This window comes from Ylistrum balloti, unplaced genomic scaffold, assembly GCF_031769215.1.
Source record: "Ylistrum balloti isolate Yb309-2 unplaced genomic scaffold, AGI_CSIRO_Ybal_v1 Utg369876, whole genome shotgun sequence".
NCBI classification, from domain to species: domain Eukaryota; kingdom Metazoa; phylum Mollusca; class Bivalvia; order Pectinida; family Pectinidae; genus Ylistrum; species Ylistrum balloti.
In genome coordinates, this window is record NW_026782016.1 from 725,320 (window position 1) to 797,408 (window position 72,089).

At 34.5% G+C, this 72,089-nt stretch overlaps 2 protein-coding genes across 2 annotated transcripts; one reads left to right on the forward strand and one right to left on the reverse strand.

Moving 5' to 3' along the window:
* The first annotated feature begins 3,393 nt into the window (after window positions 1-3,393).
* Window positions 3,394-29,795, forward strand: LOC132546141 (uncharacterized). The gene is made up of 12 exons (XM_060209839.1): window positions 3,394-4,042; window positions 7,003-7,115; window positions 8,219-8,378; window positions 12,291-12,497; window positions 12,968-13,134; window positions 13,371-13,488; window positions 14,097-14,272; window positions 14,906-15,002; window positions 15,917-16,071; window positions 20,643-23,164; window positions 23,594-23,699; window positions 25,008-29,795. Exons 1-12 carry the CDS (start codon window positions 3,436-3,438, stop codon window positions 25,116-25,118), a joined length of 4,539 nt encoding a protein of 1,512 aa, XP_060065822.1. The 5' UTR covers window positions 3,394-3,435; the 3' UTR covers window positions 25,119-29,795.
* Window positions 29,796-32,518: 2,723 nt separating this feature from the next.
* On the reverse strand, window positions 32,519-59,940 carry LOC132546204 (zonadhesin-like). Its single transcript, XM_060209914.1, has 45 exons — window positions 59,805-59,940; window positions 59,493-59,588; window positions 58,931-59,175; window positions 58,346-58,656; window positions 57,638-57,939; window positions 57,168-57,370; window positions 56,573-56,765; window positions 56,349-56,450; window positions 55,376-55,483; window positions 54,814-54,915; window positions 54,159-54,266; window positions 53,889-53,990; window positions 53,614-53,721; window positions 53,114-53,215; window positions 52,782-52,889; window positions 52,443-52,544; window positions 52,005-52,112; window positions 51,628-51,729; window positions 50,527-50,628; window positions 49,949-50,056; window positions 49,438-49,539; window positions 49,098-49,205; window positions 48,632-48,733; window positions 48,129-48,236; window positions 47,489-47,590; window positions 47,086-47,193; window positions 45,775-45,876; window positions 45,261-45,368; window positions 44,901-45,002; window positions 44,509-44,616; window positions 43,785-43,892; window positions 42,987-43,088; window positions 39,731-39,838; window positions 39,290-39,391; window positions 38,979-39,086; window positions 38,666-38,767; window positions 38,203-38,310; window positions 37,145-37,246; window positions 36,817-36,924; window positions 35,974-36,081; window positions 35,548-35,792; window positions 34,929-35,248; window positions 33,961-34,262; window positions 33,496-33,692; window positions 32,519-32,722 (listed from the first exon to the last, which is right to left on the reverse strand). The coding sequence occupies exons 1-45, from the start codon at window positions 59,938-59,940 to the stop codon at window positions 32,519-32,521; spliced, it is 6,222 nt and encodes a 2,073-aa protein (XP_060065897.1).
* Window positions 59,941-72,089: the final 12,149 nt, after the last annotated feature.

A 72,089-nucleotide genomic window follows, 5' to 3' on the forward strand; every position in this document is an offset into this window, starting at 1 on the left:
GAATTAAGAATTTTAAACATCAGTGTGTTTTAATGAAACACATATATCATATATATATTGTCTGAATTTAGAAGCTCAGGCATTGGTGTGTGTTTTCCGTACATTTGATTAAGAATCAGGATCAACAATTCACACAATTCAGGTTACTGATGCTGTCTATTTAGTATTCCTCTGTACATCAACGTTTTACCACAGACAAAACCTGTTAGATTGTTCCAGTTCCCTATATTAACCCCAGTTCTAAGACAGAATGATATATATTTAACATATGTGGATGTCTTTCATGGGCTTTTTTCGACAAGTTTGTAAGAAATTACTGACTAACAGATCTGTTTTCCAGAAAGTAAAAAATCATAGTCTATGAATTGAAAACATCTTTCATACTCAGAGTATGATTACCACAGTGAATTTATTATAATCTTGTATATCGTTTATCTTTGAGGACACATTTTTCATATTGGTAAGTTATATGATCACAGAAAAATGTTAATATCTAATATTTCAACAACTTAATTGTGCAAATTGGTTTGGGTGTTACATGGTTATTTGGTGTTATCACAGGGTTATTTGGTGTTATCACAGGGTTATTTGGTGTTGTCACAGGGTTATGTGGTGTTGTCACAGGGTTATTGGGTGTTGTCAAAGAGTTATTTGGTGTTGTCACAGGGTTATGTGGTGTTGTCACAGGGTTATTGGGTGTTGTCACAGGGTTATTTGGTGTTGTCACAGTTTTATTTGGTGTTGTCACAGGGTTATTTGGTGTTGTCACAGGGTTTTTGGTGTTATCACAGGGTTATTTGGTGTTGTCACAGGGTTGTTGTCACAGTTTTATTTGGTGTTGTCACAGGGTTATTTGGTGTTGTCACAGGGTTTTTGGTGTTATCACAGGGTTATTTGGTGTTGTCACAGGGTTATGTGGTGTTGTCACAGGGTTATTGGGTGTTGTCACAGGGTTATTTGTTTGGTGTTGTCACAGTTTTATTTGGTGTTGTCACAGGGTTTTTGGTGTTATCACAGGGTTATTTGGTGTTGTCACAGGGTTATGTGGTGTTGTCACAGGGTTATTGGGTGTTGTCACAGGGTTATTTGGTGTTGCCACAGGGTTATTTGGTGTTGTCACAGGGTTATTTGGTGTTGTCACAGGATTATTGGATGTTGTTATAAGGTTCATAAAGTTTGCATTTTACTCCAGTGATTTTAATTTTAAAAAACTTTGTTCCAGGAGTTTGTAATATCTTCTCATATAGCCTACCACTATCACTGAGTTATTGGAGAACAGGCATATTTATTTACACTACAAGAACAGACAATAGATAACTGGTGCACAGAGTCCTGTCCTCTCTGAGAGAGCAACATTTCCTCAGTATGACTTTGTATCCTTCCTCTCATCCTACAACTAGCAGATCTTATTGGTACTTAATCTGTTATCATTGACAGTAAAAGTTTTTCTCAAGAGTAAGTTTACTGTTGCATTGACTAATGGTTACTTTTTATATATAATCCTGACAGCCATTATAGATACTACTGTGGAGCCCTCTATGATCATTTGTACTAGATAGCACAATGACATTTGATATCATAGGTATTTATTTTCTCATTGAGGAAGAAATGATTTGGCTTGCATTAGAACTGGGGATATACAGACGTTATATTAATTAGCCTATGTTGGAAGTGCCTTTCTGTGATGATGATGTGCCTTCCATACACACACACACACACACACACACTGACATTATGTGTTTTTTTTCTGTGTTTTCACAGGAACTGAATCATGGCATGAGTTTGTGTGGATTGTAGTGGCGGAAGTCCCAGCACGGATGTTCTTTGTCTGGACCAGCCTTCATACATTCATTTGTTTACTTGTGATGCTCTGCCAGAATGTTTGAGGACTAGTACACCCGTAAGGACAGACATAACCAAGGAACTGTCTGTCCGTCTGTCAAGTCACAGATAGTGAACTTTTTCTCACTGGACAAACTGTACTATTCAAGGTCTACCATTTCAGTGACTGTAAGTTTTTATCCTCCATTAGATGTTTCAGCAACATGATTTTTATTTAAAATTTACTTTTTATTAAAAATATTTGTTGCATGGTTTATAAAGAAAATTGTGGCATGTTAATAGTTACCATGTGTTGGGAATACTGATGTACTGAAATTCAACTTTGTTGATAAAGGATTTCATTCAACTTTTTTATTTTAAGTGCATTGCACCTGGATTTGTTACGGTGAGGATATAACATCAAAAATTCTTAATATGATTTTTTTTTTATGTTGTAGACGCCGACATCTCATCCGCATCTTGTATCTGGAATGTTGGATTATAAATACTTATAAATACACGTGACCGACTTGTAAATCAGTGGGTGACTGATGACCAACCTTAGTGAAAATCTTCAGTGGTCAGCTCCTGTATCGGTCATTGTTTGTTACGGAGGATTAATATATAGTGAGGTGTAGGTAGTACTTAAACAGTCACTCATCCGTGTTAAATCTGTGCGGATAATCATCCTGTATATATTTTGGATATTTCCTCTTATGTTCTGAATATATAAGGAAAATGAATGGATAATTACAAGATTCATGCTGATGTTGCTTGTAACTTCAGAACAAGGAAATACTAACTGATATTGTGAAGTGTTAAATTTCATAATTTTTCTTATTTCAGATTGATTACATTGATTGTCATTACGGAAATTCATATTGGAGTGAAAACCAAGTGTTTGTGATATATTCAGGGAGTATATTAAGATGAGTGTAGAACCAAAGATTAAGTTGTTACTTCCTAACCAGGAGTGTGCATTGTGGGATTCTGACGGAGTCTACTGGTGAATGTGATGAAGTGCTGTGGCATGTGTAGGCTTTAAATCTACATGTATACTGTTTACATGTTGTGTGTACTGAGTCGGTGTAATTCAACTGCAATGCAAGGAATTTAATATCCCTATTGCCTTGTTCAAGACAGCAAAGTACAGGGACCAAAATGAATGTGAGTGCAACAAAAATGGCGATTCTGTCATCGACAGACATCACCAAAGTGATGGATATGAGTACAAATTCTGTGATTAATGACAAATCTTCTGGAAAAGGACTGACTACAACAGAAACTCCAAAGTCCCAGTCCATGAAAGAGTTGTCTACCCCTCATTCATTTTCATCCCTTCCCTTGTTACAGAGTAGTTATGATAGGATCACTGGAACACAAGACCTGTCTCTTCAGAGTACAACCACTGGATTTATTTCCTTGCCCTCATCTTCTACCAACCACCACACAAGTTTTCCTGATGCTTCATTGAAAACAGATATGGCAGCCACCTCACAAAAGCTGTCTGGTTTACCAAAGAAATCTTCTCAAGTGACACCTTCTCCAACAAAATACATTGCAGTATCATCTTCTGCCAAAATTTCCAAAACTCCAAGCCAAGGCACAAGTGCTATGAGACAAATTCAGGCAATAGTGCCTTCATCTAAACTTTCATCAGATGTTGTGTCATTGTTAAAATCTTCTTCACTGTCATTGCCAATATTCAAGGAATCTTCAAGCTTAGACGTTTCAGTGTCAAATCATTTGACTAGTGTCCAGAAGCGAAGTGCAGAGTTGTCAGTGTCATTGACATCATCTTATTCCCCTGACTTATCAAAAAACTCTAACTCAGTGTCTGCGACTTTGCCCGTTGTAGTAACTGGACCAGCATCATCAACAGATCCGATACTCAAATCCAGTAGTACACTGGAGCAACTTACTAGTGATGGAACTGTCTTGAATTCCCAAAACAAAGGGTCTGGTCAGTCATCTGCCCCCATTACCCCCACAAAACCTATGGGTGCAGGACTGACTCCCACCTCCACCCCCAAAATGGTGCAACCCCTGTCCCCTATGACCCCACTGTCCCCAGTAACCCCAAGCAAGACTGTGATACCGACTGGGTCCAAGGCTACTCCAATGTACATCCCTAACAAGAGCCTAAGGACAACATCTATGCTTCCACCACTGGGGCCAACTTCAAGTATAGCACCTAGTGTGCCGCCCACAGCTGCTACAGGTAGGTTACAGTCAATTACAGGGAAATATAGTTGAAAATCATTTTATGTTAAAATCCATCAAGGTCGCAAGGCAAATTCATTACTGCACAAATACTCTTACATCAACAATGTACAGGAATATTTTCCTGGTTTTGTTAGCCATGCATATTGAATCACTTGAATGTCACACTTTAAACAGGAAATGTTAAATGTATTGTATTGAGCCGGAAGCCATTGCTGTTGTCAGTCTGATAAGGCCTTGTGAATAATTGCCACATAGGTAACACTTCATTTTTATGTTGGGATAAGTGAATTGATCATAATCTTGTGGGTATGTGCAGCATCATCTTGTTGAAGTGGTGTCCTCTTATCAACGAACTGGCCAAGGGCTATAAAATTTGGCCAGTAGCTTGCCGCGATGGGGAATGTTAACCTTTTTTCTAATGAATAACCTTGACACATCTTTCAAGGTCAGGAGTCACATATTAAAGTTATCATATGGATTCTTTTTTAGAGATTTGTAATATATGATTCATGTTTAGCTGTATTGTAAGTTGAATGTAGTGGATCAGATGTGACCAGGAAATCGTAACGATATAGAAATTGTCCAATAGCATGTTGTGAGAAAAAGCCCCTTAAGCTGTCTAAATATAGGTGGATCTTAATTGATAGACCTTGACCCAGAAGGTCCCCAGAGATCTAGAGGGTCATGATTTTTTATTAGTAGTATGAAATAAAGAGGTAATACATTTTACTGTGTTAAGAATCCACGGGTATAACTTTTTAAGATTATAACATTTTCAAGTTTCATAAATAGAATCTTTCAGAATAGTATCATCTTCATTGAAAAAGGTTTTCAGGAGTTAGGTTAATATGTACGAAGCTTGTAATAGTGAGATTGGTACATATTGCAGTAATATAAAACCATCTCAAACTTCTGGAAAACCTGATTACATCAACTAGCAGAAAATCTATGGTTTCATATGAGTGAATGTTCTGAACACTGGTTACACTATCTAAAACGTATGTATGTCATACGTATGTTAAATAACTAAAAACAAGAACAAATGTCCATTTAGTGCAAGTAAGGAAAAGTTCATCTAGGTTCTAAAATATATCTATATAACAGTGGTTATTATTTATTTCAATTCCTCCGCTAGGAATCAAACTCAGGACCCTAGCTTACTAGTCTGACACTAATCCAACCGAGAAAAAGAGAAGTTCTCTCTAGCCGAACAAAACTTTCAGCTAGCATTTGACCAGGGTTGCATACTCCCTCTCTAGGAAATAACTGGTCTTGAGTGTCCAGGGGTCACAGCGGTACTTGTGAAAGTAGTGCTAAGTATTATTCCTGAGTCCCTATATGGGCGTCAATTTAAGAGAGGTCATTATTTATTTCAATACCTCCTTTAGGAGTCGAACCCAGGACCCTGGCTTGCTAGTCTGACACTAATCTGATCGAGCTAAAGAGATCTCTCTAGCCGGACGGTATTTCAGAGCTGGTATTTTATCAAGGTTACATACCCCCCCTCTAGGAAATAACACCTCTTGAGTGTCCAGAGGTCACAGCAGTACTTGTGAAACTAATGCTAATTGTTATTCCCCTGTCCCTACATGGGTGTCAATTTAACATAGCTAATTATCTATGTCACTATCTTCACTAGGAATCGAACCTGGGATCCCTGGCTTATTAGTCTGATGCTCAACCTCATTATGAGAAATACATTGATAGTGACATGTTTTATCATACAGGAAGAGGTTGTGACCCTGCATGGTAAGATACTAGCGGCAATCTACTGCTCCGCTAGACAGGGCTTCTCTTTACCTGAATTGGTTGTGCAGCAGACTAGTAAGCCAGAGGTCCCAAGTTCAAATCCTAGCAGAGGCATTGAAATAGATATTGATCTTTGTTACAATATTAACATCAAACCAGTGAGTTTTGCTAGTTACTGAAGTTCATATACATGGGTATATTATCCTATGGGGATCCCCAGAACAGGAAAAATCGGTGCTTTGCAACTTCATAAATTCATAAAAGCCAGTTTAGATTTCGAAGGGTCAAGGAGGCTTGGTAGGGGATTTTTAAAGATTTTGTGAAATGCGAAATATGTTGAAACGGATTTGTGAAATGTCAAGTTTTACTGTATGTAATTCTGAAAGGCTGCAAACCTACAAATTTGGCACTGTTATGTAACAATAACATGTATACACATTAGAACTCTTCAGTAACATCCACTTCATGCTCAAAATCAAATTAAAAAAGAAATATAGATACACATAATGTAAAGGTTTTTAAATTACTCCTTTGGTGATATAGATCAACTTTTTATTTGTTACCAGAAAATATACTGAAGGTTCTAGTTTACTATGTAGCAATGTAAACACTAAAGATGTAATTGAAACTATCAGCAGTTCTAAGAGTAGCAACATCCTGTACTATTTTTAGTAAAGTATAGGTGACCAGTACATCAATATGTAAAACGATTTCTAGCTAGTGCTATTTTGGCTATATGCCTATTTATACTTGTCTTGAGTTTTTGACAGGAAACGGCCCTTAGTTCACATAAAATGTGAAAACACTCTGTTTACGTTGGAAGTGAATGTAATCTATATATCTATTTTCAGAATAACCCTTTTAATACTGCAGTTACGTGTTCTTCATAATGTAAGCTTATTCAGGATTGGTTGTTTGTTATGGGAAAGTGATGGTCTCACGCCTGTGACGTGACACCAGAAGTTCAACATGACAAAGCTAGATTTTCCGATGAACAGGATGAATTCCTTTTGTGTGTTGTCAATATTTCATCAGTTCTAAAGTTAAATTTAGTTTAGATGAGTATTCAAATGAAAGACATCTTTTGATGAAGATCAATGGCTGAATCTTGGTGTACTGGCCTTGAGAAGTTTTCAGAGGACACAACAAATTACTTTGAGAGTTTGGGGAGACTTCTAAGGATTTGTTTATATTTCCTGAATCTAGCACTGAGTGAGAGTCTACCGTTTATCCTGGGCGTGTCATTATGTGGGGTTGGAATTGTGCTGTTCTTCATCACCTTTGCCATTTTCTGCTGCTTACGGAAGAAACCCTCCAAGGTACATGTATGTAACTTACATTTTCAAAGAAATTTCAAATTGTGATTATAATTTTTGAGAACCGATGAAGATCATGTGATTATAACCTTTTTAGAACCATGTATTGTTGACTATGTGATTATATTCTTTCAGATCAGCTGACAATCATTTGATTCATTTCAGTTTCAGTTTTAATCGATTTTGTTAACTATAAAATTAGTCATTGGAATTAGACAACAGGTTTAGCCTATCTAAGTCCTCTCATGTGATTATTGTTTCAGAACCATTGTGATCATGTGATTAGGAACCATAAGTGATCATGTGATTAATCCTTCAGAACCATTGATGATAATGTGTTTAGCTACCAGGGTTGATCATGTGATTAATCCTTCAGAACTATGCATGATAATGTGTTTAGGTACCAGGGATGATCATGTGATTAATCCTTCAGAACTATGGATGATAATGTGTTTAGGTACCAGGGATGATCATGTAATAAATCCTTCAGAACCATTGATGATCACATGATTAATCCTTCAGAACCATTGATGATAATGTGTTTAGGAACCATGGATGATCATGTGATTTTTGGTCACTTTAGTTAGATACATGTTTCAGTTATAGATATAATATTACATCACTTGGTATGTTAAAGACCATTCTAATTAGTCAAGGGCTTCTGACAGATCATAATATGCTAAAATATCTTAAAGGAATTAAAACATTGGCATCAATTGGTGTAGAAGAATGCAGTAGCTTTCAGTGCAATGAGTAAGACTATAGGTATTTCTTTTAAAAAAACATTGGTTTTCAGGCTGCAGGGTTTTGACTTTTGTCTCATTTCTTGAAATGATGGTAGTGATGAGCCTTTGAGACACCAGTATGATGATGTTATCATCACAATTAGGGGTAGTGTTAATTACTTATTACATTGAATGGGTCATTTTATTTCAGAACAACAAAGAGGAGATTTGAACCCATGACCTATGAGTAAGCACCATTGCAACATCTGGCATGGGTGTAGCATCAACAGCAGATCCTCTCCTAGTGGTTCACGCATTTCCAGCAATTAATTAATTCAAATATACCTATTACTTTTAAATGTGATATTAACTGTATTTCAGAACAACAAGGAGGAGATTCGAACCCATGACCTATGGGTGAGCACCACTGCAACATCTGACATGGGTGTAGCCTCAACAGCAGATCCTCTCCCAGGGTTTGAATCTATCACTGAGACAATACTCACGGACTACAGGAAAAGTCTGTCAAATGGCCAGAAAGGTAATTAGTGGGGCTTTGGCCAATCAGATGACCAGAAAGGTCAATGGACATATTAGAGTCATACTGTTGATAAGAATTGTCAGTGTTTGTATTAAGGTCAGTCCTGTGATCGAGAGGTCAATGACTTTGTAACAAAAAGACATAACAAAGGAGAAAGAAACCCTCTTGGATTTTCCCAAAAATTAATCCATGGTACAATAGAGAACTATGAAATTATTCAGATCATATCTGCTCTGCCAAAGTTTGTGTAGAATTAAAAAAATTATTGAATTATTTTTCTGTCCGCTCAAACAGCTGACCTGGTATTTAATTATTTTGTCAAAGTATTTGTTTATCATTATAATAGTATTATCATCCATGTTTTCATCTGTGCATACATCTATCACACACTTATAACACACATAGTGCCAGTATTTACGATGTTCTGCCATCTTGGTTGTTTATGTTCATGGTGTCATTTCCATGTCTTGCTCATATTACATTTTCAGTCATTAAACCCAAACGGCGCAAAGGTCCCGCCGTCCATAAGAGAGGTATTGGTCACACCATCGTTAGCTCATCTGCATATTGTACTTTGATGTAGTTTCTGTTTGTGTCCATTTAAATACAGACTCAAATCATCACAGGAAAAGTGTTCATGATATAAACAGCGTCGAAGCAATTTTTCTTAGTTAGTGTATCACTACAGTATTATGGGAGTAAATTTTAAACTAAACAAATTCCAAAGAATTTTGCCATGTTTGTATCTATTGTAAAAGGTTTTCCTTAATGGCAAAGTTATTCAAATCCTTTGATTAGCAAACCAAAACCTAATAAGGTAAAGATTTTGTTTGGTTTGAATGTATATGTATCTGTAATAATGTCTAATTCAAAAATTTTATATTGGGTTCTGTATATATTATACCCCCCTTCATGGGTTAGGGTAGTATCAGTATATATTTTTGTCTATGTGCCGGTGATAACCTAGTGTATAAGATATCTCATGAACCTATGGACATATTTAGTCCATATTCATGCCATAACATGACCCAACTATGGTCTACACCACTTTAGATTTTGGTGGTCATCAGTCAAAGTTAAAGGCCAAAGGTCAATGTTTGCCATATTTGAAATAAAAAAATTTATGTACATGATATCTCATAGAGCTTCAGTAAAAAAAAATGTACTTTAATTTATATCTTATTAAAGCATTTTACTACTTTTCCATCAAATTGTTGACCATGATGCATTGAGTCTGTGTGATATTTGTGTATCTAACCACCTGTGTTACCTGTATAGATTAATAATCCTGTCTAGATATTTGTGTTTATTATTAAAAACCATTAGACATTTAGTTGTGTGTGCTACATAGCTAGTTTTCTCTTTGGTGGTGGTATCAGTTATGCATTTTCTGATTTCTTTATTCTATGATATAACCTCTCCTTTGTGTTTAGTCCTTAATTCATTCCTTGACTCTTCTGTTTGTTATTTTGTAAAAGAAAAAGTACTGTCTGTCCACCAGAATCAGAGAGCAGTTAGAAAAAGTTTCAATATGTAAAACTCTTGCATAGAAATATGTGTTGATGATTTGAGGTTAGGAGAAGTAGTTAGTGTTTGTTAATGCATAGGAATGTTTATACATCATACCTATAAATAACCTGATACATTCCTTGGTTATATATTTTTAAGGTCATCATGACCCTTCAGGTCATAGCCATTGTGCTTCGTCAGTCGTCATCTGCCTTAGGCTGTGCGCTGTGTGTAAACTTTTGACATTTCAAACTTCTTCTCAAGTTCCAACAGTGGGATTAAGCTCAAACTTGCATGAAATGATCCTGAGGTTGGTGACCAAGTGCTGTTATTTTTCAGGGTGTGTCTGAAATCCAAGATGGCAACCATGGCCACCAACTTGAAAAACATATTTTAAACTTCCTCTCCAGTTCCACTAGTGTCATCGAGCTTAAAGTTGGTTGGAGTGTTAAGGAAAGGTAGCCAACAAAGTGATGTTTTTTTTCGACCATGTCAAAATTTTGATGCGGCAGCCAGGGAGGCCATTTTGTAATATGATAGCGCAATCATGGGTTTTCCTGTGTAACACCTATTTCAAACTTCTTCTAAAGTTTCACTGATGGGATTGATCTTCAACTTGCTTGAAATGATCCTGATATGGTATTGACCGTGTTGTTAATTTACAGTTATGTCTGAAATCCAAGATGACCACCATCTTGAAAAACATATTCTAAACTTCTTGTTACTCTTTCCTACTCCTCACCAAAACTACCATCCGCATCATGGAAAACAGTTGCTTAGTTAGATTTCATTCAAAGTAGAAAATTTACCCTTGTCCATGCTGAAAGTTTTTGTAGTCAGACGATCATTAAGGCCCGTGGACCTCGTTCCCATTCCTTTGTATTCACCTCATCAGCTGGTTTGAACACAAAACCTGTTATGTTTCAGAGAAATGTTGCTTTTTGGTTCATGTCAACGATTTAAGATATAATTTCAGACTATAACAATTTCTTGTCAAGAAGCAATTGTAAGCCTATGTTTGATATTAAAGAGTCCATGCCTCGTTAAAACTTCAAAGCCCCTCCTTGACTTGGAGGTGGAGGTTTCATGTTGGAATCCATAACTTCTTGCAGGACAAATGAATTAAATATATACCATTACTCTTTTGAACATAATTGATGTATCTTGATGAAAACTTAACTATATAACTGCATGGATTGAAGAGTGATGTGTACACTAAAATCATCGAAATGTAAAATACGAAAAACAAAAGTGATTCCTTTCACTATGCCCAGTTATTACATTTACTAATGTTATTTTGTTGTTGCAGTCCCTGAAGTCAAATATTACAAGGCCCCTTGGGCTCTATATGCTGGATAAATATGTTATATTTCACATATACCAGGTTATCTTAAGGAATAGATGTTGAATCAATCACAGTCACTTTTGTTCATCATTATTTCATTTAACAGTAGTTTTTGTGACCTTCACCCTGTACAAGTGATAATGACATCATAATAACATTGTTGCCATTTCTTGGAAACTTGAATGGTATATATGTGTGTCCTTGATACATACGATACCTTATTATATATTATCTCATCTTGTCAGAAGAACTGGTTATTTCAACATGCAATGGGGTGGCATTTGTTATCTGTTTTTCTGAAACTTGCTCCTTTCAAAACTGCTACTAAATTGTCCAGAATAACTTGTTTTTAGTTTTTGACCATAAGGGGATATTTAGTGCGAGACATCCTGGGCATCAATTTGGCAGTCATGTTTTTCTTTCGGTTACACAAATTTTTAAAATTACAGAGTAAGATAACGACAACAGATTCTGAGATTTGGTTCTTTAATTTATTACACTGGTATGATACAACAGAACTCGAATTAAGAACTCAAACTTAGAAGCTGTTGGGGCTGTTTTACCCTGGATTGATTATCGCTATGACACATCTGCCAGGCATACCTTAAGGAATCCAGCCGAAGAGTATAGGACACCACAATCTTCCCCGAGATAAACCACAGCATTGGCTTTATCTGTTATACCTTTCAATACCACTGTGTATGCGAAAATTGGTTATATGATTTATACTTGTGTTGAAGTGGGATATTGATTCGTTCATTGTGGAGTCAAATATGACATTTTTGCAGATTAAATTCACTTTCCAGGTTCATATATTATAACACTGGCTTTTCTGAATCAATGTGCTGTCTAATTGGTGTCTTCCTTACAGAGATAAAGCTCCAGTTATGTAAGAAAATGTGTGTCATTTTGACATTTTTCAACTTTTCATTATTTTCCGTTTTGTTCATGTTTGGAAATATATCTTTTTATCATGATATTTTTTTTTGTATAACACAAAAAATAATACAAAGGCATACCATCCTATGGTTCTTTGAATTTTACTCTGTATTTGACAGAATGTAGCTCTGATGAGGTCCATTACAAAGCATTACACTCCTATGATGTCACACAAGAGGGACAACTGGCCTTTAGGAAAGGAGACACAATTACTGTCCTTGAAAAGACAAATGACGGATGGTGGAAAGGCACACTGGACGGCAGGGAGGGATGGTTTCCAGGCAGCTTTGTCAAGGCTGTACAGCACAAGTCCATAACTGATGGGGGTAGGTAACAAGGTGGCAGTGGGTAAGGGAGGGAAGTTGCATAGACAAAGGGATTAGGAAAGAGCAATGATATAAAGAAGGATTATAGGGCTGAAAGAGTATATATGTATTAGGCAGAGGAGTGGGATGGGGAAGAATACGGGGTATAGAGATGAGAAAGGAGCGTTGAGGTGGAGGAGGGAGGGGTACTCTATGAATGAGAGGGTAGAGGTTGGCCAAAAAAGGATGTAAATTTGGGTAAGGAGATATAGAATGGTTAGAGGTAATGGTATCTAAGTCTTTGCAAGTGGAGAATTGAGTGGATAGGGGGTAAAGGTCATCTATGTAGGTGGATAAAAGTATGTTGACAACAGTAGGGTCAGAAGAGAGAGTAAAAAATGAAAAATAGGCATTAATGAAATTATTTCTAATTTTTCAGCAACTAAAATTATACATATATATTTGGTAAACATTGTTTGATTTCTTCACAGATGATAAAAAAGATGGAGTGGATGAGCTTGAATCAGAGAATCAAAAGCCCAGGGTCAGTTCATTTCTGCTGAGTAAGGACCAGCGACCAAGGTCAATGCACCTTCCTCGGAGTCATTCTGACCGTTACAGCCCCATGAGGCAGCTCACCCCAAAAAGGGACTCCTGGGTTAGTTTAACATGCAATTTTAGTGTCAAGACCTTCAAACTATTTCACAAATTATATCTTGAGAAAATAAAACCATATTGATAGATTATCTTGATATTCTGTCCTATTATGTTATAACCTCTTTTTAGATAGCATATTTATACTCTTTGTAAACAGTGTTGTTGTTTATATTGTTTTGTTGTTTATTGTTTTATTGTAGAGTAAGTAGTGTTTAAGTATTCTCTGATGTTTAACAGGCTTTGGGTAAAGAAGTGTCAACCCCACGTGTTCCTCAGCTGGAGAAAAAGGAAGATAATGTTGTAGATGGCAGCTCAGCCAATCACATCCGCGACCCCATTCTATATGCTGCTGCAGGTAAATGTTTAGGTTTGGAGGAAAATTACACCATTTAAACAACAGCTTAGATTATAACAACAAATATTTTAGCTTTACCGAGTAATTGCATAAAAATTTGAGGAAAAAATAATTTTCATTTATTCAAATACCATTGATTGATTTAAATATAATTTTTTTGTCTTTTCTTAAAATATCTTTATAGACCTGGTAATCTGGTACTTATTTTTAACTGAGATAGCCACATCTAGTAGCCAAACCTTGGTGTTATAATCTTAATATCTTGATATTATGTAGACAGTGTATACTATGTACAATATATACGTGTGAGCTATGATGTTAGGTATCATCCAGTAACCTCAGGGAACCTGCAGATAATCTCTGGAGGGGTCAAGGACTTTTAAAGTACAATTAAATGTAGTCCAAAAGCATTTTTTGTGGGTATTATTTTTATTTCAGTAGTTATTGTAGGTAAGCTAGCATGGGCTGGTTGTGAGATAAGTACAGTAACACCATTGATAATATTATCTGTGTAAGATTGTAGTTAGAATTAAAGAGCTGATCTTTATGTCAGATATACAGAGATACAGGCATACAAATATATACATTTTACTGTCTGTTCTCAACAGGCAAAAGATACCAAGCCCTTTATCCATACACTGCCAACTTCAAGTCAGAGATCAGTCTACAGGAAGGGGAGATAATCAAGGGAATCGAAAAGGACAAGAATGGCTGGATGAAGGGTCAGCGTGAATGTACAGGAGAAACAGGATGGTTCCCTGCTGTCTATGTACAGGAATTAAATGTAAGTAGTTAAAATACTACTATTATAAATTTGTGAAAATTTGAATTTATTTATCTTTGTTGATATACAACTGAAATAGTATCACGTTCAGGAAAATCTAAATATTTGAAGATTTTAAACCAAATATTTGAAGATTTGAAGAAGTCTCCTTTACCATTTCTGTTATTAAAGTTTCATTTCATATTAAAATTTACATTTATTAACTTTTTACAGTCAATTTTCAATGGCTGAATCTGTCTTTTCTGGTATATGTGTATGAAATGTAGGTTTAGATAACTGTGTATGTCCGAGATTACACGTTTATCAAACCAACTTGATTCATTCCCAGCTTATCTCCTTGTGAAACATGCATTTGTTTTAAATAATCATGGTTTGATTTCTAGTTGATGGAGTTCCAGAATTTTCTATATAGTAGGTGTAAGAGGCAGTTTATCTGCTAGGGGCTTCTAACCTCCCATCAGTTGTAAAGCTGATTAATAATGGATTTGTAGTTAGGTGTATATATATGTGTATATATTTATGTAATCACAGTAACTTCCAAATATGTCTTAAATCACTGCATGGAGAGTGTAATATGAAATTAACTTTATCTTAATGCATATCAATTATATTGACCAATTTTTGTGTATGTAGGAAGTGGCCATTCCAATGAGAGGAATAGTTGAGGACACACAGGTATACAGGCAGCTTTTGGTTAACGACAGCAAGGACCAGGAGGTCATCTGTATTGGTCAGTATATTTAGTCCACTGTTTCTTTTGGGACTGAGATGAAAAACAAAATGGCTGACAGGCAGCATCTGGAAATTTGATAATAAAAGTCTGTTACCACTACTATTTCTTAGAGAAATACTGGACAGATCTTTTTCTAATTTCTGATGTATATTCCTCTCAGTTCCTATACTAGTTGTGCCCTTTTGATTTTGTGATGAACCACAAAAAACAAAATGGTTGTCAGGTGGCCATTGGGATTTTGATAACCAAAGCTTGTTATCAAAATCCTTGGAAAATGTTAGATTTGTCATGGTCCATAATTGTGCCTGTTTGAATTTATGACATAAATTCATTCATTCTTCTATGGAATATTTAATGGGAACTTTTCATAATTTTATTACAAAAACACCCATGAAATATTCTAACAATGTTTCTATTAACAGATTTTTTCCAATCATAAACTTTATTTACATTGTGTCAATATATTAGAAATACATCAATAAATAAGATGAATATTTTCACATTATGTGCTTTAAATATGAATTATAGATACTTTAAAAAAGATCTTGTTTATGAATGATTTTTTTTGCATGCAAATTTTTTTTTTTTTATTTTTGCACAAGTTCAACATATACAAAAATAGCAAATTAACAAGTTGAAAAACTGTTGTACTGCTCATAAAGCATAATATTAGATTGTAGTACTGTAATGTGAAGATTGAACATTGTGATGTTTTGTAGGAGATACAATTCTGTGGTGGGAGAAATGTCCCTAGTGTGGGAAGGGTATGACAATGGGAGTTTTCAAGTTTCCAAGTTTCCAAGTAGTGTGAATCTTGTGACAGTCATTCAGTTCTTCTATACTTGTATGTAATATTGATTATACACGTGTACAAGTTGTGCAAATCTTTATTGAACATATTATTATTTCAGAACACATAGCAGTGTGCCCATTTGCAGCAGAGAATGACCAGGATCTCTCGTTTGATATTGGTGACACAGTTCTAGTATTTGACACACTTGAGAATGGATGGTGGCTTGGTTGCAATGGAGATGATGTGGGATGGTTTCCAGGAGCTTATGTGCAGGTATTATTTAAATTTGTGAAGTATGTTTTCTGTATTGTTATTTGTATTCTCGTGTCCGATTTGTTCATTGTGGTACATAAGTAATTACGGATTGGGACTTTGACGTTAAAGGTCAATCTAGTGTGAAGGTCATTGTTTTCAACATTTGACTGTCTATGTAGGCATGGACAGCTATATGAAAAGTAAATGCAAGTTTGGATGCATGAATATATTTATTTACATTGAAATTCATGATAAAGTATTTATAAGAAAATTCATTTTTGAAAAGATTTGACACAAAAGACAACATAACATTGATAAATCTACAAAGATATCAGTTTGAACAGATTTATATATATTAATTGTTGTCCTTAATCAAACTTGGAATGCTATGCATGGAAATTGTTGAGATAAGATGCTGTCTGAAGAGTTTCTGCTGTATTTTAAATGTTGTGAGTGATGTGTCTCCTATCCCAGTCCTTGGTGTAGTCGGTATAGACATTATATGATGGACAAGAATGAAAATTACAGTAAAACAAATATCTTTGTTTAAGAAATTCTACTCCATTTTTTTTTACATTTATTACAATTACATTTATAAATTTGGTAGATGTTGAATTTGGAAGCTTAAGGACACAATCCTACTTTAGTAACTTTTTTATTTGTTCAGTAAGTATTGGTTTCATAATTAATGAATTCACCTTTAAACAAAGCCAATAACACAAGAGAGTTACAAATATCTCCTCGCTTACCTGTGGGGGCATTCATATCATTTCATAACATTTGGTTACATCTTTTTAATGGGAAAAAGACACCATGAAATTTCATGTTTTTTTTGAAGCATTTTCAACCTTTCCTCATCTCATGTTTATACATTGTATGTTTTAAAACATTCTCGCCATCATCTTATATGAATTGAAATAGAGCCTATTTTCATAACTCAAACACTTACGAAAAATGATTATAAAGTTATACTTTCAAGTTAAAAACTTATGAAGACAATAGAAGCATTGGTAGAAACAACCAAATATGTCAGGACTCCTTGAGTGATTTTCCTTGACAATAGCATATGATCAGAAAAATAAAGTATTAATCATATGATATTTAAGTATTTTGAATCAAGTTTATGAGACAGTAGGAACTGTCTCATATGACCCCTCAGTTACTTCCCTTGAAGTCACTTGAGTTACTTCCCCTGAGTTACAGTTTGCTAATATTGTATTTGATGACATGCATAAAGCCTATTTTATTTTCACTTGTGTCCACAATTAAAGTTGGCTTGTTGCTCTCCCTTACAGGAAGTCAGACCTAGAAAGGTGACAATGCATGTAGACTTCTCTGTGTTGATTTGTCCAAATTTTGCTGTTCTCGTCTCTGTCTGACTTGCCAAATGTTTTAATGTAATTGTCATGAAAATTAAAAAAAAAATAATTTACAATAAATTTTGTGGATTGGCAAGTCAAATTAATCATATTGTGCATTCAGGATGATCATATTTTGATAATGTAAAATACACTTTCATATTCCATTATTTTTAGTTTGATTTGTTAACACTAATTGATATATATATAAATCTGTTGAGAAATTAAGACGATTGAAAAATAATTTATTTAACTGTTACTATGAATAGTAAAGGGGGCATAAGGTACCAGATGCATTATCCTATTCTTAATTACATTGGCGATGCTTTGTCTTTGAAATAGAAAGTATTCATATTTTTTCAAGAAGGTTCAAATCTTTGTGCCTGGAATATACTCGTTATGAATACAACACTATTTTATGAAATATAAAAATAAGATATATGTAATTGATAATATTTTTCAATACCAAACTATTTACTTTTAATTTTACAAGTGATATTTGTATAAACTAACATGATTACTGCAGAGAAAATGCCTTCAACATTAAGACAAAAATTGGTCATCTCATTGGGGGAAAAAAATCAAACATTCTTGAAATAGAGAATCTTCTTTTAGAGAAATCATTATCTTCAGCCTTAGGCTTATTTCTATTTGGAGGTATTGTAATCAGCAAATACCGAACTTTCACACACACAATATAAAAATATCATTAAGAAATAGTAAGAAGAAAAGAGAGAGTGAATCTCTGGACTTATTTGGTTATTTTATTGATCAGATGGTTCTATTCAATTTCTCTGTAAGATATTGATTACAGTCAATGGGGAAACAAATTCTTATAAATCTGACAATTTCCCCGAAGAACTTGAGCATGAGACCAGTTTGATCTTGTTCTTGATTTTGTTAAACTTGTTATGTGTGTTTGTTTTGTATTCAGGGTTATTGTAACACAGGGACTTTTCTAGGAGATCAAACAACAATACAGTATATTAGCTTACTTTGTCACAGTCAGTGTGTATACCTGTATTACTGATGTAGTGATATAATGAATTCATATTAAAGATTTTACCCTAGAAATTTGCTATAAAAGTCATTATGTATTTAGAGGAGAAAGCAATAATTCTGTTTGAGAGGTGTGATACAATCCTAGAAAAATCCCTGTAAACTGTGTTTATAACTTTCATTTCAGTAATAATTACCATAGATGTAGTATGCAAATACAATACCTGCACCCATCTTTGTAACCCAAAAACAAAAGATTTAAAAAACCCTGCCCTCCCTACAGTCCCATGAGTCATTACAATAGAGACATAGAGTGATCTCCCTTTCTAGAAATCCTGGAAAAATCCCTGTTACCTATGTCTGTAACATTGGTTGTTTATATTTTTTGTCAGGGATCATTATGTTTAGAAGCATTATAGTTTTATACATTGTACTCATAGACATATAACGCTTGATTAGTGCAAGCAATCAGCAATTCTTTACTCCTTATTGACAAGTACTCTTTAAAAATTTCACCAAAATAATTATGTTCATTATTTCATTTGCTACCTCATTTTAACCAAGATATATTGTATTGACCTTTGGGTATGGCACATTATTTCTGTGACATAGTTGAAATACGAACCTGATAACCATATCAACTCTTACTGGGCATTAAAAGTGAAAGACAGCCATGATATAAGAATTTACCCATTGGTCTTGCTCCACCAATGAGGTTAAGTGACTAAGCTTTAAATTAATGTGGAAACATTTGAAATACCAACCTATAGGCATGTATAACATTGCTGTGCTTCAAGATCTAGGTAAGTGATACAGGCCCTATGGGACTCAAGTTATGTTATATATACACATACCAATTCTAAGTGATTTTCTCGTATTGCTTGAAATGAGGTGAAGAATTAGTTTGCCTGGACCTTATGTATACACGCTGAGTGAAACTTAGTGACAGCCATAAGAAATTGTTTCTGCACCAACACAAAACAAATTTCCGCATGGTTATGCTAGATAACATGAAAAAAAACCCCTGTATTATTGTTGAGGATCAAATATGCATGCGAAAGAAATTAACATATATATACTGTAAGCATCTGACAGGAATTATAGATTCCAACTTCATCTTAGTATCAGGAAGCTTAATCACTGTATGTAGATTGTTAATACATGTATGATTAGATTACATCCACATCCTGAAGGACTTAAGTTTTAATGTAAAAAAGAAATCAACATCCTGTCTAGGAATATTAATAAGAATCGTGTGAAGGAAGGCATTTGTGATCACACAAAGGGAAATTCAACACTTAAATTTCATTGGATGATATATAGACCCCTTTGGAGCTCATCCTTTCTTTCTTTTTAGGTCATCTGTGATGAAGTCTCATGGTGACCTATTGCAATTGACTTCAGTCAGGTGTCGTGCGATGTGCGTCAAGTTGTAAAATGGTAGCATTTTCTTCTTCTTCCTGAAAACCCAGTGAAATTTTGTAGAAACCTTCAAGGGTCAAAGGTTAACCAAAATTGTAAATTGTATGGTTGCCACCCACAAGGGTCTAATAGACGGGTTAGAAGAATTATAAAAATGACTGAAATTTCAAAATTTTTCTACATTATACCAAGATTATGTATAATCAAACATTCTAGGTATAAGTTTCGTGTGGTGCTTTACTAAAATTTTAAAATTCATCACCCGTGGGTCTCACATTTGTAGAGGGTAAAATTTACTATGGGTTATATTGGAAAATAACATTTTGGAACATAATTTGTTTATTTCCTATCGAAAATAGTTTAAACTTGGTTAGAATTATCAGTGTAAGAATTCATGGATTGAATAGTGAATTTTATGCACATTTTGCAGTTGCTATACAAGTAAAATGTAGTTCAAGCTATCTTAATTTTTTGACAAAATCATTTCTATGTTATTTTCATGACATGTGACAAAAAGACCTTAATTGTTAATAAAAAGGCTGTTGGGCCTCTTGTTAATAAAAGTGAGCTTATAGGAGATGTATTTGTGAAGAAGGCCAGTACCTATTTGTCACAGAGTTGCATGCATTGCATACACCATTTTTAAGTGCATTTTGAATAGTGGAATTTCTGTATGGTGACTCTTTATTCCATTTCAATCCTGTACCATTGATTTGATTATAACCTAAGACACAATGAATGGATTTGACATTTTAAAAAACTTGAATGTTAGAAGAAGAAGAATTTATCGCATTTTCACTCTACTTTCAGATTGTGACAGATGGTCAGAGCTATGTAGATGAATACGGCAACACAAAAGATTCTTTGGGTAGAATGAATGTGACATCTCCCTTGCCAGTGACTTCCAACATGAGTACATCACAATTGTCTGTGAGATCTGATGACAATGTATCACTAGCCTCAGACGTATCAGGTCGAGACAGATCAGGTAGACAAACAATGGATATTGGAAGCCCGGGGACTCTGTCTACTTTTTCTGCTGCTAAGTCTGACCGCAGTGCATCCACTTTATCTGTCCAGTCCCGGTCAGATGATGACATGTCCATGTCCTCTGGCACAATGGACTCTAAAGGCTCCGGTAAGAGGATAAAACCAAAACGAAAAGCACCAAAACCTCCCGTTGATGCGACTGGGGCCAGCAAGTTGCCAACACCTATCAAACCAACACGCCAAGCCCCAGCACCACCCGGTCAGAATCACTCAACCCCAGAGCAGAGAGGGGTCAGTGAAGCGTTAGGTGTAGGAAAGTCGGAGCCTTGTGTTACAAAGGTTATAAGTGAATTCCCTAAGGTTGAGATAAGTATAACACAGGACACTTCTGTAGACAAACCAACAAAACCAGCTGTTCCAAAACGATTTGTGAAACCAAAATTAGTGAAAGTCCCACGCAGAAAGCTGGATATGAAAAAAACATCAAACCAAAGGACCAGCCAAGCAACACGCTCTCCACCCCCTCCACGACCCCCACCCCCAAAAGTTTCTCTCCATTCCCCATCCAGTGCTGCTAGCACACCTAACGTAACAGCTGAGGAAACAACCTCACTGGAGAACATATCTGCATCATTGTCATCCATGTCTGGTTTCCATCAGTTGGAAGACCAAAGTGGTAGTCTGTACAAAGATATGAACATAACTTCAATGTCTGCCAATGACAGCTTGGCAGGTGGCTGGCCAAAAGAGGATACTAGTCACCTGATGCCAAAGCTTCAGAGACAAAATGCATTGTTAAGTGAGGAGAAGCCTTTTAATCATGAAGTTGAGGAGGTGAACACGATACCAGATCACGTTGGGATGAATGACATGGAAGAGGATGTGATAGATGGACCTGTCGGTTTGAAAAACCATACATACAATGTTGAGGAAGTGAAACCGAAAGTTTCTCGTATTCCTCAGTTTAATAGACAAAACAGTGGGCAGGCTAAATCAAGTCCAGATCGTGTTGTGCTTCACAGTCCAGGCCCTGTATATGGCCAAGACCCTGTGGAAAGATATAGCCCTGATCCAATCACAAACTGTCCAGATACTGTAACAACTCGAAATTCAAATGATGTATATTCTTATCCGTCAGAGAATCTTTCAAATCCTGTTAAAATGTATGACTCTGATCCTATGGCAACTTACAGTCAGATTCATGTGGTATCTGGTCACACCAATGGTTTTGACAGTGCCCCAGCAAATCCTGCTATCAATTCACATGACAATGTGCCACAGAGTCCTTCCAATAATGCCAAAAACAGTGACCCAGTGCTTCCTACAGGCAATGCAAGAGACAGTGTGGTGTTGGAGGAATCACCAAATATCGTATATTGTCCAAGTGTCGAAAGCACTCATGTGAACAAGTCGCAACATTTTCCTGATGAAAAAGGTGATAGGATGGACACAGGTTTAAGTGATAATCGTACAAAAATCCCAAAAGCTAGACCACCTGTTGCACCTAAACCAAAAGGAATACCTCAACCTAAAATCCACTACAGACCAGACACAAGTTCTGAGGAAGTTAATACCAGCCCAGACAGGAAGGTAGCGCAGGAATCGCCTTCAATAAAAAGGAAGGAAATTTCAAACACATCCTCTCCACCAAAGGAGAATAATGTTAGCCCAGAGAAAAGACTTATTCAGGAGTCACCAGCATCCAGGAGGAAAGCAGGACGTCAGAGATCGGGTACAGTGAACTCTCCTGCAAGGGAGGTGAGGTCAGGTATTCCTGTCAGTGATTCTCCTACCAGGGAGGTAAAATCTGGTATACCAGTGAACAGCTCGCCAGGAAAAGAGGTGAAGACAGGAATACCTGTTAACAATAAATCACCAAAGAAATCACCGAGGAACAGAAGCAATGAAAGATCCATACCTGTACGTCAGAACAGTGGTGGAAACAGTGCAGGCAATAAATCAAAATCTAATTCTCAAAATGGAAATAATCAGAACCAGGACACTAGTGCTTCACCTAAATCCAAACCACAGCGTCCCAATAAACCACCGGAAACAAACAAAAAGTCCAAGGGAAAGGCTGATTCTAGTCCGAGCAGGCTGCCAAAGTTGTCCACTTTCCGATCACCTAGTCCTCAGACCAAAGACAATGATGATAAGGTGATCAGCCCTCCGAAAAAACGGTCCATACCAGTAGCTAAACCAGCTCGACCACCTCCTCCTAATTCCCCTCCATCTAGTCCAGAAATCAAGATTTCCTCTAAAGGAGATAACCAGCCTTCATCTGGAACTTTCTCAAGCTTTGGTAAAATCAATGGAGTTAATGGAAAACCAGCAGACTTAAGGTAACTGCATTGTTTTATTGTAGTTCAGAAATGATGGTGTCGTTTTTTTATGGTATCATGTCTACTACAACTTTCAAATAAAATTCAAAATGTTTTATATTTTTTATTATGTTTTCTTATATAAATCTGCAGACTCTGCTTTGTTTTTTTTAGCATCATGTACTTCATGATTCAGGTACATAAAATCAAACTCCACAAACTTTACATTACAATTTAAAAAGTAATTAATGATTAAAATTGGCTTTGGATAATTGAAATGAATTTGAAAGGTTTAAATTTTAGATCTGTATGTCTGAAAACATCATAATTTTATGTACCTGTTCCACTTCGCCTGTTGTGGCCTTCTAAATCAATGTGATAAGATGGGCACCTCTCTACAGATTGCAATAGTTGCAATAGTATAATGACTTAACAATTTCCAATTTCCAGACCTATTGAGAAAAGATCTTTGCGAAAAACTGTGAGACCATACAAGGGACAAAATCCAGGTGAACTGTCATTTGATGAAGGCAATTTTATCATGGAAATTACAGAGGTAACATTGCATATTTTTGTAGAAAATTATAGTTAAGGGAAGCAAAAAGTACTGTTGTACTGTATTAAGATTGGTTTATCTTAGCAGTTAATTACCAATTAATAAACGGTAATTGATGAATCATTTATGCATTTCCTCGGCTTCAAAACGTGAAAATTATGGTGAATTTTTATGGTCATCATAGTGGTCTCATTGAGAAATACTCTATTTCTCTGATCGATATGAAGTTAGGCATGTTTGCCAGTTGGTTCCGTTGTTGTGTAATTTTATAATACTTTCTGGGATTGACCAAGATTTACATGGCAGTTGTAGTGAGTCAATGAAACAGAAAACACTTACTTATAATGTACTCTTGCGGAACTCCTGATTTTACTCTTTTTGTGCCTGTCCGGAATCTCTGTGTAAAGCTTTCTTTTGTTCATATTTTACGTTTGTTTTATTGAATTTGACTTTCATTATAATTGTCTTGACCTGTTGGAATTTTCTTGTTGTCTTCATAGTCTATATAACAATGTTCATGATATCATTTACTGAATGTCTCTAAGCAATTAATCGTGTTTAAAATTAATTCTCATGCAAGTGTTAATATTGATATTTTGTCTTAAACATGTAACCCTACTATACACACAATTACATTTCATCTCATGTTTTTTTCTAGGTCAGTTCATTTTGGTCATGAAAATTGCTATATTTGCTAAAATCTCCACAATTGCTGGTGTCAATTGATTCTTTTTATCAAAATTGCAAAGGCCAAAACCTGTTTTGGGAAGTAGAAACAATCAAAATAGAGGTTTTAAAAGCAAGTTACTAGAACATCAAACTAATGTTGCATCAGGTGGAGACCTGGGGTGTGAGGTTTGATCCCTACCTGTGACAGATTCTGTTTCTCAGAGTGCTGATATCAAGGATTATTCTGTGCAGCGATGGTTGTGTCCAGGAAACCTCAACCCAGTTTCTGTTGATAGTATGTTTATGGCAGACCTACCATATTGTGTTCTCGGAGAAAACATAAGCTATTAAGAGAAGACTTAAAGGGGACACATCAAAAATATCAAGAATTATATAGGTGTTGTTGATGAAGCTGAAGCTTGCTCATCTGGAACACCTGGTCTTATTTGTACTTTTTCACTTCTTTCTTTTATGCATATTGCCCTAGCTAGTTGAATCAAATTTGAGTTTGAACTAAGATTCTGTTGACAGGGCAATATTTGTTTTGATTGCTGTAGACAGGTTAGCAACACTGATATATATTTTCTTTTAATCTTGTGTTAAATTTTCATTTGAGATATTGACTGATTGGTTTTGCAGGATGAAGACAATCCGGGTTGGCTGATAGGAATGTTAGCAGATGGTAGTACAGGTCTGTATCACCACAGCTATGTGGAGGATACACCTAACAAACAACAAACTATTGTGTAGTACTTCACTGATCGGACAAATATCCATAGTGAGGATATAAACAAACGTTGTACGACAGATGTCCTCAGTGATTGATACAGCAGCTGATGTGTTGGCAATGTATGAATAGTGATCATTATAAAATGATATTGAACAGATATTGTCAGTGCACACAAACAGGAAAGATGTATTGAAGGAATGTAATTAGTGTTGGCTGTGATTATGTAAACATATATATATGGTATCCTCAATGATATGTAAATATGATGTGTGGAAATTTAAGGATTCAGTGATTATACGATGAAACATTACCTGATATTAATCAACCAAGACCATTAAATATGATGTCGTGCAAATATCCACAGCGATGAGTATGTCAGGTCACCAAAACTGCACTCCAGTGATTAACATGTGACAAATGATGTTAAAAGTATTGTGAGACAAAATCCATAATATATGGTGTGATGTCAAGCACATATCTGCGGTGATTGTGTTTACAAAGTGACCCAGTATCTGTAGCGAACATCAACAAGAATATGTTGATATATACAGGTATCTGCAACGATTGGATATCGGAAGTGATTTCTTCTAATCATGTATACGCATCGTACTATTTTGTGAAAAAGATGTCGTAATTAGTCATTTTAAATATATTATCCTTGATTTACCTGCTTTGCCAATGGGAAACATCAATTCTTCAATGGAATCTCTAAAGTGTAAATCTCATTGAGTTGGATAAATTGGTCAAAGTGTTCCGGCTGGCCAAAACAGGTATTGTAAGCAGACACTGTGGCATAGAGTTGGAGACTTTGAAAGAGGTTCGGTTGCACAAGATGTAGACCTTGAGAACTTTTTCAAAGAATGCATTACCTAATATCATAGACTTCGGTAGGATGTGATTATAACAGTTCTATGACATGGATATCTCCGAACATCTAGCATTGAACAGAAGTCTGCTGAAGATGTTAGAGATAAGAGATGTTTTTATATGAAAAGGATTTATAAATATCATGACTTTATCAAGTCTAGATTCTTATCCTATCAATGTGGTCTGTGGTTGAAAATATGTTACATACTTTGGAGCAAGCGGATGAGTTTTCCTAAAGACCAGGATATAAAATGCTGTGAACTGATCATCTGTTGTCTTCAATCATTTGTCATTTGTATGAGAATCATTATCATTTTCCTTCATTTCTGAAGATTGTCTCATAAATTTACAATTCTATTTTACATACTAATAGTAATTAAGTGAAGAAATACTTTTGATTGAATTAAGTTATCATTCATAGACATGGTGACATTGAGATCACTATGTATGAATAAATTTTTTCTAAAAGTTTTCCTATGCAAGATTTGCACTTAGCAGTCTCATTATTGTCTGACTATTCAATGATAATTCGAATCAACTGTGCTTGTCATTGATAATTATATTAAGATTAATTGTGTATATCTGAACTTTCAATGTTCAATTAACTGTACACTCACCTTAGATGTGTTTTGTTTGATTTTTACTTATTGATAACATGAAGATATATGTTCACATATTGAAAAGCTAATATTTGTGCAGTGTAGATATTTTGTACCTCATTTTTACTGTACCTGCATGGTTTTATAACTTAAGCTGATATTATATATCACAAATGTTTTTTTAATTTAGAATAAACATTGCTACCAAATACTCATTACAGTTTAATTGATATTCATAAGAGATTTGATACTGAAATAGCTAGTTTTCTCATAAAATCCATTAGTATTCAACTTGTATAAAATCTACCAGGTTGAACAGGGTAATGTGTATAGAACATGTATCCTTTTCTATCTATTTTCCTGATTTACCTAACCATTGCTTCTGTCTGTATCATGTGTGTAAATTAGAATGTTACATCAGCGTCCAGCTCTATATAAATTGTACAATATATGTGTCTGAGAAACAGATATTATAAAATGAGATTCTTTTATCAATACCGTATCAAAATATATCTCCTTTGGAAGATCTTTTAATTTTATCAGTATCTGTTGTTCATTTTAAATTTTAAAGTAAAATACCAAACATAAAACAATTGTTGATGTTGAAGTTTGAGATGTTAGTTGCAAGCGCGGCAATACCAGTAAATACCTTTTAATCATTATTAAGACTTAAATGTATTTTTATAACAATTTTTGATATACTGCCAAGTTGTCAAGAAGATAAATCATCGTACAATTGAACTTTCTGTAATGCTGTTTGATGTGATTAGGTAATCTTTCTGAATTTTATAGTCATTCATTTGATAGGGACATCAACACAACTAGAAAAAATTGCTTAAATATATATATAAATTGATACTAAAAACATATTATTTGTATATCACAAATATCTTTACATGTTTAATTTTCGTTACTCACATCATGTTTGATGTTTCTTATCAATCCTATTTAAATATCTAAATTAACAACATCATGTCAAGCTATTAAGCTGTTTTTTTAATGGAAGCAGCCTTACAAGAATTCTGATGACATTTTGTTAATATTTGAAATGAAAGGAAGAAATTATATATTGAACATATGAACTCTTCTAGTCTGTATGAACTGGTTGTTATAGAAAGTAACGTGTGTGTGTGTTTTTTTCATATCTTAGGACAAAATGTGAGTTCATTACAGGAAACGTGTTTGTACTGATACAAATGTATAAATTATAGAATTTATCATGTTTCTTGTTCCAACAGATTTTTAGATTTATAGAAATTTATCTTCAGTGTCATGTTCCATTTAAACTTTGAATGCAAAATCAATCCGTTTAATTATTTAGGGATGACATTGTCTTACTTGAGTAAGTTTTTTCTTTGTTTAACATGCATTTAGAGGTGCTAGAAGTCCTTTAGAAGGGCAACAACTATCATGTATAGAGTTTATAGGGAAATTGTTGTATCAGTTTCTGCCAAAGATCCACCAAATACCCAACAATTATTTCCCCTCTGTTAGTGCTTACATTAGATATGAATTTGTTACAGTTCAGTAGTGTTGTAAACACCCCGGTGCTATTATTATGAAAGTATGAGAATGATGTACTTCAAACAATTATGTTCGAGTTGATGTTAATTACATTGATTAGCAGCAAGGATAATACGGGCCTGCTGGGCCTTTTGTTTTAAGATTATATTGTTAATATAGTGCCTTATTGAATATTGAAATATAATGTTGAATTCTCATATTTTGTGTATGTTTCTGAAGCATGTTGTCAATATTTATTTCTTAGAATTGGGTTATCTATATTGAATATACCATTTAGTGTGTTCAAAATTAAATCATTTTTCTATTGATGTGTTGCCTCCAGAATGTTCCATGATGGATGATCATTGTATCAATACTGTTACATCATCGTTATCATTGGTCAGATTTGAAATATCGATTTGGAAAGATTTCTTATCAAAATAACGTGTTAAGGATCGGATGAAATTGAAATCTTAATTAGCAATGATGAAAATTTAACGAAAGAAGAATTTTCAAGAAAAAAGGCCTATGTTTTAAATCATTCCTTTCTCACGAATCATCCGATATTTCTAAAAAATTTCTGCTAGTTTTGAAAGTCATGCTAAATTATTTTTTAAAATGCATATTGAATTCAATTTTCAATCAACAAATATTTTAAAGGCTGTTCTGGTTATGATAACTAGGTGTTCTGTTTTAATATCTTATCCATTCCATTTCATAAATCCTTTTCACTATGTTTTATTGTAATGTTATACTAAATGCTAGCTACTTATTGTATATGTGTTTGATGTGCTAATACATAATTTTTCACTTGTATCATACCCCAACTAGATCGTCAACCTGATTATTTTTTTGGTTAATATTGTAAAAAGTTTGCAGTTTGTTTAAAAAACAATTATTAATTACACATATACACTTTTTTATCTATTCAGGCATGATTTAAATGAATTTTTATTTCAGGAATCTTGTAGATGTGACATTCAACTTTATTTTGATTCTTAATCAGGTGTGAGGAAATCCGTGGTAATCTTGAACAAAGAACAATTACATCTATTTTGATTGGTCAAATGCTTTTAACATTAATATTCAACATCAACACAGTATACTTGAGAAACAATACTCAAAACCTATATTTTGAAATCATCCTTTTGTCATGGAGGTAGGGGGAGTGAGGTTGGTTCATTTCAGCGAGACAACACTGTTCGTTTCAAAGCCATGAACAGTATCTTAATGTAGTAATATGTAATATAGGTTTATCTTCAGATGTTATACATGTCATTTTAATTATCCATATCCTCGATCTTGTGACATTGTGGTCGTATGCTAATAAGCGGCTGACAGAAAATGTGTAGCAGAGGTACAAGTTACATATATTAAGATTTTCAGAAAGTGCCAAATGATGTTTCATATTTTGGATAAGCTTAGAAGTACCATTTAACTTGACCTGATGATATATTTGTACTTGAACATTTTACTGATTTGTAAAACTGTCATTGTTTACTCTCACATTAGTTTATATATCTACATCACATATATTTATTTTGTTTTGTCTCATTTTGATTGAATTTGCAACTTTGTATTATTGTCATTTTTTTTAAATTTTTGTTTCCCATTCATATCTTTCTTATTGGATATTGTATATTATATATATTACATCATGCAAACACTGATAAATTTTGTCATATTTTCTTAATATGTGTTCCATGAAATGGCTTTAATGTATAAATGTGCAAGCTTTCAATGTATGTTCAAATGTTTGGTTCTAAGCAATATTGCTAAAAGTTAATTTAATAAAGTTTTATCCTTTTGAATTGATTAAATATAGTGTTTGTTTTCTCTCTATGAAAATGCAGCATTTATTCATTAAACTAAGTCTTCAGCTGGAAGTCATAATATAATTTGCTATGGCAACATATTTAATATGATGGAAAATGTCATGGATCGGGTATGATAGTTCATACATTTTTTCACCATTTCACATCAGATTGAATGATAGAATTCTTATTGATGAGCTTCATTGTAGGTGGAAGGCGAGTACATGACTAAGACACTTATACAATGGTCTCCAATTAGCAGCAAACGTGCTGTATAACTTGACTTAGTAGATGAATTACTTATATATTAATTTATTTGTTTTTTGATCTTTGTCTTTTATTCTGTCAAGCCCTTTTTTATGGCTTTAAGATGACAACTGTACAACTTTTAGTCTTGTATAAAGCTTAACTGCCAATTTTGTGTCATAGAACCAATCTGTAATGTAAGTCATGTGCGTGCTTATCTAGGTTGTTTTAATGTCCTGCCATTCATAATCTTCTGTACAAATATCACATACTCTCCTTGTTTTATTCATAATGCTGTTTCTGATTGGTAAATGTATCAAAAGCGTGTGATCATTGAAGCGCACCAGCACATTAGGTTGTCCCTTGAGCAATTACGACAGAGACATAAAGTGGAAAAAAACTATATGGAGCACAACAAAGTGGCAGACAAGGAAAGGGGATGATAGGGTGCGACTCCATATAGCTGTACTGTAACCAGCTATAGTGTCAGGGGCCAGATTGCTGTCCCTAAACAAGAAGAGAAGGAAATCTGCAATCAACTGCAACGAGGCCTTGAACAGATCAACCTTCCAGCCGGCACACCAATCACAGAGGATCTTCGACCGTGGTTGGTAGACAGCAGAAGAGGAAGCCCTGATAGTTTGCGTGATGCAATCTGACACCTCTCGAGAAAAGCCTACCTGAGCTAGGCTTCCTGAGATGGCTTCCACTCGTGAAGATGGATGATCTCTCGAATGAGTGCATCATCATGGACCGAAGCTTGCGAAGATTTGATTTGGCAGGGACAGCCAATGGCTCCTCCACCAGAAACATCAAGAGCTCCGGAAACCAGTGTTGCCTTGGCCACTGGGCACTCTCATGGAGACATGGAAGTTTGCAACTGATTTGTTAAGGGAAGTGGCGAACAGGTCTAAGAGAGGCCTGTCACACACCTGACAAATTCTGTTGAAGATCGAGGGACACAGCTGCAACTTCGTCAACACCGGTTGGTGGCGCCTTGAGAGAGTGTCTGCCAGCACATTCAATCTGACCGGAAAATGGTCACCTGCATCTCCTGGCAAAGAAGAATGCGGATGGCAAGGTAAGCTACCAAAACCGTCATGGAAGCACTGTGAACAGGTTATAGATGTGGTCGGTTTGGACAAAGAATCCCCACAGAAAATGTTCTCCTGAAAGGTCCACCGCTGGGCTAACTCTCTGACTGACTGGGTGAGGGGCATCTATGCTTCCCAATCTCCTGACCCAGTTGGCCAAGGGAATCACCTGGAGAGGTTTGATGTGAAGTCTCCATAAGGGGACCATATCTGCTAGGGAGTTTATATAACTCAGAAAACTGTTAAACCAACGCACATGGACGCGAGACCATCTGAAGGTCAGAGCAAGAGCCCCGGTCTTATCGAACTTCTGGAAGGGCTATTCCCTGAAACATGTTCAAACGATTCCCCATTGAAACGAAGTCCTGAAATGGGGAGACATCTGACATCTCTCTGGAAGGAATGAAGCCCAACTTAAAGAGTTTCATGACCAAACGGGTGTCCCTCACTAAAGATTGCCTCACGAATTGAAACATGAGGGAATCGTCAAAATAGATGTGGACGTCTATTCCGCGAGAGTGAAGAAATCCCACGACCACTGTGAGCAGCTTAGTGAGAACCAAAGGTGCAGTCGTGAGCCCGAAATGCATGGCTCGGAACTGGACGTTCTTTCCGTTGCAGGTAAAACGGGGGAACTTCCGTGTTGACTTCTTGATAGGGATGTGGAAACAGGCATCCTTCAGATCTACCGAAATGACCCACAATGATGCCCTGGGGAAGTAAGGAGAATCTACGTGCATGTTAAAAGCACTTAGGACTTCTTTCGAACCAGAAACATTCTGGAATAGAAGCCGGCAGTGCAGTCAACCACAGGAAACTAATCGAATGCGTTTTTTGCAAGCATGGTTCCTACTTCCTCCTGGAGCGTAAAGGAAAGAGGAAGGGAGATCACTCTATGTCACAGTTCTAATGGCGCATGGTAGTGTAAGGAGGGCGGGATTTTTTTAATCTTTTGTTTTTTGTTTTTTTTTTTTTTTTGGCAACAAAGATGGGTACAGGTATTGTATTTGCATACTAAAGTTATGATTATTTTATTCAAAACGAAAACTCAGAAATCATAATCTATGAAATCGAAACTCTTCATTAACGACATCGAGCCAACGATTTCTTACAGCACATTCTTCAATAGTTTCGATCCGTATTCCAAAGTCGATAGGAACATAGTTAAAACTCGCAGTATGTCCTGTTTGTCGAAAGAGAAACTTGTCTCGTTACCTGTTTCTACCGGATGACGCTAGTAATAACAGATATTTGTACCAAATATTAGTTAGATTTTTAATATGTACTTGCTATTTGTTTAATGTATTGGAACACAAGTACTATTGCCATCCCTCATGTATCCGGTCATACACGTACACGTCGGTACGCCCTCCTGTAGGGCACATGATGCATTCTCGCCACATTCAATATTGATCTTCACACCTCTCATTACTGGCTTCCCCATTATAATTCGGCATTCAGTTATCTCGGCGCAATCATCTGTCACGTGTTGCTCACCAACCTGAAAGGCAGAGAATTTTATAATTGCAATATATAGAGAATACATGGTCAATGTCTTAAAGTATAAGCTGTATTTTGGCGAGGGAGAAGAACAACATAAAAGTGGCGCCACTTTTGTCTTCCTGTCCCATGTGGCAAGTCTCGCAAGTGTGTTTTCATGGAATGAGTAGTGCTATAAAGTACTCTCCTATTTCATTACATCGTCGTCAAGAGGAATGTGGCGGGAAAGTAAGATTTTATTTGTTCGAGTGACGCACTAAACGTTTTTTTTTTTTGTTTTATTTTCCATGAGTAGCACTAATTAAGTATACTTATCAGTTCCGAGAAAGTACAAGACTTCATCCAATACTTCAATAGATATAACCATAAAAACCGTATTATGATTGCTCCATTGGTGTGTTCAACGGAATAAATATGAATATTAAAGAGTGTATTAAAGTGTGTAATTGGATCTGATAAAAATCTTTAAAAAATGTTTTATAAACAATTCAAAAAATGTTTTTGGGTATAATTTTGAAAATTAGACCGGAGAATCGTCTGGCCTTAATTGATGATGTTCACACAGTACTTTTCATTGCGATACTATAAAGTCGTATCAAAGACAATAGGTTTGAAGTCCAGATTATACTGTTGATCACATAACTATCGTCCGATGTTGTATGTTAGGCAATTCGCACCATGTTCGTTTGATTCCGTGTAACATGAACTTTCTATGATAACAGGTTTAAAATGAATCAATATACAACATTTTGGTATAGTAATGCTTGAATGTACCGGGACATAAGGTAGATCCTCGCAATGACAGCCACACTCCTCTATCTTCACACACTTGTCACCGCTCTCCAGCAGGCCTGGTAAGCATTCGCAACCGTCAGTGGTTGGTAGGTCACAAGAAGGGTTAGTGTTCATACAAGACGGAGGGCAACCACTTACAGCGGGGTTATATCTCATGTTGACTGGGCATGGCAAAGCTAGAAGATACCACTTAATTTATCAACAGTGTTTAAGAAAAAGTAAAATTATTGAGGTTAATAAATAAAAAGAAACTATATGATACTATTAGAAAATGCTATTATGCATATTAGTGAAAATCTTTTTATCAATAACTTTACTATTTAATTAGCAATTTTCCAGTTGTAGAAACATAGTACAGATCATGCAGCCAAGTTATGCATTCAAAAGTGTTTTAAAAACCGGTTATGTCAATAAGTAAAGAATATGCTGACATTTAGTACTTACGACATATATCAGCTGTTCTCCACTTGACATGGAATCCTCGTAGAGAGCACTCTTCGTCGAACTCTTCATAGTAACCACATCCTATAGATCGCGTGTCAACAGAGCTGTCCTCGAAGTTAGCACAGACGTCGAAAACACAGGCCTTGAGTTTGGTATCAGCTAGGATAGGGTTTTGCCTAATGCACTGGCGGAATGGACTGTCCTTAATGCTGAAGTCCAAAAGACCACACAGATCCACAGTTTTAGCGGCTTTTATGTGCTCTTCGGAACACTCGGATGTTTCAACTTCTTCTGTTTTGCATCTTAAACATTTATCAAGTAGATATCTGGTTATGAAGACATCAGAGCATATTTTCTGTGACAGTAAAAGTGACATTAATGTGAGGTACAAGCACAAGTTTATTGAAGTATTAATGATGCTAACGCTGATATTACCTTTTATTGTGCCAGTCTTTGATATTAATAGCGAGGGGCCGCTTACAAAGCAAGCCCTAAAGATAACAATCGCAATGAAAGAAAAAGAGGAAAACATTATTCATATTATGTCTTATGCCCCAATAAAGTATATTTTGTGCCAGCAGCATAGAGTAACATGGCGGACATAGCAACAAATAATCTCGCTCATCCAGACGCTTCATACATACACCTGTGCAGACAACAAGGGTCTGGTTGAACGAGATTAAGCGATTAGTATCTTACCCGACAAAACTGCCGAGAATGTAGGAAAGAATAAATCTACATCATTCAAAGAAGGAAAGGTTACTTAAACTTTAGGATGAATAATTATTGTCGTCAAATGTTTTGTCACAATGAAATATATCAATGATAATACTACATTCGCTCCACATGGCTTTGTCATAATTCATATTACTTACGCTTTACTTAAAGTTAATTTTCAAAATTTCGGGGGAAAAAAATGATGTATTTCGTTTTTACCACGTATGAGGTAAAATGCTTTGGACACTCACTCCTCTAAAACACCTGCCTCCGGCTCTGAATCGTCCTCCACCATGTAACTATGACCAATCATAGCATCACGTTTACGTTTAGGGAAACCTGTCACATCTTCTCCGTCCCGCTTCCGGTCATCGTCATCTAGACCGTTACAGTTACCACAGATACCGGTAAGGTAAGGTCCGTAGTCGACCTTGACCTCCACCATGGCAGCTGCCTTACCATTCCACCAAACTGTTAGTCCACACCTCGAGGTCACGACTACCCATATACCACTCCGGTAGATCTGATAACCATTTTCAGTGACGGGTAGGTGACGCAAGTAACTGTTTACCTAATAGTAAAGTACTTAATTTTACACATAATTTTAATAAATGACATTTGATGTTGAAATACAACCTCATTAAATATATGTAAGAGCAATGATTAAATAACGATGTCCTCAACTCACTCGTAAGATGCATCAGAATTGATAAGACATACATTTATATCGAAAAAAGTTTTATTTTGAAAGTCATTTTGACCTCTTGACTAGCAATTAGATAGCATCCATGTCACCAGTTTCCTGGATGATAAATACGGGGCATTCTCTCTTGACCCTGAATTTAGTCCGTGACTACATTTATCTCTTACCAACACCTTCCTTTTCCTCAGCAGCCGTATACTGACGTCATTGATTCTGACGTCAACAAATCTTGTCCAAGACACGCGTTTGTTCTTTCCTCGGCGTTCGTTTTTCACTTCGATGTTAAAGTAACACCCGTCTATCGTCTTTTTTAATTTTGTCAGTGTGTATTTACATATTCCTTGGAAATTGATCTTTTTACCGTCGTAACGAAGGTAGTGAGGATCTCCGGAGGCTGAGCACACACACTTTCCTGTCGGGAAAAATCATTTTTGATCGTAACAATTTATAGAAAATATTTTTTTTATGAAACTAAAAATCAGTTTATGTGAGTAGAATAACAGAATTACGATGTCTGAACGTAACGCTGTATGAAGAAGCAATATAGAACTTTTAGGGATATTTAATGTTTACTAATATTTTTTTCTACTTACGTGTACAGGTCTTTTCGCCGTCACCCGCGTAGCCTCCTCGACAGACACAAATATCGTTAACACACTCGGCATTGTCAGCGCATTTCTTCCCCCGACAGAAACCGTCCACTGCAACATATGATACCCAATAAGCCAGGAGAATCATTCCCAATATTAAAATACCGTCCATGGTAACGGTATACTATGTCCATTAAACAAATAATAGTATGAATAATCGACTATTGAACTAATCATTTATATGATGAATTTATAAGAAATTTATTCTTTTCTAAACTCTGACATGTTGGTATTGTCTTTGTTGGTTATGAGGGTACTAAAATAGCGCCTACAATTTGATAAGGATAGACGTGAATGTATACTTATCACCCAGAATGTAAGTAAAATTTTACACTCCATGTTGATATAAGTGGTATAAAAAGTTTCAAATGCTAAAAAAATCTCAAGAGAATTAAATCGATTATTAAAAATAAATTATTAGATAGGAATTTAGGATTCTTAACAAAACAAGTAGAAAAAATAGGATTTGAGAAAAAAAAAAGAATAAATGAAATAGGAAAAAAGTGTTGACACTGCATCTATTTCAATAAACAAAATTGACCGCTGCATTTGTATTTCCCAATATCGTCTATACGTGTAATATTTAGACACCTATACGTCAAATGAATCGTGTTCCGCTAGACAAGTCATGCATGTTGGTATTATTTGAAGTTTAGCCTGTTTTTTGTTTGTTAATTTATAATTATTTATTTGATAGCAGACTTGTCACTCTTTTCGCTCACAGTGTGTCTGTCATTCCAGTTTGTTAACTTTACTAAGTCATTTCAAACAACAAATTTATCTTACGGTCGCAGTAGGTGTATCCATCTCCGAAATAGCCCGGTCTGCACACACATTTGAACTTCTCACATACGGCGTATTTAGCGCACTCACGACCTCCACATATACCCAGAGCTGAAACGATCATCATCCTCATGTTTTATTCAAATCAAAAAAGGTAAATGTGATTACAATATTCCGTGGTCTAAGACACTAAATAAAAAAATTCAATTATACCATATCATTTCCGTTATTGAATACATATCGATGTTGCAGAGAAATTGCCGATGAAATAAATTCATTTATCAAACATTTATCATTATTTTGACATTCTATCACAGTATGATATACTTACGTTCACATTTTAGGTAACCGTTTCCATGGTATCCAGTGTGACAAACACAGACACCTTTTGAACATTTGGCATGTTCTGTACACACCCCTCCGCCACAAAAGGCTATGGAACGATAATATCATATCAATAAATGTTTGTTCAGGAGTAAACATTTGGAATTTCAGTAAATCAATCTACATTTCAAGAATGAAAGCTACATCGCGGAATCATGCAACTGTTAGATTTTAAAATGGGGAAAACGAGAAAAAAATGAAGAAAACATTTCAAGTAGAGGACAGAGACATATATTGTATACAACGGATAGGTCTTTTCATCTACTTGTCTGCACACCATGCACTTCATCAATTTGACACATTGTTGCACGATATAAACAAAATCACGACATCAGTAGACTTAAAATGTCTTAGAAAACATTTGTTAAGATAGTTTTCTTAGACACGTGTTGTTTTCTGAAGCTATTAGAAAGATGTTTTCCCCCATATGCTGTCTTTGTACAAAACCTCTTGTAAACTTCAATGACACGGTTCAGAAATTACGCATGCATTCGAATTTCTTTTTCAATAATTCAATATTTAAAATTGTTAACTTATTTTTACTTGTGGGATAAATGCACCCCCTATCTGGTCTTCGATATATATTTCGACAAATATCAATTTTCCTCATTCGTTTTAGAGATTTAGGCCCTTTGTACCACTAACGAATGGCGCATTTAAAGTTCTAATGTGCTTCCTAATATTTTAATCCCCGTTTTTTGTTTTTCCCTGTATACGGTTCAGAAAATGGATATGTTTTGAAAAGTGCTTTTCACCTGTTTTTGTCTTTTGTACAATCTAAATAAAAGATGAAAGGTATAAAAATAACAAAAGTGATTCTTTTTAGTTGTTTTCAGATTCCGCTAATTTTTAACAACAAACAGAAAAAACATTGTCCTCTGTCGATGAATTTCCGTTTTCAGTTTTACACCTAGAAATACATTGACTCATAATGAAATGGTTATTGAAAATCATCAACATTTGAAGACAATAATATATTGTTTTATTTTCTTTTCAAATACTTACGTTTGCAAGAGTTATAACCATCTCCAAAATATCCTGCTTTGCATATACATTGCAGATTTATACATTTTGCGTTTGCAGCACACTTTTGGCCGTTACAAATACCGATGGCTGAAATTAAGATCAAATACATATAAGCAAATATCAAATTAGAAGTTGAAAATACTTTATTTAATGCATTGTTTGACACTTCTCTATCTAACTCTAAAATTGTATTAAAAGGACATATGTGTCGTTTGTACAGTCTTGTTAATACAGTATAAAATTATTGATATCTGAATTCGAGTAGATGTGGACTTTGTGATATTATGATGAAAACTCTTGTTATAGAACAAACACTACATTCATGAAGATTGGTGTTTTTGGTCGTTTAATATTGACTTCGATACTAGATTTTATTTCATTTCATTTTTTATTATTATTAACATTTTTTTGGAAATTTTCCTGTTAATATCAGTTCACTTACGTTCACATTTCCAAAACCCGAATCCGTGATAATTTTCCTGACAAACACAGTTACCGTTCTTGCATTCAGCGAAAGGAACGCACAGCCTTCCGTTACATGTTTCTGTAATAATATACATAGCGTTATTATTTTTTCTACAACATATAATAGATACAGAACGGGCAAAATGTCGATTTGTTAGTAGATCGGTACAAATGAAGGAATTTTAAGCATGACAAAAGATGCAATTCCGAAGTGAAAGAAAATGTCTTCATCAGAATATATCCCGAAATTTCACACCTATTGTCAGCTATAATTGATATCTCAACTTCACCTTGACATTTCATCAAGCCGTCTCCAAGGTAACCTGGTTTACATTGACACATGTAGTTTGAACACTGGGCGTTCTCTGCGCAAGTTTTCCCACCACAAAGACTTGCCACTGAAACAACCAATACTAAATGACAACTTATGCTTAGAAACACAACATGGGAAACACATTGAACACAACATGGGACACACATTGAACACAACATGGAAAATACGATATAGAGTTAGAAAATGCACGAATCCTGTAATATTTTGTGAAAAAAAAAATAAAAAATTGAACGAATTTATCACATCAACAGTAAGTTCATAACATACCTTCACATTTTAGATACGGGTTTCCATGGTAACCAGGTTGACACTGACAGCCTGTATCCGTACATACTGCATATTTTGCACATTTCCTCCCGTTGCATAACTCTATGAATTGTATAATTATGATTTTTTTAAACATTTTTAAATGTTCTTTATTGAAAAATAGAGTAAACATTTACAATAAGAACAAGAATTTCTTTATCAAATGAATTTAATAACACATTTTATAACTGAAAGGGAATTTCCTGATATGTCCATCGCTTTTTCATTTGTAGAGAACATATAAATAAAATCTTCATATTTAGACAAAATGGGCAAAAATTCTTAAAGCGTAATATTTCAGCAGGAGACTGTTTTTTTTGTGATGTCTCATAAAGGGTTTCGATAACTTATTCCGTATTCAGGAAAAGATGGACTCTTAAAGTTATTTTGTAAATTACTTACTTTCACAATAGATATATCCATTTCCTATATAACCCTGACGACATACACAGTGGTAACCGGTACATTCGGCGTTCCCAGCACACTGTTTTCCACCACAAACTCCTAATTCTGTTATCAATAAATTCACCACATATATATGTCATCGAGTTAACAGAATCGTAAGCTCAATTTCGTTAATTGCCCACGATTTAATTTGAAATCTGATGAGTCGCCTTCAGGGAAAATATGATTGTCTTACCTTAAAAAATTGTATACACATCATAATTTTTCGCTTAGAATTTTATTTGGGTTCTGCGAGATTAAAAATGTCTATAACATGCATATATTCTTTTCATTTTGACGATTGAACTACAAAGGATGTACATTTTGACATATTAATGAAAAATTACTGTTACTTCTACAATTAATAAAAGATCATAAAAAGATCATCATCATCATCATCATCATCATCATCATCATCATCAATCATCATCATCATCTTCTTCATCATCATCATCATCATCTGAACGACAGTTTGATCTGTTTACCGTATTTCACATATCAACAGCGCTGAAGTAGATTTGTGTTGATGTCCTGAATAGATACGTACAGTCTTTGATAAATTCATCAACAACACTGTCACTCTCAAATTCAATAACTGATATTTTCCCTTTGAAATAATCAGTCTGGCCTCAGTTTCATAAATCTTCCTTAACTTAAGGAATCTCCTTTAACTTAAAATTTCCCACAGGAATGCATTACAAAGGTTGAGGAAATTTCCTTGAATAGAAGTTTTCCATTTACTTACATATAATGGACATGGCCGTAATGTTTTTCTATAGTAATTAAAGTCTCTTTAAGTTAAGAAAGATTAATGAAACATATGGGGGCCGCAGCAGAAATTCTTCTGTTTGGTTAGATACTTTCAAATATGGCTGAATCTCATCATAATCAACTACATCTGTGAATAAGGTACTTCGTTAGATAAATGTACTTATTGGTACCATCAGTAATAGTCTCTTATACTCCCAGTGAACGGTTTCCTACGCAGCTTATATAAAGTACACTGTTACATAGCAAATAAATAGGACAGCTCTTTCGTCAATATTAAGTTTTCAGCATACCATACGATTCGTTATAGGTATTCTGGCAAAATCTTAAGCTCATCCAATCATGATATTTAAAAAAAAATCGGTCAATGATATATTTACATGCTTCTCACTGACCCCTGATACTAAAAACTAACAACTAAGTTTCCTACTACAAGTTAATTCAAAGTATGAATTTGTGTAACTTTGTGGATATTAGACATGCAATGTAGATAGTGCTAATAAGGAGTTAGGTTACATTCTTTCAGCGAAAAGTAGGTCATATGCTGGGCATGAAGTATAGAACTCATCTAAACATAGCATGAAGTTTTGAAAGTCATCCCCTTCGGACCTACCACTCTATATAGTGTTACACTTCCTATATAAACCCTCTTACACTGCTGCCTCATTAAGAGGACTTTAAATATATTTGCATATTATATCTTACAAGGAAGGGAGACAACTCTGTAAGTAATTACCGTACAGTTAAACTTCTTCTTAAATTAATTACGCTATCGTAAATTATAAAATATAATCACTGACATATAAAACTGTCTTGAAGAAGCTAAGTGATCGATGTTGAGTTTCATAACATTATATAAGATATCTCATATCGTATGCAAGATATCTAATATAATTGTTACATTTACACAACATGTATCATTATCAAACGTACAATGATACATGGTCCATAACACAGATATATAGAGAATGCACTGTCGTTTTGAGTCACAACAACTAAAGAAAGGAATCTCTAAAAATATCAGAAAAATAAGAAATCATAGTCAACTTTCCTCTGTACTAATAAGAGACGACTTAACACAATGTAAAAGAGAAGCAGAGAAGGCATTATACGATTTATCTAGCAACATTGATTCAAACTCAGACTATTGAAATAGCAACATTGATTGAAACTCAGACTATTGAAACTACTTAAACTGTTTTGTTGTTCAATTTCACCTGATGTTGACGTTACGCTTGCCTGTTTTTCGTCACTGACAATGATACAGTAATGATATATGGGACAGGTGTATTCCGACACAGGCAGTGTCAGTTGCAGGATGGATATCGATGTCTATAGATATATTATACAACTTTAGCTTGTTAGTGAGTTCAATCGATGATGTTTCTCGTATCAACCGGGAACAACATCGATCGAGGACGAAATTGTATACAAACACCGCAAAGAACTTGAAGTGACAGTCATCTAAAATACAGGCATCAGTACGTTCCAGATACAGGTACCTGTGTCTAATAAAAGTCAAATGATAAAAAAAATGTCCGATTTAGCAAAACAGGTCGTGTGTTGGGATGGGGTATAGTGGTAATTGAACATGGGATTTCATTGATAATCCAACCCTCCGGACCTGCCAACAGCGATATGAACACGACTCTTTTATATACCTAAAAAGTAGACAGTGTAATTTCTAGAGGTGCAGCTAAATTTGCATACGTTCAGGAAAGACAACTCTTATTTTATTGGGTAAATGATTTCCGCTTTGTTGATTGTTTAGTCATACACACGTCATCGCCTAATTGTAATTCCACCGATGGGTCATTCAATATTAGTACAAGTTTGAAAAATTGTTTATGTTGTCCATGTTACTCCCTGTAGATGGGTTACTTTCAATGGTCGTAATGCCAAGCTAACGAATTGAGTGAGGGGAGACAACTTTGATTGTCTTATGCAGTTGCTCTACTTTCGTTTTCATTTCTTGAAACCGCAATGTTTAATCTCAATTCAATTTGCATAGTTTGGCTAAGACAATATACACGCAACTTCAGGAAAACTGGACACATATACACGAACATCCTGAAGCAATAAAATAAATCAACACAATTTGTTGATTATTACAAAATGATATAGAACGATTTGGCACGGACCTACTCATTATCCAGATGTATAAATAGATATATAGATGTATCTTTACCTATGTTTGTGGTTCAAAATACATTTATATGATAGATAAGTCCTTACAGGAGCAAAAAAAAAAGCAAGTCATGTGCTGGGATGGGTTTATAGAGTTAAATGAGCTATGATAATCCATGCCCTCCGGAACTGCACTTTACTTTAACACCAGCGAAGTATATATACCGATAGAATTCAATTGCTTCTGTGTCATAGTTTTACGACAATTTGCATAATATCAAGCGGAACAACTCATATTATGTATTACACACATACTTACGTTCGCATTTAATGAAACCGTCCCCGTGATATCCGGACTGGCAAACGCATTTTTTATTTTCACAATAAGCATACTCGGCACATTTCTTCCCATCACAAAGAGCTAAAAAAAAGAAACAAAACATAAAGACTTATTAATGGTGCAGTGAAACTTCAATACATCTTCAATATCTCGTTTAGAAATGTCAGCATATAAGTGTACAGCTTTATGATATATACAGTACAATGTTGAAATCAAGCTGTACATTTCATTCTTAATAATTGATTTGTTATATTGTACCAATTGATACGAGAAACAGGTTGTTTTGCCACAATTTTTTTTATGTTTAAGAAGTAATTTGGAACGCATCATGTTGATCCAAAGAAAAATATCTAACTAAAATTATTCTGATGAAAATGTGTTTATGATGAACACTCCAAAATATTCGGATTAAAAGGTTCGCTAAAATAGGTGTAAATTGTGCGACATGTAAGATAGAAATCCTCCCTTTCGTTTTGTTTTTGTTTAATATTTCCGTAGGACTAGCTCCATGCACCTACTTTTTATTCTTTTTGCTTAATAATTTAATGTACATTGTTAGATCTGTTAATATGAACTTATAGACAGAGTCATTGTGTAATTGAACAATACCATATTAAAAAAAAAAACCCTTAGCTTATTGTTTTGACTAAGATGATGAACACAATAAACTATTTATATATCGATGACGTCAATGAAGAAAAAGTCTTTCTAATGTTTGTTCAGCTGTTCTAGTATTAGAACATTTTAATAGCTGAATCTATGATATAATTTTTTTACCGTCACATTTGTGGTGAGCATCCCCAGCATAACCATCCAGACAATGGCATTTGTAATTAACACATCTTGTGTTATCCGCACATACTCGCCCACCGCAGAAACCTTTAGCTGTAAAATAAAAGGTCAGCGTTTTGTGAAAGCAATATGCAAATAGCCTGGCAAAATAACCCGAATGGTAGCCATACCCATTTCAATCGACGAAATGCAACCGCATCAACATATTTTTTTCTTGTTTGTTATTTTGATAACACAGTAGTGGTCTATAGCTTACGTTCACATTTGATGAGAGCATCACCGTGATATCCAGGATCGCAAACACAATTCCCATCAAGACACCGTGCATACTCCATACATTTCCGACCTCCACACAGAGCTGCGTTTTCAGAGCAGTAAGAAGCGTGATACTGGTCAGTAAGTAATGTTTGCGAGTCAAATATTTTCATGTTCTCAATTTTGAAGCACTTTGGTTCAATGATTTACCTCTAAATAAATTGAATAAGTTAAAGGTATTTTCGTTTATTAACTATATCATGAAGTTTGGTATACACAACTTTTTCATTGAATGATTAATAGATTGTTCATCAACATGTCGAATTCATTTAGTTCATCATGAAATAATGACGCATGCATTAGAAAATACACACTTTCATTAGATAAAGATGTATTCGGGTATTGGTTTTCCCTTCACAAAATGTCGGCTTTTCTATGTGATGTACAAGCTTACCAGTACACCTTTCGTAACCATCACCGAAATATCCCAACTGACAGTGACATTGGTAATTGGTACATACAGCGTTTGGACTACATTCCCTCCCTCCACATTTTGTACTGGCTGTGTAAATTCAAATAATAACTACAATCAGGAAACATTTTATAATCACTTTTATATTCAAAAGTTATCTTTTGTTATTGGTAACTAGATATAAATGTAATTTCAATAGCCTAGTTTGAATTTGAAAATACTATACATTTTTGTTGTTATTTGCACTTAATTTCATCTAGGTAAACGTAATAAAAATTTTTGATATGAAGAAGTTAATAGATTGTTTGAATAGATAGACATTCGTTACATTTGTGTTGCAGAAGATGAAAATATATTGCTATTTAGTTACTCACTTTCACACCTGACATAACCGTTGCCATGGTAACCGCTGTTACATCTGCACGTGTTATTCTCACAATGCGCGTACAGCACACACTCTTTACCTCCACATAATGCTGTTGTAAAGTATGTAGAGATATATGTAAATGAACACATGCGAATACCAATATTATCTTTACTCTGGTAGCAAAATATTGTATGTCACATTCAGCAGACTACATGCAATATTACTAAAAATATCATCTGCTATTATGTTATATGATTGATAATAATTCTCATTTATCTGCGTCAGTGATACACGTGTCTATGATATACATCTAGTTTCAAAAGTTGCCACCTGTATGATATAATTTGTATTGGTCCTTCATACTTACGTTTACATCGCTCGTAACCATTACCAATATAACCTCTTTTACAGACGCACTTGTAGTTGAGACACTCAGTGTAATCCGCACAATGCATTCCGTCGCAGACTCCGAATGCTGAAATAATTCGATAAGTTGGTACAAGAATGAGAATGACCAAATTTCTCGATCCTCGGTTATTATGATTTTATATTTCCTAGTCTCCGTTAATATCCTCTAGTTGTCACTTTGGTGATTTATAAATCCTTATTATGAAAATAAGTGAATGTTAGTGAATAAATATTGAAGTAATCCTCTTATTCAAAACAAATGAAAAGTAGTTAATGTAACCCAAATAAGAAAATGGTCAGGCACAAACATTAGATATTGTAAATATTTTTTTGAGAAAACAAAACAAATAAAAACGATAAGGGTAATACTTTACCACTTTGAAGATATGAGATCCCTTCAAATCAAGAATGTCTGTTGGAAGAGGAACCGCGGAAAGTTTAGGAATTAAAGTATTAAAAATTACTAAACTTACGTTCGCATTTGATGTACGGATCGCCCTGAAATCCTGTCTCGCAGACACATTGATCTTCTAGACATGTTGCATGCTCCCCACACTTTCGTCCCGAACAGTAAGCTGTGCAACGCAATTTATATAAAAGTAATTCTATGAAGTACGCCAAACCGTTCCTCTTACCGTGGATCAGGGATTACGGTTATATTGTCTTCAGGTTGTCGAGTGAGATTTGATGGTTTGATTTAAACATTCAACTGTCATATATAAAGGCAGCCGTGTCCTGATGCCTTCTGATTGTTCCCAAAGTTAAGGAACTTCCAAAACATAGAATGATTAATCTTAAAGCTAAGGAATATATTCTTAAATAGGGACGTTTTACTATTCTTTATTCTTCTCCACTTTCACGATGTCACTAGTGACATTTATTCTATGCTATACACATTATCCAACTTTATAGTACATGTCAATTGCATTTGGTGGAATCTTTAATAAAAGACAATCGATAATCAATTTGATGTTTCAATGTTTTAACTATTTATTTGCTCAGATAAAGTTACCAATTGGATCGGGTTAGTTCATAGTACATTTACATGTGTTTAATAATCGCTGCAATACATAGTACGTTAACGCATATGTATCAACATGTAAGTATCAACATCATGTTTTTGTCAATTCACGAAGAGGCATTGGACGTACTTCCTCATATCATAGTTATCTAGTTATCATTACTTTCAGAGCCATAAGTTAAAATTGTACTAAAAAGACAATAATAATAATAATAATAATAATAAAAAAACAATTTCTAGAAAGACATACATTATTGGGAGCGTGGGTTTTTATAACTAATATCGTGTTGTTATTATTGGGTGCCGTTTTTGTATCTATCTACAAAATGCGAAACACTTATCTGAATTAGTGATTTCACTTAATTCAGGAATTATATATAAATAATTTGAATAAATGTTATCATTAATTTGAATCAGTGATATCAACAAATCATTTAGTGACATTTATTATTTTGAATTATTGATATTCATAAATACATTTATCGACAACATTAAATCGAATTTCTGATAGCATTAAACGAATTATTGATATCACTAATTAGAATTATCAATAAAATTAATGTGAATGATTGATATCAATAAATAGTAATATCAATACTTTAATTAATGACACCAATAATTCGTAGAACGATATCACTAATTCGGATTGTTAATATCACATTTTCTAAACAAATACTGAAACGACCCCAATATACCGTTGTTTATATATGCCCGAAATGAAAAATATAAACTTAGCCTTTTGCGTTTCAGTTTTAACACGTACGATTACAAGTGTGATATCCATCGCCGTAGAACGTCTTTTTACATATGCAGTGATAGTTTATGCACTCTGCATTCTCGCTGCACGTGATTCCATTACAAGTTCCCTCACCTGAAATATCAAACATCGGTCGAAATTTTACTAAAATGTAATCCATTATATTCAGGGCGAGCCAATTTACGTTACACCTAGAAGTCAACGTCATGGTATAATTCAGTCAATATTATCATTAATATCACATAATAAGTCATAGAGGCAGTTTCTTAGCTTATCATTAATAATACATTATCTTAAGAATACAATCATTCGTATTCAAAATCGTATGAGTTCCACGGAATAATAAAACCCTTATTTGATTCCAATTATAATGAAACTATAATGAAACTAAAAACTAAAACAGGGTTACCTTCACATTTTACGTATCCGTCTCCATGGTAACCATTCAAACAGACACACTTATCACCTTGACAGATCGCATTGTCCACGCATTTACTTTTTCCACAAAGCTCTTGATAAAGATAACAAACAACAAGTTGTTTATAATTTTTCCCAAGTTGTTAAGTATAAAGGATAAAGTGTTAATATACAACATGGAAACAAAATAGCCTCAAGCTCGTGTTTTCACTCTTATGGTGAAATTGTTTTTCGCAATGACAGTTTTATTGATAATGAATATTTGGTTGTTTTTGTGAAAGAAATAATGAAAAACGAACAGTTGATTATTTTCAATGGCAACAACTTGTATACCGCTAAACTTTAACCAATATTATCACATATTTATTAAGAGTGGCTTTATCAATATAGTAGTAAAACAGTTTCCATATCATTTTCACAACATGGATCGATTTCGTTTTTAATATTTATTTTTATTAAAACTCTCCACTAACATTAAAGTGAAAAAGATCCGATGAAATACATAACATATCAAAACCAGAAAATATAGTTGTATATCTGTTATCGAACATGCGATTTTAAATGCGAAAATATAATATCTCCAAGCTACTGTCGTTAAGATCACATTAATTGGAATGTACTTAACTACTTACTTTCACACAATTGATAACCATCGCCGACGTAGCCTTTGTTACATCGACATCGATAGTTGACACATTCGGCATACTCGTCACACACTTTGCCTCCACACACACCCATGGCTGTCATTGGTGGATAAAGACATACAATTTATACTCTAACTCCTTATACCTCCTTAAGAGTTTCTGGTAGCACGTGCTGTTGGTTTTATGCATGATAAATACTCATAATATTATTAGGTTCAGTTGAAAGCAGGAAATTCATTAACAGATTCACTAATTCGACTCTTATGTAAAATAATGCTTGATGCTGTTGCATGGTATGAATAAATCTTAAATTGTCGTGAAATGCCTTCCGGGTAAAATTCTAAACGTATAAGTGACGTCAATAGAATTTTTTCACAGCTCTTGTTTTAACGTTTTTGCCGTGATATCGAAGCTCCTGTTCGATTATCATGTTTCTCGTTTCACATGGTACGATGTTTAGTACAACAAAATTACAATTCCATAAAACTTACGTTCACACTGAATGTTTGGGTTGCCATGGAAGCCGCTAATGCAAACACATGTTCCATTTCTACACACAGTATTATCCGGACATTGCTTGGTACCACAGAGTGCTGTCAAGCAGACCATTAAAACATTAATTTCAACTCCAGACCTTAACAAGTAGCTTTGCACTAAAATGAAATATATGATACAATGTACATTGAGCAATGAAAATGAAAATTTCGGTTATCATTTATTACACTCCACTTTCAGCATCAAATGTTAAATGCTAGAGTGCTTGCTAGGATAGTTGTTTTGTCACAATGTCATCTATTTTCGGTCTGTGTAATAAAATTTCATTAAAACATAATTTGAATCTGAATGTAACTGTGATTTAGAAATATAGTGGACGAGGATGGTCTTGGTTCCTTTAATAGAGTTTAAAGTGGTATCTTATTCAACGACGTGACATAAGTATTGTTTTGTTATGCTTACCTTTGCAATTTCTATATCCATCTCCAAGGTAACCCGACTTACACACACATTGATAGTTCTTACATTCAGCGTATGGAGCACACAGTTTCCCGTCACACGTTCTCTCAGCTACAGTAGATTGATAGAGAATTACTTATACAGTTGATTCCAAAGTGTTATCTACGGATAAATGTTCTTCTCGATTCTAGGTGATCATTTGATACTTGTTGAACGTAGAGGTTAATAGGTATGTACACTGATAATGTAAAATATATCCACATAGATATGACTTATGTTTTTTAATGCCAACTTTTAAAACATATCTAATAACGTCTATTAAAAATTTCAAAGTAATACATACGTTCACACTTTATATATGGGTTGCCATGGAAACCATTCTGACAGACACATTCGTTATTGTCACAATAGGCATATTGGGCGCATCTACGATCGTCACAAAGAACTGGAGAAGAGAGAAGAATTAGTTTTATAATGATATACATATTCATCAAGATATCTTTGGCGATTCTAGTAAACAACAACAACAACAACAACAACAACAACAACAACAACAACAACAACAACAACAACAACAACAACAACAACAACAACAACAACAACAGCGACGACGATGACGACGACGACAGCAGCGACGACGACAACAACAACAACAATAACAGCAGCAGCAGCAACAACGACGACGATGACGACGACGACGACGACGACGACAACAACAACAACAACAACAACAACAACAACAACAACAACAACAACAACAACAACAACAACGTTTTTCTTTCGATCTATCCGGACAGTCATTAATCATTACATCACGTGTTATTATGTAATATCAGGAAGAAAAAAAAACTAACCATGGCATTTTTCATATCCATTTCCGGTATAACCTTCGTCACATACACATTTGTAGTTGTAGCAGTGTGCATATTGGCTGCATCGTTTTCCTCCACACGTACCGAGAGCTTTCAAAGAAAACATTTTAAAATAGGAACTTGCGTTTACATTTTTATGCTTATAGACATATTAAGGGAAAGTTAACTGACGGACAATGTTTGATTTTTTGATATTGGTACATGCATTTATTAAAATTCGTTTGAAGATTTTGAAGACTACAATAAGTGATGTAAAAACATAATATAATATGTGCTGCAGAAAAAAACCTCATCGCACGGTTTTTATTGTTGATCCTTTTGCGTATATGTTTGTAATGTCTCTCCTCGGTTACTTAAAAAATCTCATGGAATCTTTACCACATAATAGAGTAGTGTAATATATAATAGTTTTTGCATGAAACCGATTTTTTTCTTTAAAAACATGGATATGAATATAAACAATAGGAATGTTAGAAATATGTCAGGTTAACATAATGTTATTTTTCATAAAATTAATCTACAATTTGTTTTAAAAAATCGAATCATTAATTTGTTCTCACGTTCACATTTGATGGCACCATCTCCGTGTAAACCAATACTGCATGTACACACACCACTTTTGCAATAGGCATTCGGCTTACATAACTTTCCGTCACATAACTCTGCAAATCAAGAAACAATACTTTGATGGCCTGTATGAATAAAAATGACTAGTATAACTGAACGTTTTAAACCGGATTATACACACAAATGTTTTATGTTGGATGTTTGTTTGAAATTCATCTAACAAGGAGACAGCGTTAAATTGTGCCGCATCGTTATCTAAAGAATTCATATTTTTTGGTCGTTCATATTTTCTTACTTCGATATTTACAGCTATCTTTGTCTCAATTTATTGGATCGGTGCCGAAGATTTGATACTGTTGCAATTATTTACCTAGGAGCATATCAATAGGCCTAAATTCCACATTTTACTCAATTGTTTGACTGCATGTTGAATTTAGTTTAAAACATATTATTGCCAAAATAACAGACAAGAGGATCGGGCACAAGTTATTACAACATTATTTAAGCCCTCTCCTCAAATATGTACAACGAATACAAATATGGCTTAACTGGATAACAAAATTAGTATAATAAATAATAACTTATTTTAACAAGAGAAGAGAGAGAGAGAGAGAGAGAGAGAGAGAGAGAGAGAGAGAGAGAGAGAGAGAGAGATTAATGAAATATTCTCTTTCATATAAATCTATTTAAATCTATTGCTGGTTTTTATAAATTTGTGTACCCGTCTGAAAATATCAATGTTATTTTGCAATGGTAAATCATTACATTCCACATTTTGAAACATAACAAGTCTCTTGTTTGACAAGAAGAAGTGATAGGCATTTTCACATGTTGAAAATGTACCTACCTACACATTTTACGTAGCCGTTTCCGGTGTATCCTTGCTTACAAGTGCAGTGGTAATTAACACAAATGGCGTCTTGAGCACATACCTTTCCGCCGCATTCAGTCGTTGCTATGTAAATAAAATTTGATATCTTGATTAAGTTTAGCTATATTAGCGGAACGTAATATTGATTAGACATCAGATGTATTATCGATAAGATTTATTCGTTCACTTTATCAATCATTATTCTAAACTTTGAATAACTTACGTTCACATTTAACCTGTGGGTTTCCATGGTAGCCTTGTCTACACTTGCAGACACCATTTTCACATTCGGCGTCATCGGCACATTTCCTTTCGTCACAAAGCGCTAGCAAAGGAAAATAGCGTTGCCATAATAGTAGATATGTGCCTGACTCTAGAATTTAATAAAGGAAAACTGACGGTAGATATTTTGCCCTATTGGACATGTCTGTCAGTTTGAAAGGAAGGAGAGGTTAGTTAATACATAGATACAATTAGGTAATTTTAACTGGCCGGTTATGAAGTGTAGCAAAGATTGTACGACTGGTGTTAAATCATTTACTATTATAGATCTATTTGATCAAATATGCTGATGCACACTGTATCTAGTTTTTAACTTACGAGAACATCGATTGTATCCGTTACCATAGTGACCTGGTTTACAGACACATTGGTAGTTACGGCACTCCGCATTGACAGCACACCTTCTCGACCCACAAAAATACACCGCTGGGGTTATAAAATATTTATGCATAAGTGCTTTAACTGTTTATCATAAATCAATAATTTTAAAATAAATTGATGTTTTGGTTTATTTTACATCAATTAGTAATTAGTTATAACAAGAGGAATGGACATCAATATTGATATAATGATCTTTCGTGATACGCAAACGATTAATTTGTAAGTAAACAAATTGAGTAAGTATTTAATTAAGAAGCATTCATTGAAGAGGAATCTAACTGAACACTGAACTACAGCAACATGTGTTAACTCAATCAGTTTTTTCTAAGATACGTATACGATAAAACTTTCGATTTAGTTGAAAATCATACATACGCTCGCACTTTATGTATCCATTTCCATGATAGCCATTCATACATTTACAAACATCGCCCTGACATCTTGCAAACTCGGCACATGGTTTACCATCACATAATGCTGTAGATAAAATTGAAAGTTCTTTGTAGTTATATACTACATATTCACAAGTATTGATTCCGTTTTACTTAAGATATCCAAAACGGAAAAACAATAGAAATTTCAGATAATGTCCTGTTTACCTCTCAACTGAAATTCACGAATCAGGATATTGTTTTAAAAAACTCAAATTTTGCGGTAGTGTGTTTAGCATGGACATAGGGATTTAAATCTATGGGGACAGGGATACATACTCACATTCACATTCCCTGTAACCATCTCCGACATATCCATCCTTACAGACACAGTTAAAGTTGATACATTTGGCGTTAAGTACACAGGTCTTGTTACCACACTGCTTCAAAGCTTTATGAACGTAGTATGCAAAAAACCAACATGAATCTCAACAGTTTCGAAAAAAACGTCAAAGTAGAACTTTTCTATACAGCATTAGTATATAAATGATATACTTTAGAATTGTTTGCATTGAGTTAATTACCACAATAAAAGGTTGTTAATGTGTGAAATGTATAATCGAAAAGTGATATAATAGATAATATTGCTACCACATGAACATGACCTTGACATACGTTCACATTGGATATAGCCGTTGCCATGGTAGCTGTCCTGACAGATACACTTGTCTCGGAAGCAGTATGAGTAGTCTACACAGATTCGTCCAGCACAAAGACCTGTGGAATATTAGAGTTATATGCGTTTTGTATCTATATGTTGATACATTTTTGACAGATTTCGAATACGTTTTGATAAAATGAGTTATAATCTGCTGCTAAAATAAAAATAAGAAAGCAAATTCTATTGGTTAGTGGTATATCTTGCTACACAGAAATCCACTTCTATTAACAATAAGGAATAACACTGACATATAAAATTGAACAATGTCCAATCAAAGTTAGGCGACTAAGGGAAACGGGTTTAGAAGTAGAGCGAGTAAACCGAAAATCAGGCAACTGGACTTACCCTTTTTTATATAATGATTCGAAATATTAATCTGCAAAGCATTCTGTAGAATTATTCTATTGATAGATATAAGCATTATGCAAAGTTATGTTGCTTATAGCGAACGTACGTTTACATCCGACGTATCCATCACCATAGAAACCCGGTCGGCAATGACACTGGAAGTTGATGCACACGGCATTCGTTACACACGTTTTCCCTCCACAGGTTGACTCAGCTGTAATAGGGATCCATGAGATCGGTATTGAGAGCGATGACAAAAATGAAATAAATGTTAAAATCAGATTTTTAATGAAAAAAAGGAGACTCATTCATATTTGAATAACAATTTTCATTGTTATTGTAAAATATAATTGACATGTCTTGATTAAATATTTAACTTACGTTCACATTTTATGAATCCGTCTCCATGGTAACCGTCTTCGCATTCGCATTTGCCATTTTGGCAAATGGCATTTTCTGCGCACTTTTTACTATTACAAAGTTCTACAAAGACAACACTCCAATAAAAATAACAGTACTTTCTTCGAAAATACAAACGATTTTAAGGTTACCACAAATATGTCTGTATTACCGATTTCAGCGTTTTCGAGATCACAACAAAGTAAACTCAGTTTTAACGGCAGTTTTAATCAAAACAATACCGGTACTCACCAATACAGTCGTCGTACCCGTCGCCATAATATCCAGACTTGCAAACACACTGATAGTTGACACACTCTGCATTTTGGCAGCATACTTTGTTATCGCAGACTCCCAACCCTGTTGGAATTGATATTTTGGAGTCAAAGTCTAACAAGGGTGTTATCGAAGCCTTGTATTGATTTCAGTTTCAGCAATATGTATGTATAACGCTAAGAGTTGTACGAATATTATAGTTTTACATAACGCCATCATTATATACACTTCGTCATGTCTCGTTCAAAAATCATATATATAACGTCCTAATATTCTGACAAGAAAGGTATATAAACAATGAGTTATTTTATTATAATGAATGTCTTCAACAACATTTGAATAACACGTGAAATAATCAACCATGAATAGCAAAAGGACATATAGAGACCTAAACGACAGCAAATGAGGAGGCATGCATGTAAATCTTTGTACAATTAGATAATAATGGGAAATCAAATATCAACTTGTAAACAAAAAATCTGTAATCAAACTTCAAATCCAAAATATAACCTAAGATAGCATTTCACGGAGATCTCTGCAGAAGTACAAGGAACTTTATGTCAGGTGTTCCGGAAGGGTAAGCGTGTTCAGCTTTATCGAATACACTCGTTAGTAGGAATTAATTACATACTGTCGCATTGGTGATATCCGTTGCCATGGTAGCCTTCTTTACATTTACATTTCCCATTGTGGCAAAGCGCGTTGTCAACACATCGTTTACCATCACAGAGTTCTACGTAAACATGTTTAAAAAAAGGAAAATGAAATGTAGATAATTGATGACAGTATTATCAATAATATCCTTGAAGTAACTGTTTAAATTTATAGTTGAATCAAAATATCAATATATACACTGCAACAATGAAAATATTGTAGTATAAATCTTCACTTTACTTATCTTTCCATAACTAATGCAAATCAATTTTATTTTCTTGACAATATGATTTATATCTGAATTAATATGGTTAATAGACAATCAGTGGTCGAGAATGGTAATTATGATCAGTAAAGCGTATACTCATCGAGTTCCAAAATGTTCGAGAATACAATAAATACAACAAGTCATGTAGACTTTACTTTATTCTCATCGACAGAGATAATTGTGCTGTTCGTAGTACGTACTGGTATTATAACAACAACAAAATGATAATGACAGCGTCATTAAGAAATCTCCGAGATTTATGTGTGCTTACCTTGACAATTCTTGTATCCATCCCCAAAGTATCCGTTTTTACAGACGCACTGGAAATTAAGACATTCGGCACCTGCTGTACACTGCTTAGTTCCACACACAGAAAGAGCTTCATAAGCAAAGTAAAAATGAGGGCTTTGAAATAAATGCATCCATCACGAATAAGAAACAAGTATTCCTGTGACTAAGAATGAATATGTATACGATTTCGAATCTTCAATTAATCTAGTAGAACAACTTCAAATCTACCTTTGGTTTGAATGTAATGTGCCATTTTAATTCCTTCGCTATTTTGAACAATCATATAGCGATCATAATACTTACGCTCGCATTTATAATAACCGTTCCCATGAAAACCAGGATCGCATTGGCATTTTTGCAACTGACATGAGGCGTTGGCAGTGCACCGTTTTCCATCACACAATGCTAAAGAGAAAGTAAGTATTGTGTATTTCATGCAAAATGAAAATACCCTTTTCCTTATAGAGTGCTTCTGAAGCTAAGTCGCTGGATTCGTAAAGCTACATTTCTTTGTTTTATCCCAGTGGCATTTAGTTTCTACTCTCCAATAAATTTGCGTAAATTAGTTTCTTTGAAAGTGGAACATCTTCTATGATAATTATGAATGTATAAGCTATTTCGCTTAAGTATTATTGGAACAATTAAAGACTTGTCGGGTGAAGATATCATTATATAAAGATTAATGAAAGCGAATTGATAATCATAATCAAACGTCGATGAAAACGTACGTGAACAGAGTTTGTACCCATCGCCAGTGTATCCGTTCCTGCAGATACAGTTGTAATTGACACAGACTGTATTGGCACAACAAGTCTTTCCACCACAAACTCCAATAACTGTAAACCAACCCGAGAATGAAGTTTTATTGTCTTATTGAATATTTTTTCTAGAAAAAGGCATATTTGGCCTATTGTATTGATTTTCTGAGTTGTATCATTAGAACCGAACCTTACCTTCGCATTTAGAGTAACCGTTTCCATGATATCCGGCGTCACATATACACCTTCCATGTACACACGTGGCATATAGAGCACATTTCTTTCCATTGCACAAAGCTTGAAACGCAAAAAGGGTATAGTCAGTCATGTATGTATATGCGTCTGACAGATAGTTTCTTTTGGAATCAATGATTACCTAAGATACACCAAAAAGAAAAAAATATTGTTAAGGCACTTACGTTCACAGTCATTGACGCCGTCCCCAAAGTAGCCATCTTTACACAAACAGTGAGGCAGACCGTTTAGAACACCACAAGTGGCGTATTGGTGACACTTTAAAGGGTTAGATGCCTGCTGAAGAAGTGGCTTCCCGGCCACCAGGGTACACGCCGATATAAATCGGCAGTCAGCGCTGGTTATCTTCTTATTTAACTGTCATGACATTAACACATCTTATCATCATTTTATGATACTAGACAACTTAGCATATGCTGGTCACAAATGTACTACATTGTACATCTGCAACTTTTCTTGTAGCATCAATATAGCCGAAAGAGAAACAGAATCAAGTGAATGTATACTTTTTATCATACATATATACATTCTTGCTGTTACTTTCTAAAAGGTTTATCATTCAAAACATCATTGTTCCTTGCAGTTTTTACATACTGTTCAAAGGTACTAAAAAACAGGGGAAAAAGTGCTAATTTTAAAAATATTTAGTGTAAGGCCGACTCATTGATTTATAAATATATTTGATATGGCAGTGTTAAATTTATACAGGACAATGCATTATATCAATCATTTTATCTTTGGAAGACCATTGCTACTAACTGGTAGATATCCTTGAGGCGACGAGCAGCCACACTGAGACGCATGTACACAGTTATCTCCACTGAGTACGAACCCTTCCTTGCATGTGCATCCTTCTGTCCGTGGTACGTGACAAGCTGCAGAATCTGGGTCCTTGTCGAGACAGGTTGCTGGACATCCGCTAACAGAATAACTGTATACCATGTTGGCGGGACAGGTTATATCTGGTCAAATTAGTGGATTCGTTATGTCAGATGGAATTGTTGGATCGCATAATATTAGGGCCAACCCTTATAACTACCATTATTTCACTAACATACTGCTGCATTTGTGTCGATCAATGTTACCAAATCGCAAGTTTGTGCCAATTGATGCGTCTTACTATCTGACAAAAGTCACGAGTTGTAGCTTTGTTATCAAAAATATCTAAATATTTTAGCCATTTGATTGTCTACACTTAGAAGCTGAAAGTTATGCAAATTTAAGCTCACCACACAACTCTGGTTTTCGCCAGGCACTGTGAATCCCGTGAGACTCGCATTCCGTAGCCAGCCCTTCAAGTATGTTACATACGACCTCTTTGATCCGTGTCTGGTCAGTGTAGAAAGAGCACACATCATACCTGCATGACTCGTACATTTCCTGTGCAACGGTAGGATAAAACGCCATGCACTCTCGGAACGGACTCAAATGACCAAGTTTTGGGTTAAGGTACCCGCAGTACCGGCTTTCATCGATCTTAGATATCATGACTTCAGGACAGATTTCTTGGTCAATTTCTTCTGTCTTACAGCTGTAGACCAAGGTGAATTATGTGTATTTATATTTTGCAGTTTATATTAGTTGCTTTTCTTTGAAAACATACAGAGGAAATTTTAAGTTTGAAAACACATGTTCTCTCTCATAAGGTTGAATTTGCATCATATTTTAGGACTGTTCTTAATACGAGAAAACGACAAAAGACAGATTAGATCATTTATAACTAATGTCACTAGTTAAGAAATAAAGATCACCGTGATGTTTGAAAGAATATGTCAATATTAATGAAACCGGAATGATATTTCAGAAACGAATGCAACAAACTCTGTAACAAGACGTGATCACATTTACACCATCAACGTTTAATGAATTCTTTTGGAATAGTATTAGGGAAAGACACATTGTATTAATATTGGACTGATCTTCGAATATTCTGTTACCTTTCGGATGATTGGTCAGAACCATCCTTGACTTGGTAGCTCTGTCCAATCAACTGATACTTATTTGGTTTAGCGGACACATCTTCGCCCGTGCTTGTTCTGTAGTCATCTTTGATGCCGTTGCAGTTCCCACAGAGTCCATATACCTTCGGTCCAAAACTCCTCGGCATTTGAACATAAACTTGTGACCTTCCGTCCCAGGCGACAGTAAGGCCACATTTTGTCGTGACGCGGACATATTTACCGGCGTTATAGATATTAATGTTACCGGACTCTAACGAAATGGGGAGGTACTTTCTTTTACCATTTACCTGCAAACCATTAAGACATATTCACGAGTACTATGCCAACACATAATGAAATGTAAGTAACACGTGTAGAATAGTTTTATGCCTGTTTTTCTTAATGTGACCATTTGTAGAAAAGAAATAAGTAATAGAGATATAAATGAATAATTAAGGATTAATTTAGCTGGAACTATTAACATTTTTGCCTCGCATGACATCTTTTATGTTTTTTTCCTAATGATTGCACTTAAGCATGCCAGGGAGGAAATAGCAATTGATGTAAAAAAGCAAAACTCACGTAAACAACTTTGTTAAAATGAAGTCTGACTTTGAAGCCGTACATACTGACATCGACCAATCGCGCAAAGGAGACCCTTTTGTTCTTCCCTCGCCGCTCATTTTTGACCTCAACGTTAAAATAGCACAGGTCATTTACGTTTTTGACCTTTACTAGAGTGTATTTACAGACGCCCTGAAAATGTATCATTTGTCTGTCGAACGTCCGGAAATGCGGATCGCCGGAAACAGTACAGGTACAGGAATCTTAAACAATGAAATCAAAAGTGAAACATTAACTTACTGAGTATTGCTTTTACACCTTAAATACGTTTGCCTTCTAAGAGCTGTGTACAGTTGACTTCATGAGGGCCTATATACAGAAAATGATTTTCATCCAGATTAAGATTGATATTCAGATCAGTTAAGTAAGATTTAACAAAAAATATTAATACAGCTGTCGTTCATAAGGCTCTTAAAATTTCAATGGAAATCCTTTAAAACCGCTTTTAAATCGGCCTTATCTCAAAACGTGGAAACATAGCGAAACAAGCGACTCTCAGATAAATAAGTGCATTTCATACCTTCACAAGCTTTGTTAGGATTTCCAACAAAACCTTTCCTGCATACACACTTCCCAGCTACGCATTCAGCATTTTTACCGCAGCCGTATCTACAAGCTGAAATGGAACAAATTGGAACAGAAACTTTAGAAAAAAATTGTATATTAAGGGATCCTTATTTCAACAAAATAAGATCAGGGATAATAATGACTTATTTTATCAACTGGCATGCAGTTTTATTGTGTTACATTGTATGCTTTGATTTACATTGTCCGTTGCCCTAGAGACACGGGGAATTATTGGATCTTAAACAATTAGCGTTATTTGCCCTACCTTCGGTCATTACTCGGAAGCACACCTGGAATCGTGCCCTGCATCCTGCTTTAACCCAAATACTTCGCCCTCTTGGAAAGAAACCAAATGATCGACGATACAAACAAGCAGACCTTGAATCTCTTCTCGCAACCATCACTGATATTATGTCCCCTGGTGCATTTTCTACTCGACAGGTGGCGTACTTGTATGACCAACTGCTACATGCCACTTCTTTACACGCCTTTTTAGCGTCTTGAAAAAAAGAGAATAACACTTGTACAATCCCCTATACGTTACTTACATCCAATTAGGTCATGTGATGAAGAGTCTATTCTTAAACAACTCCTGAAATTGGTTATACGATATACGCTGTGTTGCGTACTAAACTTTTAAACGATGAAATATTGTTTAGCATTAAATCAGTAGTTTTCTTAATTAACAACTAGTCTGATATTATAAATCATTTATAGTTACAATACGTACGTTGATATATGTTACTATAGTCATATTGCAATGATGAAAAACGGATTGACCAACAGGTTTGGTTACATTACAACACACTTAATAAGGAAAAGACAAGGGGATTCAATTGCAATACAAGGTCTAACCAACAATGTAAGGTTAATGAATGGATATTCCGTAATGGACAAATGGCGGAAACAGAGTATACATTGCTCTAAATATGAAATGACCGATTACATAATATTTTCATCGATATGCCAAATACTTTTATACTAATATTCAACCCTTTGAGAATACGTTGAATGATCATATACACTGCCGAAAACTCACCCGTCGTTAAGGTAAATCCAAATAAAATAAAACATAAAGACACCAGCAAAAACGCGTTCATGTCTGTACCTAGCTAGAGGCTTCTGATGATGTGATGCCTCAACTGTTTCATGTAAAGTCTTATTCCCTGTGTCCATCCCACATGTATTACGTATATGGACACCTGTGTACACCTGTATCAGCATTAACTAGTCATGTTAAGGAGGATTACAATGGTATTATACCTATAGTCAGTCACGTCTTAGTGGTATCTTTAAAAATGCATATTGAAAATGAGAAATTCTAGCAGAATAACATATATTGTAAACACGCCCAGAATAAGAAGATTCAAAATCGTTACATACTTTTCTATGTTGATCCTCATTTGTGGATAGATGTCAGAATATTTATAAAATGATAAGTTGTAAATAACACAATTCTTCTTGGGAATCTTAAATTTCATCTGGAAATTTTGAGAAAAAATAGGGAGCAAAATCAGAAATAAAAAAATGTGAAATGCAGTATTGGCTAGATCGATACTATGCTATATCCTTAGGAACTACTCTTGCCACTTGTTTCCACTGACGCCGAGCTATTTTGCATTTTTTGTAGAAGGGAAAATGAAACAGGGAAAACATACTTAGTAGGAAAATAAGAATGTATCTGATAGCACCATTTATGTTAACTGCAATCACAACTCAAGCATGAAAAAATAACAAGAAATGCTGACGATTCCAAAAGTGATAAGTCTGCCATGGACAGGTCGATATGTTCATGTATAAAGGTATGACACATCTAAATCCCGGATACGAGCTTTTTGAAAACCAATCAACAATGGGTCAAACGGCTCTCGGGTTTGTAACTGATATGATGGCTCTCGCCAACATCGAAAATCTGGTAATATTGGTATTTTCTGTTGTAAAAATCGTGTTTTCTATTTTGATGTTCCTGTGTTTTTTATTTGTTATTCTTTTATTTTAGTTACTGTAATTATTATTTCATTGTTGATAAAACATTCTTTTCTCTTTAGTCACCAGGACAATCCTAAAGGACATTGTGTATTCTTGCACGACGGATTATCATCGACTCCATTTGGTGGTACAAAGTGCTGGTTTTATGCTGAAAATCTCGGTACATAGTACTTTATAATTCCATGTGATGGCGTGTAATCTTTTTCCTTCCGTTAATCAATAGGTTTTTACTTATTAATGCACCTCAAGATATATCCGCATGTGGTTTGAATTATATACGAAACAATCATCTGTTGTTATATTATGCACTTGTTCAGACCGATTAAAACCACGCCTGACTTTGTTTGAATCAAACATATGTCACCGTATATTGTTAACTGTTTATTGAACCGAACTATTTGATGTGATATACTGCAATCATCTAGGAGATATCTTGATGCTGACTCCGACTGGTCAATGTAACAACAAAATAAAAATGTATATAACTTTCGCTAATTCTTTGAAATATGTTAAATCTATGAACAATGATTCTTATTAAGGGAAATATATGTAAACAATTGAGAGTTCGGTATGTCATATAATGATCATCATTTTCTATATACTTTGTAAAAGGTATTTTCCCCTGTTTAATTATTTCTCTACAGTTTCTGTATAAAACCTTTATAAAGATTGGATTAGATAGTAACAATATCAATATTTAACCACTTGAATTTTTGTAAAAGTAGAAAATGGAACCTTGGTATCTATAACCCAATATTTTTACATATGTTGAAAAACATAAGCATTTGATAAATAACTAGTTTAAACGACAAAATACGGTGTTAAATGGATTAGTTAAATAGTTACTTTGTGAAATTCTAACTTCCAGTGTTGCTGTGGGTGATCCGCCGATCGATATGTCGATATTAAGATTCTGAAATCTTGTTACATTGATCAGCGATGAGGTTTATTCAGTGATAAAGGAAACCAAGACTTCAGACGTGGCACGCCAATGGTTTATAGTATAATACAAAACAAAAATATATAACGTTGTAAATCATAATTTTTAAATGGCAATGGTTATCCAATTAATTCTTTCCTATTTTGCCTCGTACTTTTCAATCATGAAAAAATGTTCTGAAAAACGTTTTCCTTCTACGTATGATTAACAATAAAGTATTTACTGTTGGACCATGCACAAAAGATTTTAAAAGATCCAGTTACAGGACAATATTAAACCAGATAGTTAACAGCACCGCGGTATAGCATGTAACTGAAGGCAGGTATATTTAAAGACTGCAAAGTTCAGACAGTATGCCCCCGTGTTATCGGCTCTACATCAGTACATTAGCCTGGCTCGCTGATCACAAATATTGGAGAACAATGACATTGTGACGTCCACGAGTTCACGTTGTCATTCTGTTTAAGGTATATACTTATTGTCGGTTTAAACATAACTGTCCATGTACGGTGTGAATCGAATACCAATAATGAAAGAGACCAGATGATTACAATGTAAGTATTATCTAGACACGGAAACTAAAGTTAAATATTCAAAGGTTTTGTTATTAAAGTTGCTTGATAGGCTCTAGAAAACTTTTCTTTTAAAAAGCAGTGTCATGTTTATTAGAGATCCATCGGCTCTTGTATCAGATACATTCGTAATTGTAAATCTAGTACATGTTTATTGATGATTTATAAACTCTATTTTTAGAATAACATGAGAAGTGTGTCTCGATTAATTTGATATTTTTCTTGTCTCTAGGATACAAATATTTGAGAAATAAAGAGACCAGACGTCTTCATTTAACGTCTAACGTTATCAATGGGATCTGGAAACACAAAGTAAGTGATATATGGTATTGGTTGAGATCACCGTTTGACGATTTTGAATTGGAGATCATGAGTTCGAGGTTAGAGCAGGTTTGCTAGAAATTTATGATCCCAGTGTCATAAATACTATTTTTGGTTCTTTAGTATACACTAGCATCTGTTGATCTTATTTCATAAACTGGGTATGTGGTAATGACTCGTGTAAATCAGTGAACGTTTATCTACCTATTCAGGTAGTCAACATACGTATACTTGCAACGATTGTGTAGGGAGGTATGCCTTACTTACCAATGTAAGAGTGCTTAAAATACCTCAATCCATTGGTTAAAGCAAGGAAATCAAACATATATTTATTGGACCCTTTATTAAATAATTATCAACATTACCTTGCTGTCAGATTAGGAATATTTGGCGATATGCAAATGCTCTTAACAATGCATACCGAACATAAGTTGCTTTTCTTACCTATCAGTGTCCGTCACCAAATTAGTATATATCTATTGGGTAGTAATCATTACAAAATGATTACGAGTACTTTAAATATTCTCATTTGACTGAAATTTTAGACCAAAACACGGACCAAGGGGTGGAGAGAAAAAGAAGAAGGAAGTCGCTGAGTTACAGCAGATAATAAAACAACTCGGCTTCTGGAATGAATTAGAGATACTCTATTACCAGATATGTGATCGTGTGGAGGAGGTTTGTCTTTAGCGCTTTTGTGCTTTTCATATCTATCCAAATAGAGACAACTTCAGGTTTTGTTAAGAAGTGTACTGATTTTAACATTTTATCAATCCAATATATAGCGGATATCATACTTAATAATTTCAAGTTTAATATCGTATATTTTTCACGTGAATGATATTACATAGCTATTTGCAATCAATATATTCTGTTATACGAATACATTATCTAGATTATTCAATATGAATTTCATTTTTATCCTATTTTCAAAAAGGAAATACCAATTATGTATTTCAACTTTGACCTCAGATAGGTATGGCGTTACGTTTGACACCAAGACAACATACTTGTTATCATGATCACTGTACCATTATGTAAAATGTGTTAAATACTTGTCCAATAATGTCATGATCAATAAACTGTTCCAATTTTACATTGAGGAAGAATGCAAATGAAGATAAAACAGAGCAAGATAACTATAAAGACCGAAAAATCCCAAAAGGAAAAAGAGCAAACCTAACCTTTGAAATCATAAAAAGATTATTGTTATCAATTTACTCAGGGCCTTTCTGTAAGTTTTATCATATAACGTGCAGTATGAAGTTCAAAAGATTTTATGACAGCTGTTTATTGTTTGCATACCATGATTGACCCAGTGCCAACAACTGTAAAAGAAGAATGGAATATTTTTGATGTATATTACGTCACAGATGACACCTTAATGACTTCATACAGATTATGGTTATTATCGTTGGCAACATATTAATGCATTTTTGACACGTATACAGATATGATATGATCAATGACAAGAAGAGAATGAGCGGAACCAAGCTGCGGGAAATGTTTATATCTATATATCTATATATGTATTAGCCATTTATAGAACGTTATCAATAAACTTTACAAAAGGGTGGTTGTAATGATATTCTCATGAATGACAATTGGGAATGTTTTTTTTCTCACAATCGCATAATACCAGCAGAGGTCGGTGCAAAATAACAACCAAAAACTGCTGTTACCAAATGTAAGTCGGGTTGAATCCTTATAAAATGATGGCGGTTCCCATGCATAAAAGCGGCTTCTCATTACAGACGACCTGTAACTAAAGGCTTTCCGCTCCCTTTAAAACTTAAATATACACTTTATGTACAATAATGTTATAAAATTATGTTACTGTAAAAGATATTTGATGACAGAATTAAGCTTAAGATACATGCATTATAATACCTTGTTCTTTTTTATTTCCGAATAAAGATGGAACATGGATGGCCAGTTATAGAAGGTTTGAAAAAAGCATTTCAGGCGTTTGAAAAACAGATTCAAGCAAAAGGATGGAAAAAGAAGTTTTTATCCTCGGCATCATACCACCGTTATCAACGACTGAAAAATGACCTGATACAAGTGCGTGGCTTCATTTTTGTCAGTTTTTGCAACCTGTCAGTACAGATCCTATGTACATGTTTTTGTTTTTCTGTATCCTTTAGAATATAAATTGACAAAACGATAAAACATCAACCTTTATAAAGTTTGCCATGTTGATTGCAGTTTCAATAACAATACTATTTCTTAAGTTCTTCGGAGAAAAGATTACAGTCTTAATGAAAGAACCATGGAAAGAGAATTGATAAACAATAATCTTTAATTAAAATTGATTTTGGAAAACATAGGATATCCTTGTAATTGCAGTACATTCTCTGAGTGATAAGAACATAAAGCATAATAAACAAGAATGCTTTCTTAAAGTACTTCATATGTCTACATGTATAAATTCAACTTTTAATTTTCTTATGATACATTCAGGCTGGAACCAAGAAGAACTCGAACGTCAAAAAACCTACTATCCCAAAAAATATTCTAAAGAAAAGAACAAATGATGAGGCAATTCAAGATTATAGTGACGTGTGAGTATATAATACTTATGTGGGGTAAAAAAATTCACATTGTGCGAAACTCAAAATTTTACAAAAGAATGAAATTCAGGAAATGCAATAAAAAAATATAGTCTTTTGGTGTTTTGATAAAAAGCATAGTCAAATTCCATTCAGCATGTGTCGAGTATGTACATATATTTAGTAATACACCAAAGGAAGAATACGCTAATATTGCCGTTGTTAGGACCTTACGTAAGATTGTAAATAACCATCTTTATATGTGAACTACCTATCCTTCTCAAAACCCTTATAGGATCTATATTTGCAGGCATACATCTTTAACAGCGATTTGGTTATATTTCAGTGTGGAACAACAACTCTCACAAGCTCAAGCGGAAATAAAGGCCCTAAAGAAACAACTCGACAGGTATTTAGATATCTGTAATACTGATTCAATACAAATACAAATATGTGGAAATACGAAGTTGAGACTTGTTGCTTATTATAGATTCTAGATAAAAATCATATTTCGGTTGTGGTAGTGATATACGATATGAACATTAAGATAACTGAGTAGATGGTAACACTGTAGATTTAGTCCTTTGAATTACTAAACTTTTAGACACTGACAAAGTATTATTTTTTTATGATTTCCTGGTAGCTAGTTTTATTTGCTTTAAAATGTCATTTCGTCATAATGATTTATTCATATATGTCCGTCTTGTTCTGATTGATCTTCTTCACACAAATATTTCTTTTTCCAAGACAAACCAACACCACACAGATAAAGGAGGTGTCTGTCTCTAAGTAAGAAATGCATGTTCAGTATCATTTATGTTTTTGAAAGGATGATCACCTAACGATGCATGAATATGGTTGATAACACCTACAGAATTATATGATATGTTTATACTCCAGAAATAATTCTGATAATTTAGTATGCATTAAAATATGTATCAAGTGTTTTCGTAAACTGTTTTGCCCCGTCATCCGAAAAAATATAACATATCTTGCAAAACCTGCCTGCTTGATATCATAGTTCACCAAATTTTCCTCTTTCTGTCATCCAACTAATGAATAAACCAGTGTTGTGTGCCTTGTGTTTAAAGAATGTTTACCATGCGTGATAATTTGAACAAGTTCGTCTTAACCTGTGCATAACATGTATGTGTTTGTGTATGTGTTTGTGTATATAAGAGTGGTTTTATTACCTCTACTTTGACCGATTTCATATTTGGGGTATTTGAGTGTTACGAAACCTCATTATTTACTATGAATAACATGAGAAAGGGCGAGCTAGGCTTAGGTGATGGGGAATAATTTTGGTATGTATCAGCTGGATATATGGGTGACGAGAAGGTTATAAAAAGATAGCAAATGCAGTTCTTGATAATGGAAGAGACACGTGAGTGCTGGCAATGATGAGTTTCTGGATATTGATTACATAGGCATTGATAATGAGAAAATTTCTCGAGTATTGGCGAGCGGCGGTTCTGTTAAATATAAGTTCTGATTGTATATTGGCGATGTGAGAATTTTTTAGTGATGGTAGAACTACTTGTGTAATGGTGCGCTGGAGGTTATCGATAATGGGAGGTCAGATAGTGTTGGTGAGCTGGAGGTTCTCGATAATGGAAGGTCACAGTAATTAGCGAGCTGGAATTTCTCGATAATGGGAGGTCACATAGTGTTGGTGAGCTGGGGTTTCTCGATAAAGGGATCATGCCTGTCCGTAGGAACATTAAAAGATTTTGTCGTTGTAGATAGCAGTTTGATATCTACATGTTTTGCATAGCGATATGAATGTTTTATGATATTACTAAACACTTCGGTATGTTTTATTTTTATTTTCCGAAAATTAAAATGTATATGCTTTCCAATTTTATTTACTTGGATTTATGTAACCATTGATTCATGTATGTATATTAGCCTCAAATAAGGTTTGAACCTCAAATGCTATCCTAAATTTGTATGTCGCGAAACCTAATTTTACTTCACATGTTTATGTGTTTCCTCATAGCATTTGATTTTTCTTTCATGTCGAATTTTACTCTACTTTTTTCTTCATTAGTGTTCTAAAATAAACCAAACGTGTTTAGGCGCATAATCATAAAACTTACAATTTTGATTTCAGCAATCATAAAACTATAGTAATGTTTGAATTAGATTCCATATATCCCGAGTAAGAAATGATAATTATGATTCTTCATTATAAATGGTTTATATATATATTGATATGAAATAAACGTGCGGTATATTTAATTCAAAATATACATATTTGATTCACAGACTACAGGGAGAGCTGGTTGAGTTCCACACCGCGAGAATAGATGTGGATAAATGGATTAACAAGCTCATAGACCAGAATAACACCATCCTAAAGGTTCATTCTTACATGAAGCCATATGATGAAGAAGGAAACAATGACATCATGGATGAAGTAATGGAAGAAGTCAACCCGTTACCTTCTATTCGCCTGGAGCGTAAACATGATTCGAAAGATATTCTTGAAAGCACTCATCGCTGGATGGAGTTCTTTGCAACAATTTTGCCGTGAGTTTTGATAGAAAGGAATTGATTCAGGTAAAATTATAGGATATTTCGACCAGTCTGCTTATTGACAGCATTCTATCCTATCAACATAGTGTCATAGATCAGATACATGAATAAGTTATACCAGTGATATATAGTTTACATTGAACTAACTGCCAGGACAAACAATTGAATTAAAAGAATTTATAACTATTTCAGTCATCTATGATTAATTTTTTTATTAATTACAGCGAGCACATTTTTATCACAAAAAGATATCTGCTTCGATTTAAGAATTACCATTAGAGGTGATTTCAATTTTCATTTTTGAAATCAAGTTTCAATAACAATTGACATTGATGTTAAAGGGAATACTACGAAATGAAGACTGTACAAAGCAGATATACCAAAGTGAAGGACGCAGTAATGGAGTTTGGCCCTGTTCCACCGCTCACTGAACGAACTGAGTACCAAGTGGAGGAAACACCCCGGGGAAAAGGGAAAAAACGGAAGAAAATTGTCGTTGTACCAGAGGAGGACGAGGGTGATGGGCTCGTTCGCTTGATTCAAGAAACCCAGGAACGACTCCAGGAACAAGAGAATGCAATATTGTACATCAAAAGATTTATTTTATCTTTAAATGATATGTGATTGATGATAATTGAAAACCGATGGTATAATATGCAGATTTCTGTAGTATTCATATGTTACGGGAATATTTGTACAAAAAAGTATGTCTTATAGTACAAGACCTGTCGCGAAAGATACATCCGCATAAGAGTTGTTTGTGTTGACGCTCGTGGTATCCAGTCATATTTACTTGCAATTCGCATTGTATTATTGTGTAAACTGACAGAAGTAATTGTTTCATGTGTACATCGCATTTTACAAGAATGTTTCAAGAAATTAATGAGATTTTATTTCGGTAGAAAAGTTTTATTATATTTTTGATTGTAAACTTATGAGAAAAATATAATTTATGATATATACATATGTAAACTAAATATGCTACAAAAAAGAATTATAGGTTATATATATATAAACTATTAGTTTTCGATGAAAATAAAGTGTGATTTCAGTAAATAAACTATTTTAACTATATTTATAGCTCCCTACAGGATGACAATGAATTTCTTCGCAAGAAGTTGCGAACAGGAGGTCAAACCAACACGGAACAAGACAATACTGCAGCCGGAGCGAGTGCCCCTGTTAGAATACCACCACCCACATTTTCAAAACAAGAGGAGGAAGAACGCAAGGAAATAATGAAAAGAAATCCACGTAATCCGGAATATCTCGACGGAATAATGACGTGAGTAGTTTCCTAATTTACTGTGTTGTGGTCATTTAAATGTACTGTTTTGTAGTAGCTTTGGAAATCTGAATTTCATAAGAGTAAGTAGTCGCTAATTGTAATTTTCACTCAGAATATTGTACAAAGGTAGTAATGCAATAGATGTATATTAGTTGCCAATCTGTTTGAGTTACACGTGTGGACTTGTTTTGTGTATATTTTATTGTACACCAAGACGTTGCAACTTATGTGTGACGTGTCGATTACTACAATGTCACATTTCTTTAAACAATTTATACTTAGTAATCCGTGAAAAATGTTCTTTATGCTAGACTGTACGTTTTGGCACTTGCTGATCGATTAAGTATGGTTTTATTTTATTGTCAGTAGGCCGACATCGTTACACATCACGGTAATTGCTAGAAATATAAATATGACGCTTTGTAGATATCTACATATATGTTTCACAACGGTGTGGGATGGCTTACGCCAGAAAGCTTTTTCTGCTAGTAAATGATTGTAACTTTCTGACTAAACGATATCATAATAACGGAAAACAATAGCAGAACAATCTCTCCACACTCGTTATTCGTGCTTATTAAAAGATTGGAATAGCGAGGATTTTTTAAAATCTGAAATTGAAAGATAAATGCGAGTATCGCGATACCTTTAAACATTTGTTTTTGTTTGTTTTCTTTTTCTCTAGGACACCTTTATACTGTGCTCATAATTATCCGAACGCTGTATTTGCAGATTAAATGACAAATATCCAACATTTACGATAGTCAAATTTCACCGCTTTTGATATCAAGCTTAAAAAACAATAACTATAAATTTCGATGATTAGATTTCAACCTTCGTCCAACTTCCGAGATATTATTTAAATAGCTACAGAACTTTTCAAAAACACACTGATGTGATCATCTATCAATAACTTAGTATAACTATTATATCTTATATCATATTCTGTGATATGTTGCCTCCAATCTTTTACTCCCCTTGCCTTTATGGCTGCTTGCTCTGCAATACTAATTATGCATTAGGCCTTATATACGTAAGTGTGTGTGAATTGTCTTGGTACCTAACATATCCACTATAAAAGTAGATCTATAGTAGTTTTTGGATTCTGTTCTACCATGTTTGATTAAGTGTGTAATATTGGTGGTTGCACGCTCTTGTAAAAGGTATTCAAATGCATGTAATGGTTGCAAGATTTCGAAACAACAATTAATCAAATGCATGTGACATATATTATTTATTACGAAACGATGATTATTTTAAAACATTATATGATTGTGATTGTAAAGTAATTCAAAAACATATATAACGAATAATTATCTCCTAAGGTTATGGTTAGCAAACTTGACGTTCATCTCACCAGCCGGATATTGCGTTTCAAATTAAAACTATTTAAACAAATTGATATTCAAGTCAACAACACTGTTGCCGATTACCAAATATTCTTTAGTCCTGAATCAAAAGGTTTAATTCACTAATGTAGGGATACTAGTTGCAAAGTCGTTGGCGTTTGCAAAAGCTTTAGTAATTATGTTTGTACCTGTAGACGGAACCTCACTGAAAACACCAATAGGTAGTTTCGTGGTAATTTGACCTCTTTTGTCAAAACATCGGTGATTCAAGTAATAATAAAATGGTGGAAGAGCTGAGAAAACTGCAAAAACATCAATCAATAAAGGAAAGTAAAACATAATTGTAAATACGTTATCTATGAAGTTTTTGTTTATAGACAAATCAAACGTCAGAAGTTGGTAACACGGAGAATAGACCGTCTGAAGATGAACGTGGTGAAAGTGAAGCTTCATGGAGGTTATAATGAAAATGATATGACGGGAGCCATGACAGAAAAGGACGACGGTGCGGAGTTTGATGCCCTGATGATCTTAGAGACAAATAACAGAGTCTTGGAGGAGACTATTCCGTATGTTTCACTTAAGATGCGATCATGTGTCAATTCGTCCATCTTCCATTCACATTTTCCGTTGAGGTCATTGTTTTCAGTTTTCAGTCAGTAGAAGTTTTGTTATAAATTGTGATTTGTAAATCGTTGATATTACAAAACTTTTTTTTAGAAAGGAGATATTTGAAAATGAAACATACATGTAATTTGTTAAGATCAGAATAATAAATCTTATTAAGATATATTGATATATAATAATAACAGTTTATCTAAATTAAATTTGAATTTTTTATGAACATTTAATTTCTTTTGTATATATAAACCAGTGAACTTGAGAATCTGCTGATGTTGGCAACGGTAGGACAGAAACTGTTAGAGTCCGTGGACACCATGTACACCCACTTTTGTTCTGATATATTACGTGACAACGAACGTATTCTAGCACATCTT

Bases quoted from the DNA above. Each gene is read 5' to 3' on its own strand.
- LOC132546141 (XM_060209839.1), top strand. From the start codon at position 3,436: ATGAGACAAATTCAGGCAATAGTGCCTTCATCTAAACTTTCATCAGAT. The intron at 4,043-7,002 runs GTAGGTTACAGT...TCCTGAATCTAG, and splicing joins GCCGCCCACAGCTGCTACAG to CACTGAGTGAGAGTCTACCG. The intron at 15,003-15,916 runs GTCAGTATATTT...TTATTATTTCAG, and splicing joins CCAGGAGGTCATCTGTATTG to AACACATAGCAGTGTGCCCA.
- LOC132546204 (XM_060209914.1), bottom strand. From the start codon at position 59,940: ATGGTTGCGAGAAGAGATTCAAGGTCTGCTTGTTTGTATCGTCGATCA. The intron at 48,237-48,631 runs GTAAGTTTTATG...CACCAATGACAG, and splicing joins CCCAAACATTCAGTGTGAAC to CCATGGGTGTGTGTGGAGGC. The intron at 45,877-47,085 runs GTACGTGTTAAA...TGCGTTGCACAG, and splicing joins TGGATATCACACTTGTAATC to CTTACTGTTCGGGACGAAAG.